The 60,948-nt window shown below is 41.0% G+C and overlaps 1 long non-coding RNA gene across 4 annotated transcripts; it reads right to left on the bottom strand.

The window, feature by feature from the left end:
* Nucleotides 1-1,036: 1,036 nt before the first annotated feature.
* LOC129512515 (uncharacterized) lies at nucleotides 1,037-45,990 on the bottom strand. 4 transcript variants are annotated; one of them, XR_008665042.1, is made up of 7 exons: nucleotides 45,894-45,990; nucleotides 41,355-41,430; nucleotides 38,367-38,405; nucleotides 37,677-37,813; nucleotides 10,547-12,117; nucleotides 10,154-10,368; nucleotides 1,037-5,808 (listed from the first exon to the last, which is right to left on the bottom strand). It is a non-coding gene; the product is annotated as an uncharacterized LOC129512515 (long non-coding RNA). The 4 variants fall into 4 exon arrangements; XR_008665043.1 differs by lacking the exons at nucleotides 37,677-37,813; nucleotides 38,367-38,405; nucleotides 41,355-41,430; nucleotides 45,894-45,990 and having other exon boundaries at nucleotides 1,037-1,391; nucleotides 4,822-5,808; nucleotides 10,547-14,651; XR_008665041.1 differs by lacking the exons at nucleotides 37,677-37,813; nucleotides 38,367-38,405; nucleotides 41,355-41,430; nucleotides 45,894-45,990 and having other exon boundaries at nucleotides 10,547-14,651.
* Nucleotides 45,991-60,948: the final 14,958 nt, after the last annotated feature.

The raw sequence follows: 60,948 nt of genomic DNA, 5'->3' as shown, positions 1-60,948 counted from the left end.
TTCTTGGATGCACAAGCCACCCACCCTCCGAACAAAAATCTTGCCCTTTCCAAATACTCTTGCCACTAAGCCCCACCCACCATATTGGCACCCTTGGATATTTTCATCAACAGGCATTCAACTCAAGTTCAGGCAGGGACATCATGAGACATTCAGCCATCCTCCTTGAGGGCCAGTCCTCGAAGTGGTTTCACACATCCTGACATGCTCCCCTCTTCGGCTGCCCTATCTTTAAAGGTTGAGATTGCCTTGCAGCCATGACAGTACAAGCACTTGATGTATGTTCAAAAGTGGAGTTGTCCATGAATCATGAACATTACTATGTATCTGTGATTATGTCAGAGGAAAGTAGCAAAACATGAGAAAATTATTATGCAAATTAAATCTTCAGTGGATTGGAGTCCAAGCAATAGTGCTTATGAGAGTCTTTGCTGTCTTCCCTGAAGATTTTAGATTGTCTGCTTTCAAGAAAGAAGATTTCTCATAAATAATACAACCCAAGTGATCCAAGGTCTACAACCTTCTACAAACTCCTGTCTAATATTCACATAAAATAATCCAGGCCTCTATCCTCTATCACTGTGGGGAATTCAGCAACTTTCAAGTATTTCTCAGGACTTCTATAAGGAAGTTATTGGAACTTTCCTATACCCATCGGCCCTAAACCCCTGTTCCCAGTTTTCCCCTAATCATCTCTGATTTCAATCTGTGTTCTTATCTACACCACTGTTCCCAAGTGTAGATCAGCCTCCTTCTGTTACCCAAAACAAACCCAACACTTGTCTTGTGTGGAACAGACTTTGACAGTTTGGAGCTAACATAGGAGGATTACAACAGAAGACAGGATACCATTAAAGCTGGAAATTGTTGAATATAATTGGATAGTAGATACCAGTATTAATGAAGTTGATTGTCTAAGCCCTTCAAGAGGGCTTGAATGGCCATGACATGCCTTCTTGTCTTTCACAAATCAGAGTTCCTCTCTTACTACATTTCTTTGCCAAGCTTCTGCTTGCCACCTCCTCCCCTTCCCCAATGGTGAGCCCTTGGGCTAATCCAAAGGAAACTGAAATTTTCATAAAAACTATGCAAAGTTATTTTATGTCTGTCTTTAATTCAAATGCATTCATATAAATAAAACATGGTGTGTAATCAAAGCCTCATTAAAATGTTTTCTTGAAAAAAAAAAAAAGAGCAGCTCCATTCCTAATAGAAGGTCTGTCTTCCTTCTAGGAAGTAGCATGACTATAACTTTGAAAAGCAGCGCCTTTCTCTCTTTGGTTCCACCCCGATAGGTTAATCCGAGGATTTATTCTAATCACTGTGGAAGGCTTTTAGTGTTCTTAGTTTTCTTAAACATTTCCAGGTGGAATTTAAAGGTGTCCTTGTAGCTGGAAGAGAAAGGGGAGACTGCACTTACAAACTGAGATGGACTTTTGTTTGATGCAGAAAGGAACAGAAGTTAAGATGATAGGGACTCTTCTGTCTCAGGTGTCCCCAAGTCTCAGTGGAATGAGTCTTCAAACTGGAATTCAAAAGAAGAGGATTCTTTTGTAGAAAGGGAGGCTGCGTAACATAAGTCAAGGAGATAGCTCTCTTAGAATTCAGAAGCCTGCTGCTGAAAGATTACTGGAGAACACGTGTGTGAGAGGACCAGGCCAGGATGAAGGGTGGGGGAGGTTGTGGTCAGCTGCAGCGTGTGGAGGATGCCACCCAGATGTAGATGGGACATGCCAAGAGCAGAGTGTCTGGCCAACACTAGAACTTGAAGGTATTATTTCATGGCCTTGTGGGTCGGGCAGGAAACCTATCTCATGGGGGTGGGAAGATCTTAAAAAGAAATGGGGAGGCAGTTATTACTGTGATGGAAAATTCTCTATTGATCTCAAGTGGAAGAAAAGAGGGAAATGCTTCAAGGAGGCCAAATGGTTTATTTGGAGGGGGTTATTTATTTTCAAATATAAAATAAAACGAATAAATCAGTACAGGGTACTGATTCATGTACCTCTTTTTAAAAGTGAGGGGGCCTAGTGTAACTAAAGAAAATTAAAAGTTGGTCTGGCATGAAATAATGTTTGAGAATTTTATTATCCATTTGAAGACAAGGAATCACAGGGGAAACAGTGTACTGTCTTAAGTCTGTTGCAAATGTCTGCAATCTGACTATGACTAATTCAGATCTCAAGAAATCCCCTCTTTTAACTCCATATAACACAGTCTTCTTGTGGTTTCAGCCCCCTCCCAAAATAACATTAGAACCACCCACATCAGAGGGTAAAGTAAGCAGTACAGGGAGGGGGTATTAACAGAAGGCATGGGATCACCTTAGAGATATTTGAGTGTCCTTGTGAGCACTTGGTGGCTTGCTAAACTCCACTTTAGTTACTAGTTGGCTGGACACTTGGGTTCTTATTTTCAGATGAATCCTAAACCATACAGATTCTATCTTTGACCAAAAGGATGACACAAAAGATCACTGAGAGGATGACCCTACTTAATAGATAAGGAAAGCAAGCCAGCTGATGTGCCACTCAATGCAAAAAGGCAGGAGGCTAAAGCACAGCCAGTTCCTGGGGCAGCTCTGATTCCACATGCAAGAGGTTTACATGGAAGCCCAAACATCCCTTCACTGGACAGTAGTCAAGCGACTACTTGTTTTAAAAAATAAAAGCAATGCAATAGAAATAAACCAGTATTCTTGCAGAGGATACTCTCAGAAGTGTATTCAAGAGATAGGGACAAAGATGAACAGCAAATCAAACTTTTGTATGACATGAAATGTACAAGTTAGACCAAGCTGGAAGAAGAGAGTCAGGGAGGTCAGTGTTCTGATACGGTAACTAGCTGTTCTGGCTTCCCAGGACATGGAACTTTGAGTGCTGAATCTGGGAGACTTCTGAATAAACCCGAATAGTCACCCTGATCCATGGTGAGTGATGCAAGGGACAATCCAAGAGTCACAAGAGACCTTTTGGTGGCAGGCATGGACTAACTACACAGAGAGGTCTAGTGGCTGGTTTCAATGCTGGATATTTGAAGGATGGTATAATGAAAGCCGAGCTTCCTGACTCCTGCTTTGGTTTTGTTCTGTCTGGAAAGAAGAATGATCTTTAGGCCAAGAAGAATAAAATCAAAATTGGTTAAGGCTCTACCAAAGCTGAAGATGAATGTAGAGCTAATAAGAGTTGATCCAGCTGCTGTAAATGAAGTCAAGAGTGCTAGTCCAGGAACTTTTAACCCAAGAGAAATGGTGGTAAAACTACCAAACCCATGTGGACAATATTTACAGAAAAGGTTCGAACTTGAGTGTGGTTGATATGTTCCAGGGAAGCCTGTTGAAGATGCAGATTCTGAGGTCCCGCCTTCAGATAGTCTTATTTGTTATGTCTCAAAGATGGGTACCGGCATTTTCAATTAACACCCCAAGTTATTCTCATAAAAGTGAACCTTTACGGTTCCCACTCTTTGGGAAACACGTTTTTACAGAACATTGATGAACAACCAATTGGTGAGCAAACAATTGGTCAACACCAATTGGTGAATAAACAAACAAACAAAAAAGAGATCAGAGATTAAAAAGGAACAATAGATAAATGGATGTGTATATGTGTGGGTGCACATATACATATTTTAATTTTCAAATAAGATACATCTAACATGGATTTCACAAAATACAAAATACAGCCTAAGGAGCCATTTGCCAGGTCCTATCAGATGCAGGCTGATGCCTCTCAGGGAGGATAACGTAGCTGGTGGTGGCAAAGGCCACGTGTGGTCCTCCAGACACTCTCTATAGACCTTTGGACTGAGCGCTATTCTGAACCATCTCTTTGGAGTCAATGGCTCCACCCAAAAGAATGAGCTTCAAGGTAAAAATCAAAGCTACCCTGGCAAACAGACACATAATATATGTCACTTGGGGATATTTTTGTCACCAGCAGGCTAGACAGTTGCAGGTATGCAAATCAGAGTCCTGGAAACCACACCGCTAAAAATGCCTCAGCTAAAACCTCCCTGCCACCCAGACAGCCTATATTCTAATAATGGCATTTCCTTCCTATCTGGTTGCTAATTCTCTGAGATGCAAACAGAGAAGAAATGAGAAAGAGAAGACCTGCCAACTAGCTCTGTAGAAAAATTCCTGCCCGATTAAGATTTTTATCTCTTCTTAACTTTGGTTTCTGAAATAATAACTAACATGTGCATAGCGCTTTATTCCTTAACAAAGTCCTTTCATGTGTATTACTATCTCATTTCGTCCTCCCACCAGCCCTGAGAAGTCGGTGGAACAAATGATTTAATGACATCTGGGCCCCACAGGCTAAAAGGGGGGCAACTAATCAGAACTGGGGCTCGAACTCAGTCTCCTGACTGCAAACCTGAAACCGTTATTCCTCTGAACCGGACAAATCGTCTCCTTAAATCCTTCGTGGAAACAGAGGCAGTGCAAATTACTTAACGAGCTAATTCCTCCATTGAAGGAAGGAATGGCTCAGATGGTTGTGGCCGCTCTCCTGATCGCTGTAATATTTGTGTTTGCTTTTTCTTAAAATTAACTCCATTATGTTCCTGAGCAGTGGATGCCAACACATATCTGCAGAGAATTACAATTTGCGCTGGAAGGAAGCTCCCTCTTGGACGCCCTGCAAGACCCAGCAAGGAACCTGATGGAAATTGAGCCTGTCATTAATGAGACAGGGCAATTTGGCTCCGAGAAAACAATCTCCTAAAACAACTGTGTCAGCAACCTCATTGTACTCCCCCCCACCCCGAAACAGAGCAGGGACAGGTTCCCAGAGGGCAGAGGCCATGTGATTATACCTTGATCTGCGCCATGGGGCCCAGCACGGTGTCGTGCGCAAAGTGGGTGCCCAGAAACGTCTGTGGAATGAACAGCTCAGGCCGGCTACATGCTTAGTAAGATAGAAAGAGGTGCAGAGAACAGAGCCAAAAAATAATTCAAATCTCGGATTCTTATCCCAGCTCCAGCCCTGCCAGGAGAGCACTGTGTTCTTCTCTCTCATGGATGAAGCCCTGTAACGAAGAAGCGGACAAGCCAAGTGTCTTCTTTCTCGATAATTTATACAAAATCCGCCAGAGGCAGGTGGGCAAGCAAAGCGGTCAAATCAACGTAGGTGCGTTACCAACAGAGGGGAGGCAGTCCAAATTCCAAACCGAGAATACTAGCTAGGAGGAGAAGCAGTTTAGATCACTTCCCTTTGTAAAATGATCCTCCCGACTAAACAAGGCTGACTGTATGTTTAAGGGTTAAAGGCATTACCAGCTGGCAAATGACCTTCATGAGAGAGAAAGGGGAAGCCAGAGAGGCCAACGCTTCAGAAGTAACTTGTTTAATAAAAATAATCTCCCCCTCGCGTTTCTGACACCACCGGGCAGTCACACCGTCCCGCCTCGGGTCACCAGTTGTGGCTCTGTGAAGTTGCAGGAAATTATAGAAATCCATCACAGCTGAGTTTTCCAAACTGGTTATTACTCGCTGCTTTTTATCTTCCAAACAGCCCCTAAATTTAATTGCTTTGTTGTAATGAATTAACCTCTGAGGTCTACAGTAGCATTTATACTGTGTTCAAAGGGAAAGTTGCAGGTTCTCAGCCCCTTCCCGGAATAGGCTCTCTCAGACCAAAGCGTCCTCGCTCAGTCTTCGGTGTCTCTGGCCGATACTTGTCACCAGCGGGCACCCGGATGTCCAGGCGAGGAGAGACACAAAGAGGCTCATCTGACCAGAAGCAGTCAATGCAGGCCCTCCAAACTGATCTCAAGAAGGCGATGACCATGGGGACTGTCACTCTGTTAATAGGTGTTAAAAGCACTGGTTTTAGAGGAGGTCAGACAGGGGTCTTACTCTCCCGCCTTGTTTATCTGTCTCCTCTGGACCATTCCTACCAGCGAGCAAACAGGCTTTACCATCTCTCATCCGCAAAAAGTGCCTTCTTGGCCACCATTTCTTGGCTATTCCTTAAACACAAATTTCTTAAAAGGATTTAAGAGCATCCCCCTCCATCTCTACTCAAATGTTTCTTGTCAGTTACCATCAACCTTCCATCGAGTCAGATTTAACAGACCCTTGTGAGTTCATCTTTGTCACCTTTGTAGTGGCATCTGATAACAGGGGATTGTTCCCACCTTCTCGAAACAGTTTCCTCCTAGATTCTGTGAAGCCCACACTCCCCTGGTTTTCTCCTGCCCCTGTAGCCCTTCCTTCTCATCCCCCTTTGTTGGTTCCTCTTCTCCTACTTACTCATCAGTAATGAGCCGTCTTCTCATTTTTATTGATCCACCTTCTCTAGAAATTCTCATCTGCCCCTGTGACCTTAGATGCCATCTACACATCAATGACTTTAAAATATATTTCTGACTTCTTTTCTGAACTTCAGACTAGCATACTCATAGCTTATCTGGCCCAACTCCAAATTCTTGAGTAGTCACCATCTCAGAAAAGGAGTCCTGCTTTTCTCTTGCTTTCAACCCACTGGCTAGTCCTGTTGGTTCTGCCTCCAAAGCACATCTCAAATAAATCCACTTCTCTTCATCTTTATTCGCAGAACTTAGCTCAAGCCACTGACTTAGCAAAGAGGCTCTCAACACTTGTTGAGGCTTCCACCTGGCTCCCTTTCCTTCCACTTGTCACACAGTAGCCATTGACCCTCAAGGCAGGCTCACACTCTTCTCTCCACCTACTCCAAGTTTCTTGGCCTGCTCTCTGTTCCTCAAATACACCAAGCACATTCCCACCTCAGGGCTTTGCACTTGCTCTTTTCTGTGCCTAGAACGCTGTTTCTTCTGATCTCCCTATGGCTGGTTCCTTCTCATCATTCTGGTGGTAGCTTAAATATCATTTCTGCAAAGAGGCCTTCTTTGCTCTTCCAATCTAAAAATCCAGAGACTTTGAACTCTAGCTCCCCCACTTCCCAACAGTAGGAAAAAGATAAAGGAAGAGAGTAGAAGGAAGGAGTATGAGTGGTGTGGAACAACAGTATGGCCTTAGGTTCAAGCTCTGGCTCTAACACTACCTGCTGAAACCAGCTCAGAGACAATTGTGGTAATCTAGGAGAAAGGCTGTGCCCCTTGGACCAGGCGTATGGAGAGAAGCTGTTGGGTTTGAGAAATATTCTCTGAGGTATAATTGAGAATACTTGATGATATTTGTATGTGGAGGAGGCAGTAGGGATTGAAGATAGCTCCCACATTTCTGACATGGGAACTTGAGTGAGTAGTAATGTCTTACTGAGGAGGAAAAGACTGCCCAAGAACAAAAGTTGGAAGGGATGCCTTTAAGTTCTTTTTTGGACATGATAAGTTTGAGATGCATGAGAGATGCCTAAATAAAGAATCGGATAGGCCCTCAGATGTGTGGTTGGAGTGCAGAAGAGAGGTCGGGGTATTTCCAGAGCTGCAGTAGAAGCCTTGAGACTGGAGGAGGTCAGCATGAGTAGTATTTAAAATCATGAAAATGGAGCAAGTCGTCTAGGGAAAGAATATACAATGTGAAAAGGACAGATAAAAGCCTGAGGCACTCCAGCATTTGGAGACAGTATGAAAGATCTAAGTACAACAAAAGGGACTGAGCAAATGGGAATGGCCAGAGAGAATAGGGAATGCAGGCATCTAGGAAAAGGCAAGAAAGAGAGTCCTGAGGATCAAGGAGTAACCAATTATGTCAAACATTGCAGAGATGATCAGGAAAGATGTGCCCTTTGAATTTTGCATTGTGGAGGCCATTTGTGGCTTTAGCAATAGCAAATTTGGGTTGGTGGTGAGAGAAGACAGATTAAGGTTGGTTGATGAGGAAGTGCAGGCAGATCATACAGACGATGCTTTTAAGAAGCTCAACTGTGAGGGTGCCTGGGTGGCTGCTTAACTGACTAGTTAAGCATCTGTCTTCAGTCAGGTCATGATCCCAGGGTCCTAAGATCAAATCCTGTATCGGGCTCCCTGCTCATCAGGGAGCTTGCTTCTCCCTCTCCCTCTGCCTGCCACTCCCCTGCTTGTGTGCTTTCTCTCTCTCTGTCTCCTTCTCTCTCTCTCTCTCTCTCTCTCTGTCAAACACATAAAAATAATCTAAAAGAAGAAGAAGAAGAAGAAGAAGCAGCTTGACTACAAAGGTAAATGAGACAGGGTGGTAGTATCAAAGGAGGGTTTTAGTATCAAAGGAGAGCCATTTATACAAGTGGGAAGCTAACAGAAGGATCCAGACAAGGGGGAAAAGTTGAAAATATAGAAGAGAAGATATAGGAGAGAAACTTATTTAAAGATTTTATTTGTTTATTCATGAGAGACACAGAGAGAGAGGCAGAGATATAGGCAGAGAGAGAAGCAGATTCCCCGCAGGGAGTCTAATACGGAACTCAATCCCAGGACCCTGGGATCATGACCTGATCTAAAGGCAGACGCTCAACCACTGAGCCATTTCTTCAGGTGCCTGAGAAATGAGATTTTTAGAAGAGTGATGTCCCTAAGTCCCTGGGGACTGTTGAGTCTATGGCATAATGGAAGCTTCATATGTAATTTTCAATTTCCTGGTAGCCACGTTAGAAAGAGTAAAAGGGAAAGAAGTAAAATTAATTTCAATAATGTATTTCATTTCCTACAACATATTCAAAATATCATTTCAACATGCAATTATTAATAAGATATTTTACATTCCTTTTTTATACTAAGTATTTTATACTTAGAGCACATTTCAATCCAGACTAGATGCATTTCAAACACTCAGTAGTCAACTTGCATCTGATGGCTACCATATTGGATAATGCAGGTCTAGAGCATAAGTAGAGGGTTTAATTGGCCTTTGATAGAGTGAAGAACACTTTCCCCATTGAAAGAGAAAAAAGGGGACAGTCCAGGTGGCTCAGTGGTTTAGAGCCACCTTCGGCTCAGGGTATGATCCTTGGAGACCCGGGATCGAGTCCCACGTCAGGCTCCCTGCATGGAGCCTGCTTCTCCCTCTGCCTGTGTCTCTGCCTCTCTGTCTCTCTGTCTCTCTCTCTCTCTCTCTCTCTCTCTCTCTCTCTGTCTCTCATGAATAAATAAATAAAATCTTTTAAAAAAAAAGAAAGAGGGAAAGGACTCAGAGTATAGATGCAGGAAGATTTAAAGATTTGGTGCTGAATGGATAAGGGAGAATGGAAGGAATATTAAAGACCATTTAGTATAACCATTTCTGTATTACTTAATCTTTCCATCAACGTACATCTTCTCCCTGGAAATTTCCTTCTACTTCCATGCTACTTTGGGAAGCCACTAGGCTGCTTGAGCCTTGGAAAGTAGGTAGTTTTCACCTTGAAAAGCCTCCCATAATATCTAAACAAATCCCGTTTTAAACACTGTAAGGACTTCCTTTATACATTCTCTTCTCATATGTTTGGAGGGATAAAGCAGCGTCCAGTGATAAAGCAAGGATGAGCTCTGTGTCCCAAGCCCAGCCTTGCCAATGACCCTTCTGCATGCTGGGCAGTTCACTTCATAGTCAGGGTCTGAGCAGCAAGCATACAAAAGAAAATGAAACACTGCAAAATAAATGCCCATTTACACAATCAATAATAATAATAGCAACAATGACAACAGTACACATGGGACCAACCACAGCCTCCTAGTGTTGGCAGCTGATGACCCCTCAAACCTATTTTTCACTCATATAAGCTCCAGCAAAACACCAAGTGTGACTCTGCCTAAGCTTTTTCCTCCTTTCCCTGCAAACCCACATGGACTTTGAGGTAAATCTAATCCACATGTTTCTGATTCATTTACACTTAACTCATCAAAATGTTGTTTTCTAACAGCTATTTGATGGCCAAGAAGTCTTTCTTAAAGCTCCTTTCTTAGAAAAAGGATGTTGTGGTTTGCCAAGAGAAAAAAGAACTGAGCCCCAAAAGGTTTGAATTCGGCATGAAACTAAGAAATCGTGAAGTTTGGACCAAACTTGTCCCAATGCTTTCTCATTATTCCTAACAACCTTTCTCCCCTAGGTGATTTTTCAAGTCTCTCTTCACTGATGGACAGGGTGGGAAAACCTTGGACTGGGCAGTCGCTGGTCCAGGATCGAATTTTAAACAAGGCAAACTAGCAAAGAGGATGCTCTTGGAAAGGACAGCTTTCTGGCAATTCATTCTCCCTCCCTTGAAATTCCCTTTACCTCCATGCTTTACAGTAAGCCTCTTGTCAGCAAAATGGCAGCTCCTTGACTCACGCAGGGCCCTTCTCCTGTTCATGAGCTGCTCCCCCTAGGGTGGGGCTATTCATGGTACTTGGAGCCACCACTTCTTTCTTCATTTTCCCCTTCTCAATGAAAGCTCTATGTCAAAGGGTACAGGAAAACAAAACTCCCAGAGCATGAAGAATTTCATGGCCCTGCAAAGAAACAGAAGATACATTAGGTCAGATGTTAGGCTGATAAACTCACCAACTCCCTTTAACTTAAGACTTTAATTAAAATGACCCCTGTGAGGGGGATTAAAAATAAACACTCATTCATGGTTTCACTTTGGAATCCCATAAAATCTACATGAATATACTACTTCTGGCTTACCGTAGCTTCTTAAGACGCTCTGCCCAGATGGATTTTATTCTTGCCATTTGGAATGAAGGCAAATCTTTAGCAGCCCTCACAGGCATAGAGACTCTGATCTTCCTCCATGTTTGTTTCCCTTTGGGCAGCTTCCAGACATGGGCCATTGAATGCAGGGTACAATGGCGAGATGAGTTTATGAATTCTCTCTGCTGAAGGAGCAAACTGTGTAGTCTGGCAGCAGTAACTGGGACACAATAAATGGCCAAAAATATATGTGTTGAATTAGTCTATATCAACAAGACTCAGTGGGCCTGTGGACCAAGTAGAATAGAGAAGAGGAACGATATTCATAGTTTTCAAAGTAAAAGAAGACATTGGAAGGGTACAAAGGGGAATGGAATGAGGAGGAATGCAGAGGGAATGGTTCCTAGTAAAGTCATTTTGCAGGTAACTTCAACCATTCAGTGAGTAAGGAATGACCATCTCTAGAAAGTTTCCTCAAGGTGACAATGGATAAGACAGGATAACTGAGACTTCGTGAAATGCACCAATATAGGACTATTTTGTTATTATCCATTTTGGTGTGTATAAGTGGAATCTTCCCAAAGAACTGACACTCTTACTGGAAAAAAGTTAGAATTGTGGAAGACATGAGGGATTGACTTTGGACTGGAAGTAAGGTTTTCTTGTTTCTTTTGGAAGCTAGGCATTCACTGGCCCCAGATGCTAAGACATAGATACACCGGATTCATTCCAGTGGTGGAAGTCAGCTGTCCCTGAGACAATGGAAGGAGCTAGTGGCAATGACCATGTAGAGAGGTGGCTCATTTCTAGGCAGCCAGGATGCAGGGCAGCAGCTATGAAGCCTTACAGGTTCAAGAAGGTACATCTGGGTTTTTAGTAATGCTAGTAAAGACCAAGAACACAGTTCCACGTTCCCATGAACTTGAGGTGAGCAGCGCCCCATCCTGTTGGTGCAGTTGGGTCGTCAACAGCAGATACCCAGATGAGATAGCAGAAAACACATCTCAGAGTGTTCTGCACTGAGCCAGAAGCAAGATGAGAAGATAAAACTTGAGGGTTTGTTCAGAGCGCAGCCAACTGCCAGACTCTCAGAAGCAACTGAGGATTTGGAGGTGGTTTGTGTCCAACAAATATACAGGCATGGACTCATGCTTTAACAATTTGGACATTAAGGAAGCAGAACTTGGGGGGCACCTGGGTGGCTCAGTGGTTGAGCATCTGTCTTTGGCTCAGGTCATGATCCCAGGGTCCTGGGATCGAGTCCCATGTCAGGCTCCCTGCAGGGAGCCTGCTTCTCCCTCTGCCTGTGTCTCTGGCTCTCTCTCTCTCTGTATCTCTCATGAATAAATAAATAAAATATAAAAAAAAAAGAAAGCACAACTCTGTTATTTAAAAGGCCTGAGAACACATACAGGTGACACAAAGAATGCCTTCCTGAGGGACCCCAGCCAACTCCTTACTTACCATGTCAGTGCCTCAGGCTTTGGGTGGATTCCTCCACATTTACAACCATCTTCTCTGCCTTCTCCCGTCATCATAGAATCTTTTTTCCGAAGTGAAAGAGTCTGAACCAGAGGTCAATATGCATTAAAAATGTAAAGAAGGCAAAGATCATGTAACCCAAGTTTTACTCCTGGATATCCATGGAACCTCCAGCCTGATGGGGGTGGCCCTTCCCTGAATTGAACAACAATCTGAGCTCTTATTCCATATCCAAGAGGTTTCCAGCTGCGTGGCTTGGTCCTCCTTCTGGGATGCTCCTCAGGTGCCCCCTCTCACTCTGACCAGCCTTGACCACCTTCTCCCTATATACTCATCCTGAAGGACAGCTCTTCAATCTCACCCCTTACTCCAGGGATAGAAAACCTCTCCACATCCCTCTCAACAATAACCCCAAAAATTCAGTTGCTGCTCACTAACTGATAGGCTCATTACCTACGTGATGGGAAAATATTTGTTATTTGTCATTTCTGCCTCCCCCAGGTCTCCTATAGAGAGTGAATCCTAGAAACTAGAGGATCTTTAGTAAACTGAGCCCCATGCTATCATTCTCAGAATAATGGACTTTCACGTACTGATGGCAACATGATGAAGGACAACATTTTCTAAACTTTTCTCACTCCGACTCATAATAGGAAATGCACTGTACACTACAATTCCTTCCTCCACACACACTTTTTATTTCACTTTTTAAAATTTTTATTTCATTTCAAAAAAATATTAGGTCTCACCCACTAAATTGATTTCACAACCCACTCTTGGTTTATAACCAACCCGCAGTTTGAAAAATACTGAAAAAGTGAGTTGGGGCAGGTGTGTGGGCAGATGTGTGTGTGAGAGGGAGACTGAGGCTGAGAAAGAGAGAGAGAAAGAGAGAGAGAGAGAGGTGGGGGGAAGAGGTGAAAGAAAGGGAAACAGAAGTAGATCTGGGAGGGTCAGGAGAAAAGGAGGAATATAGAGCTTAACTGTAACTTTGGGGGCAGATCATAGAGGTTGAATGAGGATTTTTATTGCCTCCTCTCTATTTTCCAGTAAAATCTGCATTCTCAGTGATGCTCTGGATTGACTTGGTAGGGCTACATACAAAATACCCTAACCTAGTTCAAAATTGGTAGAGAATAAAGCCAGAGGCTGCCCCGGGAAAGCAGGAGCATACAGACTGGGTGTATTTTAATATCTATGTATCTATGTAGATAGATACAACTATCTACGTTTCATGGAATCCTCTGCACTGGACAGGCAACAGAATTTAGAGAAGAATGGTAGCTATATGGGATGGAAAGAAGGAAAGTTAGGGAGCCGGGAGGCGTAGGTCCTACTCTAGGATGGCCTCTACTTAGCACAGACCCACAAATGCCAATTCATCATTCTGGGCCTCATCACCACCTGGAAAAGAGAAGAACTGGAAGATTTGTAAGGTCCTGTCCACCTCTAAGTTTTGAAGATTCCTGCATTGTATTCCTTATCTGTAAGACATTTACAATCTTTGAGATCTTTATTGACCCAACAGAGTTCCCTTTGTTTACCTGCTTTGCATTTTGTACCAAACTAAGCCTCAGTCTTGGAAGATCATCTCTGATAGGTTTATAAGTGTGTATGCCTCTTCCCCACCTATACACATCCCCTTGTACACACACACACACGCACACACACACGCACACACACACACTTCTAATGTGTTGGTGGTCTGGTCTGTCCCTCTGTGTCTATCTCACCCTGCTCTCTGATGCCAGAGACTGATGCCTGTATAAACCCAAGCAAGGGATCTCCTTTCTGGCTTTGATAACCTTTCCTCACTTCTCTCCTCCCCTTCTCTAGGCCCCGGGGTGGAAATGGCTCTGCTGCTTCTGGCTCCTGTGCCTGTCTCTCTCTTGAGACTCTCTACCTATCACCTCTACCTGTGTAAAGGTGTCTAACACTCATTGATATTTTCTTTACCTCACCAGCTTTCGAAGATGAAGGCAGAAATCTTTTTTGAATCCTTCATTGCTGATGTCTCTATAGGGACAGATGACACGCTCCAATTAGTGTCAGTTTATAAGAGTTTGTTAGTTGCTTTAGAAGCCAAAGGTTATAAACTTTTAAAAACACATTTTTATGGGACATAAACATTTTTTCTTCAATAATATTAATAATGATTTTTGGTTTTCAATACTATTAATAAATATAGATTGGGCAAAATAAATGAAAGTAAAATTAGTGATAAAAGTATTAGGGGAATATCAGTTCTTAAGATGGGACAAAAGCTTAAATAATAAAATCTATGAATAAATCCTCATGAATTTTTATAAATCTACGTATTCCTTATGGTCATATGATTTACCTAATCAGGGAATTACATCGAGCCTCTTTGTAAAAAAAATATACATACATACTTATGCACTCACACACATATATACAAACATATACACATAGACACACACACACACACACACACACACAAAAGTCTGTTCACAATGAAGACATATAGTAATTTATGCTATACATATGTTTCTATGTTACAGAAGTTTTATTTAGGATAATGGTGTTAAACAAGGGACCAGTAATTGGACATTTAATTAATTAGGGTCATGCATACATTTCTTTTTTTTTTTTTAGTTTTTTTTTTTGTACATTTCTAGTGATAGTTAGAATCATATATTTGGAATAGTGATGATTCCTTAGTTTAAAACAAATTATACATTTATTTCTCAAGTGTATGTACATGTCTCAAATATCTCATTAAGACAAAGAATCTTATTCAAGTTAAGAAGTTCCTAATAGAAATGTAAACATAACTCAGAATAACGAATGTGCTACCAGATTATGAAAAGCATATGGCTTGGGGCCTCTGTTCCCCTTTCCTCTTTCTTAGGAATTACTCACAGCACTTAGCTCAGAGCTGAGCACCTAACAGGTAATTGAAAAATAGGTTTGACTATTGAACAAGCTAAGTGAAGCCCAGTTAACTATAGTTCTTTCATGTACACACACGCACACACACACACACACACATTCAAACACACATCTGTAGTCAGATTAATGCCTTATTTATCTTACATTATTGTTAGTACATTTTCCAAATAAATAAAGCTCACCCCTTCAAAGTTATATATTTTAACTGAGATCACAAAATTTTCTTAAAGAAAATACACACTATTCTAACTTCTTAAACAAAAAATTCTCAACATAATATAAACTGTAAGCAATGAATCATGATGGTTCTAATTATAAGCATCAGTCATTTTACTAGGCTCTCAGATTCTGTTTAGGAACTTTTAGTCATCATCAGGGTATTTATTATTTTTAAACTGTATTCTGAACACTTGAGGCAATGAGACCTCGCCCCCTCCTACAACGCCTTAGGTCGGATGGCAACTTTTGCCCCCAGAATAAAACCTGAGAGTTGATCCCTTAAGACAATAGGCATTCTGCTGGGAAGGATCCAGGTGTGGGTTTGAGTATGAGGCCATATTAAAATAAGTCATCTGGTAACTGTAGCCATCATCTACATTAGATTCTTAGAGAAACAAAAAAGCAACTCCATCCAGGAGTAAAATATACTGAAAGGCAATATCCCTAAACCAAAGCCCCCTTTATTTTGCCCCTCTGGGTTCTCCAGCCTGCTCCTTCCTCTGTGGGGAAGCCCATGCTCTGTCCACATAAACAAAACAAGTGGTCTGTCCTCTTCATGGAAGAGACCCATTAGGCACACAGTTCTGAACAAAAGCAGAGGAACTCTATAAGCAAGGATCATCCAACACTGAAGAAAAGCTGATTCCATAAAAGAGAAGAATCGAGTGAAAAGAGAGAGCAGCCATAATTCAGAGAATGGACGTGACATTTTTAAGAAGTATAATTAGTATTTGCAGAGTTTGAAGAAGATAATGCATTCAGAAGCCAAGAGCAGGCTACTGCAAGAAAGAAGTATTTAGGGGCACCTGGGTAGCTCAGTAGGTTAGGTGTCAGACTCTTGGTTTGGGCTCAAGTGATGATCTCATGGTCTTAGGATCAAGCCCCAGGTTGGGTTCTGTGCTGAGCATAGAGTCTGCTTCAGAGTCTCTCTCCCTCTCCCTCCTGTTCACTTTCTCTTTCTCTCTGTCTCTAAAATAAATAAAATCTTTCATAAAAAGGAACATTTAAAGGACAGGAAAGAATTTCAGGAAATTAAAAAATGGTAATTTTAAAAATAAAACCATCATATCAACAATAGAATAAAGAAGACTAAAGACCAAAGTAGATGTCTGGAATTTATGACTGATCTGTGAACTTCTATAAATTGATCTAGAAGCAACCTATAAACAGCTCATAATGTAAGGCAACAAGATAAAGGGATGGAAAATGTGATAGGTGAGTTAGGGGACATAGAAAAAATCTGTGAGATCAAGTATATGTTGAATAAGAATTTTAGGAGAAAACAGGGACAAAGGAGAGAAGAAAACAATTTTTTTTAAAAAAAGGGAGTGATGAACTTCCCCTAGGCTGAAGAATTATAGGAATCTCCAGATTGGAAGGGGCCCATGAAGTCTCAAAAGAATGTCCAAAAGGATCCCAACTAGGGGTAGGGGAGATTTCAGAATTTTAAAAAATAAAGAGAAAAGCTTTAAAGCTTCTGGAAGAAAAGATAGTTTTTATAAAGGAAATGAAGACAGACTGGCATCAGACTACTTGTTGGTTCCAGTAGGTGCTAGAAGTCAGGCAAGCAGTGCCAACACACACATGTGGAGACGAGAGAGGAAATACACCTGTGTGTCATGCAAGGAGGCTGGGGGCAGCTCTGATGGCTTCCTGCCTAATATTGCTGTTACCTTCTTTTTTACTAACGAAACCCCAAATCTTTTTTTTTTAAAGACTTTATTTGACAGACAGAGAGAGAGAGCACAAGCAAGGAGAACAGCAGGCAGAGGGAGAGGGAGAAGCAGGCCTTCCGCTGAGTAGGGTGCTCCATGTGGGGCTCAATCCCAAGACCCTGGTATCATGACCTGAGCCGAAGGTATATGCTTAAACGACTGAGTCACTGAGCCATCTAGGTGCCCCAGAACCCCAACTCTTGGGGAGGAGGATCTCAAGGAACCTAGCTAAATTCTTGTCACCAGACTCCTGTGAAACTAGGAGTTTCTAGTTTTCCATCTGACTCAGTTCTGGCCAATGAGAGTAAGCAGAAGTTGGTCCCTGGAACTTCCTGGGTAGCTTTTTCTAAGGAACAAACTCACTAGCCTGACTTTTCTGTTCATTTGTTTCTTTTCCTTTCCCCCTGCCTGCTTCTCAGAATGTGAACTTGATATGCCTTAAAGCTCACACCCATGCTGTGACCCAAAAGACCAATGCTCACATGATAAAGGTGCTGCTAGAGGAGGGCAGAAGGAACCTGGGTCCCTGATGAAAAATAAAATCACAAAACAATTCAAAGAAAGGTGGCAAATTTACAAAATAATTTTGGAGGAGGAATGGCCATTTTAAGTGGGGCATAAAATGTATAAGCTACACAAAGGAAGATTAATGAATTTGACAAATTAAAATTTTAAAATTTAAAAATAGTCCCACAAAAGTCAAATAATTAAAGATAAACTGAAAAAATCCATAATTGCCACTCATGTCATGAAAAGCTAATTCCCTCAATATAATAAACTCCCTAAAAATTGCTACTGGAGAAAAAAAAGAGTTACTCAAAGAGAAAAACAGGCTAAAGGTAATAACAGTTCACAGGATAAGGACTACAATCACCCTTCTATGAGAAGATATTTAACTCATAATAAAGGTTAAAACTATGGTGAAATACTGTATATAACATATATTATATTATATTATATATTAATATTACTTACCGTATTAAATATTATATATATGTATTCTTGCCTGATCTTGTATCTTTATAGAATTTTCTAAACAGATAAATGGGAAAATTGCCCTTGGAAAGAGTTTGGATGATGATCAGGAGACAATGATAGATGGAACGTTTACTTTTCACCATATAACTCCTTCTTTATTTTGAAATAGAGAGAGTACATGTGAGTGGGAGGTGGGTGAGGTGCAGAAGGAGAGGGAGAGAGAGAATATTTAAGCAGACTCCTTGATGAGAGTGGAACCCCATGTGGGGTTCAATCTTAAGACCCCAAGGTCATAATCTGAGCCAAAGTTAAGAGTCAGGCACTCAACCAACAGAACCACCCAGGCATCCCATAACTCCTCTTTTTAATTAAACATCATATTTTGAGGTAATTGTAGGTTCACAGGCAGTTGTAAGAAATAATACAGAGAGAGTCCTTGTGCCTTTTACCCAGTTTCCTCCTGTGGTAACAATTTGCAAAACTATAGTCCAATATCACAACTGGTATATTGATACTGATACGTTTTCAACACCACAGGATCCCTCATGTTCCCTTTCATGGCTACATCCACTTTCTTTTCACCTGTAACTCCTCCTTAACCCCTAGCAACCACTGATGGACATTGCAGGAATGTTGTACAAATCAAATTACACAGTACATAGCCTTTTTGCTTTGGATCTTTTCACCAGACATAATTCATTAGAGATTCATCCAGGTTGCTGCATGGATCAACAATTTGTTGTTCTTTATTGATGAATAAGTTCCATGGTATAAGTATAATCCACAATTTAATCACTCATTGAAGGATATAAGGGTTATTTTCAGTTTGGGGCTATTTTGAATAAAGTTCCTATAAACATTCATGGACAGTTTTTTTGTGTGACCATAAGTTTTTCTTTCTCTGGGGTAAGTTCCCAAGTGTGTAACTAATGGATGGTATAGAAGTCACATGTTTAGTTTTTAAAGAAATGGCCAAACTCATGGCTGCACCATTTTACATTCCCACCTGCAATGGAAAAGTGATCTAGATTCTCCACATCCTCTCTAGCACTCGGTGTTGCCACAGTTTTTTCTTTAGCCATTCTGATATACTTTTAGTAATATCTTGTTCTCTTAATTCACATTTCCCTCATGGCTAATGATTGTTGAACAACTTTTCACGTATTTATCTGCCATTTGTATATCTTCATTGGTGAGATGTCTCTTCATGTTTTTTGTATGTGTTTTAATTGGATTTTTTTCACTGTTGAGTTTTGGGAGTTCTTTATATATTCCAGATACTAAGCTTTTGTCACATACAGAGTTTGCAAATATTTTTCCTTGTCTGTAGTTTCTCTTTTTATCCATTTAATAGGGTCTTTTGTTGAGTGCAAGTTTTGAATTTAATAAAGTTCAATTTATCATTTTTCCTTTTATGAGTCATGCCTTTGGTGTCATGTCTAAAAATTCTTTCCCTAGTCCTAGATCCTGATGGTTTACTTCTAGATTTAATTTTTGAAAAGTTTTATAATTTTATTTTTTACATTTAAGTCCATTTTCCATTTGAGATTTTAAAAAATAAAGTATGAGGGTTAGGTCAAGTTTCTTTTTTTTTGGCAGGGCTACAGATGTCCAATTATTCTTGCACCATTTGTTAAAAAATCTACCCTTATTTCATTGAATTGCCTTTGCACCTTTGTCAAAAATCATATATTTGTGTGGGTCTATCTATGGTTTTCCTCTTATCTACCATTGATGTATGTGCCTATCATTCCACCGATACTACACAGTCTGGGTTATTGTGCAATAAGATAAGTCTTTACATCAAAAAGACTGATTCCTCCTTATTTATTTTTTTAAAATTGTTTTAGCTATTCTAGCTTCTTTGTCTTTCTCAATAAATTTTACACTTGATCTTGACCAGAAGGCCAAGAAATGATTTCAGATAAATTACAGACTAATTTTATCTATACCTTTAAAAAACTGTCCCAGGATTTAATAGGGATTAAGTTAAACTTAAGTATCAATTTGGGAAGAATCACGTTTACTTGACTGTCTTTTAACACATGCACATGGTATGTTTCTCCATTTATTTAGATCAACTTTGATTTCTTTAATTAGTATTCTGTGTTTTTTAGTATTCAAATCCTGGACATGTTTTGTTAGGTTTACAGCAAAGTATTTCATTTAAAGTGAGTGTTTATAAATTGTATTGTATTTTTTTGTTTTGATGTCCATTTAATCATTGCTGATAAATAGAAATATTGATTTTTGTAAGTTAATGTATCCTGTAACCTTATTGAAATCAATCATTAATTCTAGAAGAATTTGTTTTTAGATTCCTGAGCATTCTCTACATGAACAATCATGTCATGGGAAAATAAGGACAGTTTTATTACTTCTCTTTTAATCTGCATGACTTTAATTTCATTTTCTTCCCTTATTGCAGTGGCTAGTACTTCTAGCACCAGTTGAATAAGAGGGGTAAGAAAGGGCATCCTTGCCTTGTTCCCACTATTGGGGGAAAGCAGTCAGTCTTTTATTATTAAGTATAATATTAACTGCAGGGTTTTTGAAGATGTTCTTTATTAATTTGGGTAAGTTCCTATTTTTCTGAGCATTTTATCATGAATAGATGTTGAATTTTGTTAAATGCTTTTCCTGAATCAATTGATATGATCATGTGATTTTTTTTTCTTTAGACTGGTTAATATAATGAATTACAATGATTATTTTCTGACTATTGAAACAGCTTTGTATCCCTGGAAGGTACAAATGATAAGAATATTAATGCAAATCACTTGGAGTATCTTTGAGTCTCACCCAAACCATTCTTTCTCCGAGCTCCACTGCACTTTCTTACCTGCTAGAGAGGTTGACAAGACTGGCTTTAGAGGACACTAATCCAGGCAAAGATCACAGGCCATGATGCTGGCAAGTATCACAGGGCAGCCAGCATGCCAAAGAAGATAGTACTGTGGATACATCAGACTGAGTGAGGAGATATATGCATTGTGCCAAGCTTGCTGCCTTGGGGCCCAGCGAGGTACTAGCCTTCAGTTGGCCAGTAATTTGTTTCTTTCTTTCTTTCTTTCTTTCTTTCTTTCAGTAACTTCTTTTTTAAAAAGAAGATTTTATTTATTCATCTGAGAGAAAGAGAGAGAGCACGAGTTGGGGGAGTGGCAGAGGGACAAGCAGACTCCCCACCGAGTGGGGAGCCCAATGTGGGGCTCAATCCCAAAACCCTGAGACCATGATGAGAGCCTAAGTTAGATGTTTAACCAACTGAGCCACCCAGGTGCCCCTGGCCAGACGTTTCTTTGGAGAACAATATAACTGATTAATTCTGGCTAACTTTGCCCATAAACATACAAAGAATGAGGGGAGAATGCATCCAGCTATTGTAGGAATGCAGTCCTCATGCACATAAACTCATATCCACTTACTTTGCCTTGTTGTATTCTAGGAATTGATTCTACATTTTTGGTGGTGTGGAATAAATTGTCTTCAACAAATCCCAGATCTTGTCACATTAATCTAGTGCACAGTTATAAAAATACCCATAGACCTCTAACATTGCTCATAGGCTGGGAAAATGCATCTGAGAGAGATGAAGCTTGGAAAGGATTCCTTTAGCCTAAAGTCCATATAATATTTAAGCTACCTAGAAGAAACCGGCAAAATCTGGTGTGTGGGGGCTCTCCCTGTGCCTAAGAACCCTAGGGAGGCCAGATAATCCAAAGCAAATGTCTGTTTAGAAGCAAAGGCCACTGATAAATTTAATTCTCTCATCTGAATCATCTGGTGAGGAATTTATATATGTCTAGTGAGAGTGGAAAAATGTTGCCAAGCATTTTAGATGGAAAGGGCTCCATATTCTATTTTTCTTTCCTGGATTGGCGTTTCTCAATTTTTTTTTCATTCTATCTCCCCCAGGGAGGCTTTTTATACACTTTTTTCCTAATTGTTTCCATGCCCACACAAAATTTGGATACTAAAGATATTTTGTGTATCTGTTTATATTGATGGGAAAGGTTGAGCTTTGGAGGGCCATAAATGATTATAATATCTAATTCCACCCACAATCAGTTTTTGCCCCCCTTGGCAGCAATATTTCCCCAGTTATGAATACATGTCCTAGATAAATGAGTGTCTAAATTCTTCATGAAAGCAGGAGAAAGAAATACCCTAAAACCACTTCTAAGTTTGCTCTCATGTCCTGTCCTGAGAATTGCTATAATAATTATTCTCCTTTATGTGGGCACAACTATTGGTATACTTCATTCCAGATTCAAGTAGAAAGAGATTTACTACAATCAAGGAAGTCAGTTTCAGGAAGTCTGGAAAGGCCTGGAAAGTCATAATTAGGCAGCTATCTTCTTATCTGCATTATCTTCTAGGAACATGAGTTCCCACGAGAGTAGGTTCTAAGTAAAGGCTCTCACTAGCTCCCACCCAGTGCTGGGTGTCTCCTCCACAAATCCAAATGCCTAAAGTCCTCATCCACACATCCTTCTGGTGTCCTTTCACTGTTATGACAAGAAAGAGGATTAATAGAGGGTGAATTATGGCAACATTTGTTGCAATATTCAATGGCCTGACTCTGATGCCATTCTTTTTTAAGATTTTGAGAGAGAGAGAGAGAGAGAGAGAGAGAGAGAGAGAGAGAAAGCAGAGACATAGGCAGAGGGAGAAGCAGGCACCATGAAGGGAGCCTGATGGGGGACTCGATCCCAGGACCCCAAGATCACACCCTGGGCCAAAGGTGGGCGCTAAACCACTGAGCCACCCAGGGATCCCCTCTGATGCCATTCTTAAGTGTACCAGCTTAATTCAAGACATTATATTAAATCTAGTGTTACATCTTAGGCTTGGAGTCTAACAGATTTTGGTCCATGAACCATGACATACTTTTCAAGGGCATTCATCGCAACATATTAAAAAAAAGGTGTGTATCCAATTTGCCCACATCATAGCCTTCTTCGATTCATTTTCATTGGACTTTGGCAGCCATAGTCACGTCAGGTAGCAGGGAAAGTGAAGTTGCTTGGTGGAAGCTGAGCATGCTAAGGTACCAGGTATGCCAGGGAAAGCTACTGCTGAGTTTGAGGGAGGCTCTAACATTATTTCCATAAACTGGTTTAATGAAGAATCTCAAGTCATTAGAAGATAAGCATGAGATAGTTTCCTTTATGGAATATCTGCCACCTGCTGAGCAGTAGCCAAACTTTCCATCACCTTGATTATCAGAGCAGCCTCGCTTCAGGTCTGTGAGAGTCAGTGCTGCCAATTTCAAGCCTCAACTCTGTATCAGAGGACAATCTTCTCTTTCCACATTCCTGATTCCAGGGTAGCCTACAGGGGAGTCTGGCTGGGGCTGGCGAATGAGACACAGTCAGCTCCCACACATGCCTCCAACCTCTTCTCCATTCTTGTGTTGGGGTAGAGAGCAGAGGGATGGAAGGTATGTATCTTCTTAAGTGGTTGCCTGTAGTGAGCTTTCAGGCTCCTCCAGACTTCACCTTGCTCGGTCATAATTGCTGATTTGGCTCAGTATCTGTGAACTCAGAAGGATCCGGTAGCAATTCCAACAGCCTTATGGATGAGGAGCTCAATTTAGAGGTGCTCCCCTTGGCATATGTGGAATCTTGGGAGGCTAGGCCACCTGTTTCACTTATCTTCTAGCCAATGGATTCACCCACTTCTCTGATGCTCCAAAACTTTGGTCTCTGTCAAGACCATGGCCCTAAATCCCATTTGTCCTTCCTAACCCCAAATCTGAGGTTTATGACATGTACATGATCCATTTTCCACAATTCTTAGGAACTATAGAGGGAGCCCTTGTCTCTGCCTGGTGGCACACTGTTCAATCTCTGTCCAGGGATTTTTCTGCCTCTTTGGTAGCCCTGGTTTGGGTTCTCACAACTGGTGACTCAGTGTCACAACCAGGGAATAAAATTTCCAACTTCTTCTACTTGCTGAACTTACTTTCAGGGGTCTACATGAAAAGTTACAAGTGATTCTCTTGAGGTCTCATCCTGTGACTTCAGAAAGCAGAAGTCCCCTCGGACGAAAAAGGGAGGAGGATGGCTTGGAGGGCTCATGGCACCTGCTGAACTGGGCAGTTTCATTCCACACCTGGTTGCCCTCTGACACCTACTGGGAGAAGGGATGGAGAGTAGTAGAAGCTATGCTCCTTCCCAAGCCCAGTTGCAGTGTCTGACCCATTAATGGTAAGGAATTTGGATTTCACTCCCCATTACATGGCTTCTGTCCAAAGCTCTTGATTCCTTTTCCCTCACAAGGATACGTTGCAGATATGGCTCTGGGTTGTTGTCATAGATCTGGTGGCTGGCCACTCTGCCTTACCTCAGCTCCATTGCTCAACTCCATCTGGCTCAACCTCTGAGTCTCAGTGCAAATTTTCAAGAGAGGGAATCTGATTGGCTTTACTTCAGACAGATGTTCACTACTGGTTTAACCAGATGTGGATGGAAGAGCCGGTCACCAGATAAAAACATGTCTTCTTAGGCCTACTCATTCATCAGGGCTTATGGTTAGGATTACTATATCATCCTATCAACCAAACTGAGGCTTTCTGGAGAGCAAAGGGTAGAGTTAGCAAGAATTCCGGCTGTGCGCACAAATCGGGACTGTCCTGAGCAAACCAAGATGTGTACTCACCCCTACCTGAAGAAAATCCCAAAGAAGGAAGAAGAGCTAGACAAGCATACCAGGCACATTTATGATGTAGCACAAAACAAATTAGTCATGAGGCTCCTTAAGGGAAGGAAATGTGTCTTGTACATCTTTGTATTTCAAAGTCTAATATGGTGTCTGTCAGATGTGGAGATATCTAATGAATACCCATGGAATGAATGACAATTTAACAAGCTCCAATATCTTGTTGAAAAATGTAGTTAATTTTTACATGTCAACTTGGAAGTGTTTTTCTTTTTTTTTTTTAAAAGGTAAAACATTCAAAGCATTCTCTCTGAGAGACATTTGATAGTCCTGTTAATCAAGTTGCCTACATAATGCACTGAGAATTTTGAAGCTTGGGACTGTGCCCTTTCTATAATTTGGCTTAAAACGTACCTGCACCAAAGCCACATGTTTTCTTATGAAAGAGTCTTTCATTGGGAACGTTGGTGATTCTCAAGTTTCTACCCAGAACTTCAGCCCTGATCCACAGGCTTATGTTGGCAATTCTTTGTCAGGAACTTAGGTGGAAATTGTAATCTCTCTTATTTGTCATTGGTCACCCTTGGCTGCAGGATAAAAACAGAAGCAGGGAAATGGAGTATGGTTGGAGGGGGTAGGAAGAAGGGATACAGAAGAGAGGAAGTAAGAGAGGAAAAGACAGGAAGATACCCAAAGACAGAAGTAAGGCTAGAGCCAGGAAAGAACCTAGAACAACTGCTGAACATCATCTCTGAGGGATGCCATGTATCTGGTGCCTCATGGTGTCTGTAAAAGCCCACTGACTCCCAGCGACCCCTCCTATGGGGGACTTCCCACTTCTCTTTCAATATAGGCCTTTCTTAGGCATGTGCAGCCATATTCATATACCTTTCTGAAGCCATCTCTAAGAACAACATCTTTAAGACCAGCAGAGGTACCTGTACGAAGCTGGGCTGAACACCTTGGCCCTCCTCCATCTGATATCAGAGTACCACTTTCCACAAGCTCTGTTAATATGGCCATGGGTCTCAATCTGTATTCCAGAATGCATCTGACCCCAGAGACAATGACCTAAATAATATTTTAAAATACCGTGAAAGGAAAATTGTCTTCTTTATTGTAGAGGGTGAAGCCATTATTTTATTTATTATTTATTATTTTGCCTTAAATGGGTTTATATTTGGGATGCCTAGCTCAGCAGTTGAGCATCTGCCTTTGGCTCAGGGCATGATTCTGAGTCCAGGGATTGAGTTCACATCGGGCTCCCTGTGAGGAGCCTGCTTCTCCCTCTGCCTACTTCTCTGCCTCTCTCTGTGTGTCTCTCATGAATAAATAAAATCTTTTTTAAAAAATGGATTTATATTTGATGCTTTTCTACAAAAAAATAAGGTATGATGTGTATGACAAGAGAAATAGAAAAGATATATTAGGAAAAATGTATTACCTCCTCTCCTGACCCTTCTTTCATATTTTGAAGCTACATTTTTTAGTTCTTTAAATTATCATAGAAACTGTATTTTTTTTGCTGAGTTTTGTACTTATGAATGTTCAAGTTGCTTTAACTTCTTTTCCTCTTCAGTCTCTATTATTTTAATTAAAATATTCTTTGTGTTATGTCGATTTCTCTGGGAAGAAAGTCTCTGCACAACCCTCCCCAGATCTTGTTCTGTGGGAGAAGCTCTAATGCCAGGCATTTCCCTTCTCTTGGGTGGCAGCTGCATGAATCACAGACATAAAGCCTCAGAGTATTTAACTTGGCTTTAGAGAGTCTCCTTGCAAACTCAAACTTAATGAGTATAGGAAAATTATTACAGAGGTGTTCTTGATCGCGTACAGAATGAAGGCACATTTGCAGTGGTCAGTGACAAGAGGGTATACCCCTCTGTGTCTCTGCCAACCTCAGGCTCCAGAATTTCCCTAAGGCCTCATTGCCTCAGAAATCCAATAAACAGCCCAGGTTGTTTATTGGAAAGGGGCTCTGCCTCTCATCTACCATTCACTATTGCCCCTGGTGGCCTGACCACCCTTGCTTTCAGGTTGAGAAAATGGCAAAATCAGGGCCGTGTTTATGCGGTGCATTGAATTGTCACCTGTAAGAAGAAAGCAGAGAGAAAGAATGAAGCTCAAGAAATTGGTTAGTCTGGGCATAAAGACATGAATGCCTTGAAATCATAAGGAAAATAGAAGGATTACAAGTTTTCTTTTTAAGATTTCAGAATGTTTCATGATGGTTTAAGCCCATACCACACTATTTTTTAGACCACAGTTTGGCAAATTGTGGCCTGTGGGCCAAATCTGGCCAGGCAGCAGTTTTTATAAATAAAGTTTTATTGGAACACAGCCACACCCACTTGTTTACATATTGTCTATGGTGCTTTTGGGCTAGAAAGGCTGAGTTGAGCAGTTGCAATAGAGACCATATGTGATCCACAAAGCCTAAAATATTTACTCTCTGGCCCTTTACAGAAAATTTTGCCAACTCCTGTTTTAGGCCAACTTTAACACAGTCTCATCCTCCTCACTAATTTAACAGGAAGATATTTATATATCAGTGCAAAAGGAGAAAACATTGCTTATGATCGTGTCACTGTTTTTCTGCACCCACAAGTATTTCCTAGAGGGATTGCAAAGAGCGTAGCATTTGAGTCCTGCCTCCATGCTCTCCAAGTGTATATCCCTGGGCCTGTCCCATAACGTTTCATGCCTGTTTCTCATCTGTATGTGGGAATTCCACTTGCATATAGCTCATCAGGTCGTAGTGATTATTATTTAATGAATAGACATTTTGTAACCAAGTAAAGAGTCAAGGACAGTGCCAGGCCATATATGGCCTCAATGAACATTCTCCATTAAGTGGTCCCTTTTTATTGCATAGCCCATTTCTCTATACCTAACATTCCATAAAACACACATTTATCAGAAAAGAGGAAAGAGGGAGAACCTGGAAAGGGGGCAGAAACTCATCTGTAATTCAGCAAGATCTAAGCAACCTACCCCTTATTTATTTTTCCTAAAAATCATTCATAACAAGTCCTGAACTGGATGTACTAGAACATGGCCTCCAGAATGGTCCCTATAAAAATTATAAACTAACCGTTGAAGACAATGACAATACTCAGTGGCACTGCAATCTGTTCAATTCACTAGCTCCCCAGAATCCGGTTATTACAACTCAGTCTCATGCTTCAGTGGGCTAATTGTTCCTTGGATCGAATCACCCGCCGAGGCTCAGCACCTAGCTCTCTTCAAAGCACTTAATAAATTAGTGGCTCTCCACATGTACTTACCTGTGCACCGCAAAGTCAGACACACAGGGTCTGGGCTGCCCTGGGTTTGAAAACAGGAAAGCTAATCAGGTCATTGCTCAGAGTGAGTCCAAGGAGCACGGGAGTAATTTGCCCCAAGCACCCAGCGCTGCTTTACCCCTTGACAGAACTGCTGAATCAATTAGCCTAATTAAATGAGGTGGAAAATTACTCCCACAAATAAGTTGCCATGAAAGGCAAGTCTTAATTTGGCCGAAGGGAAAGCAAACAGCTTTCCCCGGTGTCTTGCCAGAGTCTATGAATGGGGAATAATTGGCATTTATGTGTGTGTGTGTTTTTAAAGCCACGGTACAAATATGTTTTCGTTGACAAGCAGCTGAGGCTTTCTCTGGTAGAAAGAGAGGGTTCTAATTAAGGAACGGTATAATTGTGTGTGTTGGCTGAAATGCCGCATGTACCCCGCCTGCAAACATCGAGGCCTGGAACCCGCCCCACTGTGCGGCACCATGGACCCCTGGCAGGGGCACCTGACAGCAGCCAGCAGCCTCTGCTTTCTTCCTGGGGATGTTTCTCACTAACCTATGCAGGGAGGGTCAGAGCACTCCACTGCAAGTGACCCAGAAAGGCAAACTAAGAAGTTAAAAAGAATGCCTTCGTCCTGTGGAATCCACTACAGGCCTTAAGAAGGATGTTGGAGGGGCACCTCGGTGGCTCAGTGGTTGAGCATCTGCCTTTGGCTCAGGTCGTGATCCTGGGGTCGTGGGATAGAGTCCCGCATCGGGCTCCCCACAGGGGGCCTGCTTCTCCCTCTGCCTGTGTCTCTGCCTCTCTTTCTGTGTCTCTCATGAATAAATACATAAAATCCTTTAAAAAAAAAAGGAATGATGTTGGAGAAATACATTTCTGAGTGTAGAAAGGTGATCAAAATTACTTGATAAGACAAAAACAGTTACATGATGGTCTATGCCAGAGTGAAATGCAGCCACCTCGCTCTTCCGCAACCCAGCCCCCAAACTCTGGGACCATCTAACCCTCTGCCTGCCCCAAGCCCAGCCCCATCTACAAGGAGAACTCGAAGACCTCTGCATGGCTGGAGAGGCTGTAGGGCCTTGGAATCCTCAGACAAACCCAGCAAAACTCTTGCCCAAGCTGGCCTCCATGGGCACTGTAGCTGATAAGTTTGTTCACCAAAAAGTCTCTTTTGGATATCTTTCTTAAAGATCTCTCCCCCAACAAGGATGAGGGTTTGAAAAAAAAAAAAAAGTCAGCTATGGGGAGAAAGAAAATCTCTGCAGCACTTGGGTAATTTAAAATTAAAATACTGAAATGATGACAGCATGTGAACTTCTCCCATTACCCTATTTCTAGGTGCTGGGTGGGATCTGAATCAGTGTGGTTTTGAGCCCCAGGAGTAGTTCAGATGAACAAGGCTGATGTGGGTTCTCAAATCAACTCAGCTCCCTCCCAGGTCTTCCTAGAACCCTGGACAGTGTCTTACATCCTCTTTCCATCTAGCTGAGGACAAATGAAGGATTCACTAGGGACTCCCAAATGGGGAGAGTCGATAAACAGAAAGGGTCCTTGAGAAGAGGGTGTAAAGGTGATGGAAGGGTTCAATCTTTTAACTAATGGACTAAAATGGCCGCATGCCCTGTGGAGGCCAAGAAAATTAATGTCAATTTCTCTGTGCCGTGATAGGGCTCAGTTTTTGAGATGGTAAGCTTAAGAGACAGTAGAGCTTAGAGTTAAGAGCATGGACTCTGAAACTAGCTAGAGGGACAGAGGGAGGAGGGTAGGGTGGAAGAAGGGAGTGGGGAAGGAGGGCTAAAGCGAATGCCTTACCTGCCATGTGCTGTGCTCTTTACAGATATTGTCTCTTTTAAACCTCCTCCAAACCTATGGAATTCATCTCTAAGGAAGGGCATTTTAAAGAGAGCCCTTTGGATAAAGCTCAGAAGTTATATAATTAAATGTTGCATTTGATTTGTAACCCTCAGCCCATCTTTGACCCTCTACCTCCTTCCCTGAGCATATTCCATCCCCAAACCCCCTCTCATCCCTAGGATGAGGCTCAGGGATGGGTGGGAGGCAGGAGGTGTCTTTGTTATCAAATATTTGATAATTTTTTAAAGCTAGCGTTTTGATGTTTTTCTTTTACTGTTAGAAAATCTGGTACAAATGCCAAAATTTCTGCCATGCTTACCAAGATGCCAAGTCGAATTGCTATATTACCCACTATTTTTCCCATTTTGAAGATAGGGGTCCAGAGATCAAATAAGTAGCCCACATTTACAAAGCAAGACAGTGGCAGAACCACGACTCCAAAACCATGTGTTGGTTGGCTTGAGTGCTTGACTTTCCATTCCACATGCTACCTCACATTTCCTACAGGACTTGAGGTTTAGCAGCACAGCCCAGAGGTCATCCACTCACCGGTCAGGACTCTACTGTCCTCCAAGTGTCCTGGATTGTGTGTCAGCTTGAACAAGTCCCTTAACACGTCGTGCCTTCATTTCCCTGTTCATGTCTCAGTAGCCTATTGTGTGAAACTAGTCTGAAGAATGTCTAGGGGTAAAAATGCTTCCTGGGAAGTAAAAAGAGCATGAAGTCCAAAGAGATGCTACAAGAAGAAGCTTTTCTGACAGATGCTCTTTTTCTCAAAACCACATGGATTTCAAGTAGGCGAGGTGTGGCCTTTTTTCACAAAACAGCAGGATCGGATAAATGGATCCATGGTATCAATTTCTATTTTCCATCTTCTTTCAGATTATTAAAAGAATGTGGACCCAGTCAGCCACTGAGGGAGTATGAGAAACTCTGGAGATTGGGAAGCAGGAAGATCTAGAGAGGAGAGTGTCGAGGAAGAGCCTGCACCAGACTTTGAGGGTGTTTTCAGGCTGCAAAGTTCTCGCTAGGACTTGTGGGACTCTGAGATTCCCACAGAAGCCCTATTTATCCCTACTATTCTTTACTGATAGTTTTCATGCAGAACCTGAACATGTGAAGCAATGATCTGTCCATCTGAACTCAAGAAGAGGAGCCACAATGAGCTGGAATGGACTCTCTCCATTTAGACATGGAGGGACCGGAAGGGTGGCAAGGAATTTATTTTATTTTATCAAAGGACAACAACCTCTCACTGTTCGTTATTGCCCCATTTGATGACCATGCAGGAGACTGACTCAACAGAATGGTAGGTGTCTCTTCTTCTAGCCCTCAGGTTTCTCATGGGCCCAATGATTCTAGTGTTTTCTCTGCCCCTTTGGGTCTGGTAAGCACTAGTTATACCTCATTTCTTAGTGTCTGTCAGGATTTACTTTTTAATTTGAAATATGCACTGTAATTTGAAAATATGGGTTTTCTTTAAATAAATAATATTTGCCATTTTTCAAAATAGGTCTATTGGATCCCAGGCTAAGACACGGTAGCCAGATGTTGGCATGGAGATGGGTGGAAATGCTCTGGCTAGAAGTCCCCACTTTGAACTCAAAGCATCTTTGGGTCCACTGTGGCCTGTGACCACCAAGGATCCAGAGCTATATCTGACAAAGATCAGGAAAAAGATGAGGTGCTTATCCAGCCCTTGATCGGCAAGACAGAAATGAGGGGTTGGGGAGGAAGACCCATTAAACACCAAAAAATATTTTTAAGCCAGAAGAATGTCACTTCTTAAGTAAAGGCAGCAAGGACTCCACAGCCATATCTATACCTTCCCCACACTGCAGAGTAAACTCCAAATTGTGCCCCAACATGATGGTGCTGCTTCAGGTGGCGCCCTCCCCAGCAGCCCATCTACAAAGCTGAGGAAGTAAACTCTCCTCATTCCAGGAACCCAGATGGGACTCTCCAAAATGAAGGCCTTTCCAAAATAGCATCCCAGGGTCCTTTTTTAACCTCTTATCTCTGCTAAATCTGCAAGGCTCTGTGGGTTGGGTGGGAGCCAAGGGGGGATTAAGTGGAATTGGAGAAGTTTTGCAAATAAGCAGTTATCTACCATTAGCAACTTCACACCTACAGGGAAGGCTCAACTTCTCTCCCTCCCTTTCTTACCCAAGAAGGATAAGTAATAATTCTGTTGTATAAGAGTGTGTGTGTGTGTGTGTCCGTATGTGCATAAGCACACACATGTGCACTCACGCACAGTAGGCCACGTATGTATCTGCACACCTATCCACATGACCTGCATGACCATATCCTTACCTGCAATGTCTACAGAGTTGGCCAAGCCCCAGGGAAAACATGCACTGTGGACACCTGTGTAACCATTTTTAGCATGCACGCATGTGCATGTGAGTGTATGTGTGTGCGTGTAAACACATTTTTTTCTCTTCTTACAGATTCTCTTCTGAAGATTTCATCAGATCTAATAACCATTCTCTTCCATTTCTATCCTAACCAGGTTTTCTGCTATGTCTGCTTCAAATATCACAAAATAAAGGTTAATTTTTTTTTTTAACGGCCTTAGTCGTAGGACCTCGAGCTACTGCTACCAGCTTTCCTGGCTGGCCTTGACCTCTCTGGGGATATCTCCTACCAAGAATTCCCCAGAAACACACCAGTAACCTGAATGCATGGCCAGACATCTCAAGTGTTCCTTCTGGGTTATGTTATAAATTTTGGCTAAGGCATCAACACATGTCAACATGTTACTTTCAGTGACATGTTTGTCTTTTCTTTGTTAGCTTTGGTTCAAGGCCGTGAATCCATTTGGAGAAGTAACGTTTCCAAACCTTAGCAAAACTGGTCTAACATGCTTCATGGACTTTGGGGTTTCTCTCTGCCTGTCTCTTCCTTCCATCACTCTTCCTCCCCCTTTTCTTATAAATCCGAATGAAAAGGATATTTGGTGATCAAAGTGAATTCAACTGGCAGAGCATGAATGAACACAAACCACTGAGCTCCCAGTGACCTGTCTTTGGTCGGATCATGATGAGATCCATCTCCTGTACCCATTCTTGCTGCCTCTGGGGGGATCAACCATCTCTCCTGTTTTTATCTGAGCTTTGCAATTCTCTTTCTTCTTCGCAACAACAACGGTGGTCTATGCTCAGCTTTTAACCCTGCCTTCTCAAGTCTCTCCTCTCCTTCTTCATTATTCAAATGTCTTTGATCTGTTTGAAGTGGAGCTCCGGGGTACCTGCTGCCTTCCTCCCAGGGGTACTGAGAGCTCCAAAGCCATCTCCTCTTGTCCCAAGAGGGGCTACTTCTTTGCTCATTTCCTTTTGTCTTTGAGAGAACAATTTCCTTTGACTATGCTTTCATTACCCATGTGGGAAAGAAGGTGCCACCACAGCCCAGCTCAAAGATCTGGGCCTATGAAGTGATCTAAAAGTGAAGGTGTGTTGTGCATTCCTTATGGGCACCAGAAGGTGGCCAGCAGGAAGTCAGTTTACAGGGAGCAAAAGAACATGATTTTACTGCCTCTTTCTTAAAAATATATAAAAAATAAAAATAAAGTAAAAAGCTTCAGGTTTTAATAAATAATATTAATATACAGCTTGAAAAAACATCTTCATTTACAACCTTAAATCTAATCGGTTTTGGCTGTCCCAGAAACCCATTCACAAAAGATCAAGATATACCCCTATTAGGATATCCTAAAGAATTAGTCACAGACTCTGAAGAAATCTAGAGCAGGAGACAGCATGTGACAGTGAGCGGGGTAATAAAGCAGCAGGTAAATGGGATTCTAACCCTAGAACTGCTTCTGTGTGACTGTTGGCAAGTTACGTAATGGCGTTAGGGTTCAGTCTCCTCATCCGTAAAAGGGGAGGCAGGTTAACTTAAACCTCTAAATTCCCATGGGCTCCAAATACATCTGAGCAAGCCAGCAATATTAGAATGAGCATGTGTGCTCCCAAAGCAACTACTTTGAAGGAAAAATATATTTATTTAGATATACAAGTTCTGGTGTTTGTTAAAAAAAAAAAAAGATTTTTACTGCTTTATAGTCACACCTCGTATATTCCAGCTTCTGTTAGAAGCCTTTTATGACTCTGTCATTCATAAATTTGTCCAAACTCTTTTTTAATCCATTTACATTTCCTGTCTGTACTGCCTCTCAGGGTAATGAGTTCCATAACTTTATTACGTGCTAGGAGAAGTATTATTTCCTTGTTTGCCCTAAACTTCCCTCAAGCTTCCAAACTGCCTGTTTGCCCTAGTATTTCAAAATTCTACGAACAAGCCCATCCACAGTCTTTACTTTATAAACTAGAGTTAAAATCATTTTAGGCTGCTTCATAAAGCAAGAGCCCACCCCACACCATTCCCTTAATCACTATGGTTATTCAGACAATAAATGTGGGAGCGGATGGTGTAAGGAAGTCTTGGCTCCAAATGACTGAGAGTTGGGAGTGCCTGGAGGTCTAAAGCTTAGGCTTTAGAGTCAGACAAACCTACAGTCAAATTCTAGCTTTGCTACTTGCTGTGCGGTCTCCCTGAGCCTTACTTCCTCAGCTGGAAAATAGAAAATAGGACCTACCTCAGAAGTTATTGACTAATATAAGTTTTTGTAATGTGCCTAACACAGGGCCAGGTCTATTATAAATATCTCCCTAAATCCAGTGGTAGGTAGATGACAGTTAATGGACACTAAGACACTAGATAGACTTGATGTACAAGGTGTTCTAGAACCAGTGCTTACATTATGAGCAGGGCCCAGAGAAGTGGCTGGCAAAGACCAATCCAAGCTTCAATGCATGAGAAAATGGAAAGGTATCAGTGGGGAGTGATGTTCTGGACACTAGCAAGTGGATAGAGTTGAAGGGGAGATCTTTAGTAACAGATCAATAGGAAGTGTGATCTCAGCTTGAACTAAAGTGGTATCAGATCATGAACAATAAATATTTACAAAGTGGTAGAGGAGATTTTAAACCAAAAGAAGGAAGGAAAAGACAATATGCTCTTCCGAGAACAATACCTTGAGTTTCAGGGGGTTGAAAATTGATTTCTTGCTCATACTAACCAGCTGTGTGATCTTGAGCAAGTCAATGCTATCTCTAATTCCAGGTTTTCTTACATATAATATAGAATGAGTCTAGTTCGCTGACTTACAAACCATACTCCTTGAACCTGTATTAGGAAGGAGAGGAAAGAGTCAGGAATGAGGATAGGCTGAGTCATTGTCCCTAATTCAGTATGAGAATCTATACTTATAAGATTTTAAGATTGGCTTATAAAAGAAAATTGCATAGAGCCAAAATTACTCTTTAAAAAAAATCCTTAAATCACTCAAATGTATATTATTGTGGAAAGTCCAAAGGAACCAAAACCAGGTAAAGAAAAACAGAGTTATCTCTTCCTCTCTCATAATTATTCTGGCATTTGCTACTATTGAGCCAAGTGGCAGACTGAGTCTGTCTATCTATCCATCTATTCATCTGTCTGGCTGTCTCTCTCTTACACACACACACACACACACACACACACACACACACACAAATACATACAGGTACATGAAAACATGAACTAATGCAATGATCTTTCATTTAAAACTCAAAATCTGGCTTGTGGAGGTGCCTGGGTAGCTCAGTCAGTTAAGCATCCAACTCTTGATTTTGGCTCAGGTCATGATCTCAGGGTCCTGGGATGGAGCTGTGGATCAGGCTCCATCCTCTGCAGGAGTCTGCTTGAGGATTCTCTTTCTCCCTCTGTCCGTCCCCCTGCTCCCCACACACACACTCTCTCTCTCCCTCTCTTTCAAATCAATAAACAAGTCTTAAAAATAAAAATAAAATTTGGTTTGTAAAAAGGCTTACCCAGCTACAAAGAAAAATAATTGATACTACTAGATGAGATGCTGAAGTGCCTTCAACTCTAACAGAATGAGATTCCAACAAGAAGGATATAAGCCTTGGATTCAGGAATCTTATTAGAGGGATTGGAGAGAATCCATATGCATAGGAAACATTGGGACAATTTATTTGCACACCTAATCAGGCAACCAACAGGTGTGGGAAATTTATGGAAAATAAGAAAAAAAAACATTTCTGCATGAATACTGGAAGCCTAACAACAAAAAGAAACACTTGGCATCCACTAGCTCCATAACCTGACTGGCATCCTCATAAGTAACTGGTTACAAGAAAAGAATGTGGAGACTCTATAGGTTATTCCCTGAAGACATCATCCCAAAGTGTACCCAGGGCCAAAAAGACCAATAAAATTCCAGCCACACCATCAGCATGATTGCTTTTTTTTAATACAGATACTTTGTCCAACTCCTGAATAAAAGCATAGCCTAACCCAGCTAGGGTAATTTGCATTGTTCTCATTCTCTTACCTTGCAAAGACATAATGAACAGGACAAGGCAACTCAGAAAACAAAGAGAAAAAATAAAGGAAAAGAAACAAGAAGAAGAGGGTAACCGAGGGAGAAATGAAGGACAGACTGAAGTATTCCAAAGAGGGGGGTTGAGAGAATTGAAATGATAGAAGATTCTTCAGTGGGGAACATTGAGAGAGGGTGTTACCAATATCTACAAAATAAGGAAGGAGAAATAAGATGGCCATGGGCTTTCTCTGGTGGCTCCCTTCCTTCCTCACAGGAGCTTAGAGAAAGTTGTATGGAGATTAACAAAAAGCGTGTTCTATCCAATAAAGCAACATATCTTTAAGGTATATGTCACAGGTATAGTGTTCTCATTTGTCCAAAAGAAATGCTTGGAACTTGTTATTCCATGAGGAGGATTCAACAGACATTATAAATACATCCAAGAAAGGTTAGGAAAGATATAAATATGAGAACTTGAAGGAGAATGTAGCTCTGTATATCTCTGACCAAAAATAATCAGTTTTTTATGGAGAAAGTTGTTCTCTTCAAACAAAAGCATCATTTTGGAGAACATTTCTCAAATGTCTTCGCATTTCCCCATTTATTTGTTAGTGTCTGGAGGCAAAGACCAGGTCTTATTCTCCCTTATATCCATCTAAATAAAGTTCCATCTAGCGCACTGTCTTGTCCAAAAGAAATTTTTGTGTTTGCTGAAACAAACTTAATTAGATTGATTCATTGCAAGAGCTGGTATATAGGGTCTCCCAACAAGGTTTGTTGGTACTTTCAATGTCCCCTTTGTATCCACAAGATCAGTCCCTAACAATGATTACATTTTGTGTCATCTGGAAAACATTCTTTCTTGTGTGTTTGGAAAGATTCAACCTATTTGGTTTCCCAAGCTTTTCATCTAATAAACCTCTTAGAAAAGTATGTAATTTGAATAACAAGAGAATAAACTCAACCTTAGCCTATTGTGATACTAGGAAATAGTCAGTGCCAATCAATTTCAAAACAAGTCCCAGAGTGAATGCATCCAAATAAAACAGCGGTTAACCTACACTTTTCTTCAGAGCATGACTATTGGTGTTGAGCCTGTGAAGGAAAAGGAGTATCTGTGAGCTACCAAGACTTTTCACCATCCTTTTTGAGGAGCAACTAACTATGAAACAAGAGATGGAAAGTCTAAATCCAGTTCTGTCACAAAAGGACCTGTGGCTTCAGGTGAATGATTTAGCCTATCTGGGCCTCAGGTTCCTCATCTGTAAAATGCAGAGGTCACAGACTAAGGTCATAACCCCCAAATCCAAGAATTCTATCCTCTCATATCTATTGGTTAAGAAAAATACTGTTTCCAGAAAATGAGATTTTGAGTTCTATATTTGAGAACATAGATTTTCTAACTAATGCTAACTTAATTAATTAGAGCTCCAAAAGGTATCTGACAGCCCAGATAAAAAGATTGTGTGTGTGCACATGCATGTGTATGTGTGTGTGATGTAGGGAGGGTGAGAAGGGTTGTATAAGGCAAGAGTTTAATAACAAACTCTCCTTAAATTCCCCTGATTCTGGAAGAAAACTGATTTTCTCTGTGATGTGACCACATTTCATACCACATTTCCATGTTCATGTTTATTAATGAGACAGCCTTCCAAGGAGCAATGTTCCTTCTGAGAATGTTCTTAAGGTCCATCCTCCACTCCACTATTGGATGAAAACTTCTGGAGTGTAGAGCCCACAGGCCACAGTCCTGAAATGGTTCAAGAAGTAGAAAAACAGAGTCCTATGGGGAAACAATGGCATGCAGAGAGGGGTAAAAAGAAGTAGGCTATGGAGAAATTCTAGAAATCTTGCAAGAGAAGTTAGAGGGGTGCACTCATTCTAGACAGCTGCAAATCCACAAGAAGATGGAGATTACCTCAGAAGATTCTACAATCTTTCCAGAATTCTAGTTTTTTACTGACATGTAGAACTGAAATCGGTGAACAACATGGCATGAACATACGATGGCATGCTAATGGGCCAAGAAACAGCAAATGGAACCAAGAAAGGGCATAGTCTTTAAAGGCTCATGGACCAGAATGGCTAGTGCCTGGCTCATGATAAATGCTGTAAGAGTGTTTGTAAATAAATAAAAACAAAAACACTTATTGTCCAAAACCCATGTGAAATATAAGCCTGCCACCGGCATCTTAAAATGTTTTCAGCATTGTTATCTACAAGACTTTCTCCATTCATATAAATAATAGGCCTGAGCTGTGACTGTGTTGTAACAAGAATGGATGATGAAAGCTCTTACTTACCTGCAGTCAACTTCATATGAATTGAAGGCACGTTTTGCCCTGTGGCAAAAGAATATAGAACAAAGTAGAATGAATGGCCTCTGCCTACAAGATTGCTATCCAGTTGGTGAGGTAAATTATATGTGTGCCCTAAGTTAAAATCTACCCAAGAGATGTCATCAGACAGTGTAAATGCCAAATGACTGATACAGACAGGGTATGCAGTGAGCAAGAATAGTGTAGACTCAGCAGGTCAGGGAAGTTTTCACGGAGGAGAGCTTGAGTTGTGAGCATGAGAGGAACAGTGAAGAGGAAAGGAGAGATTTCCAAAAGGCTGGAAGAATGAGCATAGGCACCAACATTGGAGAAGAATTAGCAGTGAAATATGACATTGCAATGACTGGTAGATCAGTTGGCCGGGCTAAGCAACTCAGACTTATCCTATTAGTAATAGGGAATACTTAAACAGTGTAAGGTAAGCTCTCAGTCATCAAAAATTCTCTAAGCGAATCTAAGATATTGATCACTTCTGTCAGTGGTAGTCCTTCTTCCTAGTAGCCACAGAAAAACTATTCAAGGGTGCCCTCATCATATATGCTTTTAACTGATATTCTTCCTAAGTTATAGACACACTTGCAACCTTGAAGAATATTCTGGAAATGGAAGAAATCTAAGAAGTTATTTCTCAGTCAATGCAGAATTTTTTTCTATGAGACCCACAAAGGCAATATATTCCTCAGGCTGACGCAATATACTGCACCAAGAAGGAACTCAATAAAGGTTAGTGAGTGACCAAATGAATCCAACCATTGCTTAAAATTGGTAATTTGGATTTCACTTAGAGTTGGGCAGCATTTACTCCTCAGAAACGTCTTTCTTTCTTTCTTTTTTTTAAGATTTTATTTATTTATTCATGAGAGGAGAGAGAGAGAGAGAGAGAGAGAAGGGGGCAAGGGGGCAGAGGGAGAAGCAGGCTCCATACAGGGAGCCTGATGTGGGACTCAATCCCGGGTCTCCAGGATCAGGCCCTGGGCTGAAGGCAGCGCTAAACTGCTGAGCCACCTGGGCTGCCCTAGAAAGTTCTTTCTTACTTTGACTTAAGTTCTGTCTCTTTCTACCACTCGTTAGTTCTAGTTTTACCATCCAAAGAAACATAACAAATCTACTCATTCTTTTGAGTATGAGTTTTTTTGAAAATTTGAAGATATTGGTTGGGTCTTAGCCTTTTCTTTTCCAAATAATATCTCCCGTTTCTTCTTAGAGCTCAAAGGAACCAATCTGCTATCATGAATAATACTGTATTCCCTTTCTCTCTTAGTGCACTGAGCAAGATGGGTTGCATAAGGGGTTGCATTATAGATTGGGGGGTAATCCTCCCAGGGGCTAGATCCATGAGTCCCTGAACTTTTTGCATATGTGCCATGCATCCCTGGGGTGTGTACTATGTCCTGCTGCAGCTGAGGCACATGGCCACTTTCCAATGAGCCTGATCCCTTCTCCCCACAAGCCCCTAAACTCCTATGCTGTAGGATCTATGGAACCTGTCATCCTCCCACTGCTTGCATTTCCAGCAGATGGCATTTTCCCAGGAAGATGCTCCTGCTGGCAGCCCCTGCCTACTCTAAATCACAGCCATTACCACTTAAGCCTACTTCCTCCCGCTTGGTCCCCAGCGCCTTGAGCAAGCAAAAGCATCTGGTTCCTCATCCTCCACGCCATAATCCTTCAAATCCTTGAAAGCCTTCATTAAATCACAATTCTACCAATGTCACCACACCCCTAAGCTTCAGGGAATGCTCGATTACAAACCAATCCTTCACCTTCTAACACAGAGGGTCATAGCCAACATTTCTAAAAAACAAAACAGAAAATACCACAGCTAATCATCCTTGATAAACATAAATATTATTTCTGGAATTTTTGTTTTTTATATACAGTAACACTTTTTGAAAGCTATGTACATGGATATCCTGTATGTCTAAACATAAATATTCTTCATGGACTGAAATGAAATATTAAGTGTCTGTTATTGTGGGTGTTGGCCGAACGAACATGATAAACACAATGTTCCTGCAGCCCAAAGCTGTGGCTGTCACTAGCTAATGTCTGAGCCTACAGGGCTATGTAATGGAAAGAGGATTTCTGAATATAGACTCCACATCTGTCTTATTCAACTTGGCATCCCCCATGCTGCTCTCACTATCTGCATAAAGGAGGTGTCTGATAAATATTTGTTACATGAATGAAATCCACTCCCTGGCTGAGTGACCTCTGGGACTCACTCTTCTCATTTGTAAAATGAATCTTCACCATTTCTTGATGAACTCTGAGTCCCTTCAAATGCTACTCTGACAACCCATGACTGCCTCCGAATCCTGGAAAATGAGTTTGCAATGGCAGAGGTTGGCTCTGGTAATTCCTCTCTTCCCCCGCATTCACACTATACAAATAACCACCCTGGGTAAGAAGTGTGAGGATAAGCTGGTGCTGAAAATGAGCTAAGAAAAAAACCAAGTACACCCTGCCCAGTGTATGTCAGGCTGTGGTTTGTACTAGATTAATGAAAGCCCCACATGGCATAATTGTGTTTACAGTGAGCTTATAGGACTTTTCCCTCAAGGTAGGAAAGGAGGTTCGGGTTAAACAAATTATTTAGCTTTTCCTGACCTGAACTGGCAACAGTGATGGGGAGTGGTAGCTGAGGAATGGCCTTCCCGATTTCAGCCCGGATTATGCTCACCTTGAGTGCCTTTGCAACCAGACACTGGTCTTCCATCAAGGAAGCAAAAGGCAATTCCTATGCTCTGAAAAGGTCTAAAGCCCCAAATTGCTTCCTGTGGGCAAATTGTACCTTGTCCAATTGTGTAGAAGTAACATCTAGCTACAGGGCAGCAAACTGCTGGTATTATAGGAATTAAAGGTTCTGCTTTTTGGCTGGAGCAATGAAACAAATAAGTAAATGTGATTGCCCAGAAATAGAATCCTGTTATCTTTATTGCTGTCACTCACCTCTTCTTCCTGAGACAGAAACACTGCGTGGAGTCACATGCAGCCCACATCTATGGGAGGGTGATACCATGTAGTTCTGTTAAGAAGAAAACACACATCTTACCTGCTGAGCCTACACAACACCAAAATCCTAGTTCGAACGAACATGTCACTGAACGAATTCAATGACCGACATGTTGCCCGGGCATATTTGACTTTGGTCTAAAAGCAAATTAATTTTAACTACAGCTTGGGGAGTGGGGATGTAATTTTGCTTAGTTTTTATGGTGGATCTTTTTTCAGTCAATCCATAACCATTGCCAATTTCTCTTTAGTCTCTGAAGATATTTTTAGGTATGAGACTGTACTAACAGGATGTATGTAATTTATTGGCAAAACTTTCCTGTCAACCCGTCAGTCATTTTTGATTCCAAATTACATGGGCCCAACCCAGGTCTGGGATGCATTCACATTAAATGATTGTGGATCATTTATTTCAGAAATGATAGGTTGGAGAAAATGTGCTTTGCACATGAGAAATGAAAACCCACAGCATGTCAAGTTTCCTGTTTCCTTGCGATCCTCATTTTTCCATTTAGCCCCTATTTTAACTTTTCCTCCCTCTTACTTAAAGGTCTTCAGAGGATCCAAAAACAGATCAGGGAAGGCCTAGCCACCCACTCCTTGGCCCCGGGTTGAGTAAGACCACCTCCTAGAGGGTAGGAAGGAAATAATCACAATCATCACTGACATTTTGTATCCCCCTTGGGAGTTCAGCAAGGTAATGAGAGGAGGGTGATGACCTACATCTTGTAGGCTCACCCGGATGAGGTCATACAGAAAGGAAAAAAGGTGCCAGAACACAAATACATGCGCTCACAATGCTTCACTTTTTTCCTAGAAATGGCTCCCACTCTTTGTGAATTTCCTCATGGTGCACGATGACGTAAAGAAGGGAATATGTTCTGTGAGTGGGTGTTATACTCAGAGAAACAGGCTGTGCGCCTTCTATAAGCCTCTTGCCTGCTGTCAGAGCAGACAGTCAGGAGAGGTGGCAGGAGGTAAAGTGGGAGACGTCAAAACAAAGAGGAACAGTGTGCAGCTCTCACCAGCTCCAACCTTGATGATATGGGGCCCTTCCACACGAAGCTGAACTCATCTCTGACCTATGAGTGGGAGAAGCTGAAGAGGCAACCTTATGGGCCTGGAGGCTGCCCTGAGCACCTGCCCACAATTCTGTAAACAAAACTTGCACAAAAACAATTATTCAGATTTGGTTTTGTGCCAATTCTCAGGCAATTTTTGTAATCATTTAAATTTTTATTTATTTAAGCTTTTAATAGAGGTATAATTTCCATAGTATCTATCTTAGATGTAACTGTGGTTGATGCTGATAAAGGCATATGTTAATGTAACACACCCCCATCAGGATATAGAATACTTCCATTACTCCAGAAAGTTCTTTCCCAGTCAATATTCCTTCCCTGACTAGAAGTAGCTTCTGTTCTGAGTTCTATGGCAACAGATCCACTTTGTCTGTACTAGAACCCCATAGAAATGGAATCATACTGTTATTTACCCTTTCATGATACAGATTATTTTACTTAATGCACTATTTGTAAAGTTGTCTGTATTATCATGGGTATCAAAAAACCGTTCCTTTTTTAAAAATATCTTTATATATTTATTCATAAGAGACACACAGAGAGAGAGAGAGAGAGGCAGAGGAAGAAGGGCAGAGGGAGAAGCAGGCTCCCCACAGGGAGCCTGATACAGGACTAGATCCCAGGACCCTGGGATCATGACCTGAACCAAAGGCGGATGCTAACCACTGAGCCACCCAGGTGCCCCTAGACCATTCCTTTTTATTGCCAAGTGGTACTCTATTATATGAATATAGTGCAAGTTACCCATTTACCTGCTAATGGACATTTAGGCTTGAGACAATTATGAATGCAGCTACTATGAATATTTTTATTATAAGACATTTAGTAGGTGCAGAGACCATGTGATTTCACTTGGGCAAATTTTTCAGTGGAATTACTGAGTCCTATTAAACATAGGATAGGGCTATGTTTAACTTTATTAGAAACTGTCAAGCTGGGACACCTGGGTGGCTCAGTGGTTGAGGGGCTGCCTTTTGGCTCGGGGCGTGATCCTGAAGTCCTGAGATCGAGTCCCACATCGGGCTCCCTTCATGGAGCCTGCTTCTCCCTCTGCCTATGTTTCTGCCTCTTTCTCTCTGTGTGTGTGTCTCTCACGAATAAATAAGTAAAAATCTTAAAAAAAAAAACACTGTCAAACTTTTTCAAAGTGTGGTGTTAACTAAATTGCATCCCTCCAAAATTCGTATGTCAAAGTCTCAATCCCTGGTACCTCAGAATACAGCTATTTTTGGAGTTAGTGTCTTTAAAGAGGTAATTAAGATAAAGCGAGGTCATTAGAATGGGTCTACTCTACTATGATTGATGTCCTTATGAGAAGAGATCAAGAGATACACACAGAGGGAAAATCATTTGAAGACACAGGGAGAAGACGGCTATCTATAAACCGATGAGAAAGGCTTCAGAAGAAACCAGTCCTGGCCCCACAGGACTTCTAGCCTGCCTACCTAAGACTTCCAGTCTGCAGAAATGTGAGAAAGTAAATATCTTCTGTTTAAGCTACCTGCCTGTGGGCCTTTGTTATGGTATTTCTAGCCAACTAAAATATGTTACCACCGTCTTTACACCTCCAACAGTGATGTATATGAGTTCTGGTTTCTCCACATCTTCATCAACACTTACTATTGACAACATTTTTAGCTTTAGCCATTCTAGCAGGTGAATAGTGCACAGGATTGTAATTTCCATCTGCATCTCTCTGATAATTAACAATGTTAGGCACTATTTTGTGTGCTTACTGGCCATTCATTTATCTTCTTTTGAGAAGCGCCTGTTCAAGCTTCATATTTTTATTACTGAGTTGTAGGAGTTCTTTACAAATTCTGAATACAAGTTCTATAACAAATAATGGAATGCAAGCACTTATCCCCAATTTAAGACTTGTCCATTCATCTTCTTGCCTGTTCAGTAGCTTTTGAAGAAAAGTTTTAAATTTTAATAAACTTCAATATATTATTTTTATGATTATTTTTTTTCTATGTACTCTGTAAGAAATCTGTTCCTTGTCCAGGTCAAAAGATTTCTGGAAACTTTATGATTTTAACTATGTTCATGTCTATGACCCACTCAAAATGAATTTATGTGTATGGTGTGAGGTATGTAATAAGGGTCCTTTTTTTTCCCACATATGTTCCAGTACAATCTGTTGAAAAGGTGATTTTTGCCATTGGGTTTCTTTGGAAACTGTGAAAAATCAGTTGACCATGTATGTATAAGGTTTACTTCTGGATTGTATTTTGTCTCATTGAACTGTGAGTTAGAACAGAGAAACCCAATGGGGAAGCTGACATGCCAGGGATGATGCTCCCCTCCATCTTTTTTTTTTTTTGTATATATATATTTTTTTATTGGAGTTCGATTTGCCAACATATAGTATAACACCCAGTGCTCATCCCATCAAGCGCCCCCCTCAGTGCCCATCACCCAGTAACCCCATCCCCCCCCCCCGCCCAATTCTCCTTCCACTACCCCCTGTTCTCTCCATCTCATTAAAGGGCACCAACATCCCATCCAGTTGCACCAACCAGTGAAAGACATCATTATCTCTTATGTATAGGAACATCTACCTGCCCAGGGTCACCTGCATTCTCACCGGCCTCTTTCTAAACCATTTTCTACACAAACAATTCATCTGTTACCACTTAAAATCATTCAATGACTTCCCATTTTTCTTAAGATAGATTTAGAATTCTTTCCTAGAGTTTGCAATAAGATCCTTCATGGTCTCCACTCTATGCACACTAGACTTCTTTAGTTCCTTACTTTCTTCTGCCATCAGGACTCTTCATACTGTTCCCCGTCTGGCTTCTCTTCCTTAATCAGATATCTCCTACTCTCCCTTTATTTCAAGCATCACTTCTTCAGAGAATCTCTCCTTTTATCTCTCTAATTAGATCAAATATCTCCCTTACAGGATCATGTAGCACCTCTTCTTTATGCCATTCACCATAGTGTGATTTTTTTATTCTATATTTTTATTATTTGATTAACTCCTTTTCCTCATTTGTCCTCTACACACCATAAGGACAAAGATTGTGTCTGGATTTTGGTCACGATTTTATATCAGTACCTAGCTTTGTCCCTGACCTGCAGCAGTTGCTCAGTAAATATTTGTTGGGTAAATGAATAAAGAGCAAAGAAGCTAAGAAAGAGAGAAGACATAAACTTGCTTCTCTTTCTCTTACCCATCCAGCCCTTGCCACTAGCACCTTGTCCAATCCACCTTCAGAATTTGGATTCTGCCTAAGTCTGACCACATCTCACTATTACTGACCACCATTCTGGTCCAAGCTACAGAGTCTCACCAGAGCTTCCCTAGGGGTTCCTTTGTACCCTGTATTAGTCCACAAACCCCACAAATTGGGTGGTTTTTAAACAACAGAAATTTATTTCTCACCATTCTGCAAGTTGGAAGTCCAAGATCAAGGTGACAGCTTGGTCAGGTTCTGGTGAACACCCTCTTCCATGTTGTAGATGGCTGATTTCTCACTGTGTCCTCACCTGATGGAAGGTACTAGGAAGCTTTTTTTCAGCACTTTTATAAGGGCTCTAATCCTAGTAATGAGGGTGGAGCCAAAGGCCCCGCCTTCTAATATCATCACCTTGGAGGTTAGATTTCACCATATGAATTTTGGGGGAACTCAAACATTCAGACCATAGCATACACTAAGTTCATTCCAGAACAGTAAGCCTGAATCTTTTAAAATATGTACCCCACTTGACATGATCTAACAGTCCACCACAACAATCAGAGGACCTCCAAACTTTTTATTACTCATCTAAGATGCTTGGCTACCATTTCCAACTCAGACCCTGCACTATGACCTTCAATCATCCCATTCCAACCACCCTGCGCATTTTACCATTTCTTCAACACACCAAACCGACTCCTGACTCAGGCACTTGGCTGTTACTATATTCTGCTGAAATTCACCTCTCCGTGTTGCTTCTTCTCATTGACCTCAACTCAAATGTCACCTCCTCAGAGAAGCCTTCCTTGACCATTCTAGCTAAAATAGTCCCTCTCTATTACCCGAGAAATTATTTTTACTTCATAGGAAATTTGACTTTCTAACATATTATATCTGTCTTATCTTCCAAAGTAGACTGTAAGCCCACAAAGTAGACAGAATTTTCAACATTCAACATTTGGAGTCCAGAAAAGGTAGTACAAAGACAGTATCTAATAATTATTTGTTGACTAGATAATCAAAAATAAAAGAGAGAGAGAGAGTGGGAGAGAGAATGAGCATCCATGCACTGCATGTACATATTAATTGTTCATCAAATGATGCTATTATATCTCTAAAGATGTGTAATCATTGAAACCATAATAACATGATCTTCAGGTGATTACAATTCTCAATATAAGACTCATAAAAACAGAGTTGAAAGAATAAGTAGAAATTATAAGCATGTTAAAAACATCCCTATATTCACATGTTAAATAAGTTTCTCCCTTTAAGCTCTAGTTCTCTTTCCCATTCTTTAAACCGATTTTTATTGAAATAAACATCCTGACACCCTGAAACTTTTCTGCAAAGCAAAACTAAGTGGCTAAAGGTCTTGGGATAAAATAACTTAATATAGTACCAAAGAGTTTTGTATTTCCCGTGTCCCCAGGGTCTGATAGCTTCTGCATGCCTGTTCCCAGGATGTCTTGGGGAACATATATTCCTAGATTTTCATGAGTATCCCCTTGAAGCTAAAATAATCACCTTATTTAATTGAACTAAAGTGATCCTCTTATTTAGAGAACTCCTTTGATGGGTGTCTACACTTTGCAATCAACGATAAAAGTCTGAAAAGAGCAGGCCTTCTGTTTTGCAATCTTTTTTTTTTTTCACTTGGCTGCATAATGTGACAATCCTTTCATGTCGTAGACAAATATCTGAATAATTTTAAATGGCTACATACTATCCCTTTGAGTGGCTAAAATATGGAATCCATCCAGTCTTCCATAATTTGACTTTTAAGTTTCAGGGCTATTGCTATTTATTCTCCTTACCTTACTGGGTTTTTTCTCCTTCTTCCATTTTTGATTGAAATCTCAAAGTGGCTTTTGATTAGGAGACTTGTAATTTTCTTGTGGAAAGCAGAAAACCTGAAAAGGAATAGATTTAGAATGGAATGAATCAAAGTAGTACTGGGGCATTTTATATGTTCATGGTGACTATAATATATCTGAACAGCTATTGTCTTCAGAACTAAGTGAAAGAGAGCTGATGTCACAGGCAGCTGATGTCACACTGTCTGTGTCCTGACCAGTGTAGGAACAGGGATGGACAGTGTCCATCCTTTCTGCTGGATTTGGCAGAAAACTGTGCCTCTAAGAGCCAGGTTTTAAAACTTGGATACTAGTTATCCCTAACGAGGATAATTGGATCCCTCTTTTTCAAATCATAGACTTAAGAATTTGTTTACTAAAATGTGCTGTTCCCTAAAATTAATTTTATTTTTAACTTTCTTCTATAGCTGGTAGTCATGAAGATTTGGCTACTGAATTCAGGTAAGTGTGCTTAGGGATAGATGTGTCCATGTGTCTCTCTTAGCTTGCTCTTCCTCAATTACTGTTAAGACTTTGAATGGAATGGACCTTAAAGGCTCAGAGCATTTGATTAGTCACATTAATTTTTCCAGAAAAATTAAATTTCCAGGAGTTTAAGTTATTTAGGAAGAAGAATGACAGGCAAAGGTCTGTAGTCTACAAAAAAAAGAATGAAAGACCAAGAGGTTTCTAAGGGGTCTCAGTATAAGCCACTGCACCATTCTGAGCCTAATAAAAGGATGGAGCTAGATGTTCTCTTGTAGCTCCCTAAATTGTGAGATACTGTCACCCAATTGTCCGTGAGAGAATTCTAACTTCTTTCCCAAAAGACTCAATCACATTAATTTGGAGATTTTCACTTTTGTTGGCAGTAACAGTTTGAAAAAGTCATTTCCTTATGACTCTTTTTAAATTGCTATACAAGGAGAAGTTAATTCTTCTCATAGTCGGGCTTGGAAGCTCATAAAGAGAGTAGTCTCAGCAGGGAGGGAGGTTCTGTGAATCCATAGCCTTGCTGTCATTTTAAATAATTCCATTGAGTTTAAAAGCAAATGTTTAATTCAGCCCATTGACCGAGATTCGCCAGTCCAAGGCCTTGTAGACTGAAGACACTGTAGGAGATAATAAAAACGAATGAGTTTCTGTCTTACTTCATTCAGATGACTAGCTGAGTTTCTCTCCCTTCCCTGAGTTAGAGAACTCTCTAATGCGTGTTTCTTCTCCTTCCTGGTAGCCTTGGGCACATTTGTGCATTTGTGATGTGTGCAGAGAGGGAAAGTTCAGCTGATTAAAGATCCTGCAGAGCATTAGACCAGAAAATGAAGGTCAGACCACAGAGAATTAATTTGAAAGTCTTAAAAAATAATAATAATAATAATTTGAAGGTCTTTTCCAAATGTTGCTCATCATTTCTGTAGCACAAGAACAATTTTAATGCAGAAAAAAATAACATGGAACACTGCTATATCTCTTGTACCATAGAAGTTGGGAGAGAGGAATCTTCAAAGATGGGAAAGACCTGTATGATCAAAGTGGTCATGTTTGCATTCTATGGAAGTGACGCCTATTGAAAGACAACTCTCAGAGCCTATAGCAAGGTAGATTCCTAGAATCTTCCCTAGATGTCATCCATACCTTGGGACCCGCAGGGACCAGCTGGTTGGGTATTGAAGGGGGCATAATGTGATAATATGGTACTGGGTTTGCAATTTACTTTGCTCGATTCATTTTAACCTGATTTCAGACTTATAGTATGTTGATTTCATATTTATAATAAAATATTGAATAGGAACTTGGGAAAAAAGCAGAGAGATCTAACTTGGAGTTGGTTTCCCATAGCAAGACTGGTTTCAGCTTTTACTTTTTATAGGACAACCCCAAAGGTATAGTAAGAAATGAATATAGAGGGGGAACCCTCAAATCTTTGTCCATGTTTTAAGTATTGTGAAAAAAGATATCAAAAGCAATGGCATCTGCACTCAATCCATGCAGCTCAATTTGGGACTATGTCATCTTAGGAGACTCTCCTCTCTTATCACATGGCCTTAGAGAATAAGCATCTCTCCTCCAGGTCAAAGCCGATTCCCACAATCTCCTGTTGCAATCCAGTTTTATGATGAATGTAGCTCCTGTGTGGAGCTTAATTGCCTCCACCAATGTTTTGTGAAAACAAATAAGAATATAAACTGGGATTACTACCCATGAATATCATATAACCTATATTTTGTTTTACTAGTAGGATTTTTTAGCATTTATTATATAGTGTTTAATTTATATTATTTATACACATTTCAATAAATTTTCAACATGGATAATATCCTTTATGCTTTTTTTTTCTTGGTGGTTGATGTCCTTTATATACTTACCTACATAATTACATACTTAAGAACCTTAGGCACTGATCTTACAACATTATAATGCAATAAAATGACTCAGAAAATTGATGAGAGGTTGTAAAAAATTTAATGGGAAGGGATTTTTTATAATAACCATTCTAAAATGTGTGAGGTGATATCTCATTGTGGTTTTGGGTTGTGTTCCCTTAATAATATATATGTGTGGGTTTATTTCTGGGCTCTTCATTATATTCCATCGATCTATCCATCTATTTTTATGCCAATACCATACTGTTTTGTTTACTATAGCTTTGTAATATAGTTTGAATAGTGCAGTTGTTTGGCTATTTAGGGTTTTTTGTGGTTCTATACTATTTCAGTATTGGTTTTTTTTCTATTTCTGTAAAAAAAGTGGCATTGAACATTTGCATCGAATCTGTAGATAATTTTGGGTAACAAGGGTAATTCTTTGCATCCACAAACATGAACTATCTGTTAATTTGTGTCTTTTTCAATTTCTTTCATCAATGTCTTGTAGTTTTCAGTTTACAGATGTTTTACTTCCTTGATTAAATTTTTCTCTAAATATTTATTGTTCTTGATGTTATTGTGAATAGGATTATTTTCTTTCTTTTTTGGATATCTAATTTTTGGTATATAAGACCAAGAATTTTTTAATATTGATTTTGTATCCTTCACTTATATTGAATTTGTCAACTAGTTCTAACTGTCTTAGTGGAGTCCTTTGAGTTTTCTGTATACAGTATAATGTCATCTGCAAACAGAAACAGTTTTAATTCTTCCATTCTGATCTGGATGCCTTTTTACTTCTTTCTCTTGTCTACTTACCCTGGGTAGGACTTCCAGTACTATGTTGAATAAAAGTGGCTAGAGTAAATATTATTGTTTGTTCTTCACCTAAAAGAAAATTTTTTCACTATTGAGTATAATGTTAGCAGTGGGATTGCCATATGTGGTCTTATGTTAAGGTATATTTTCTTTATCTTCCCTTTGTTGAGGATTTTTATCATAAATGGATATTGAAATTTGTCAAATGCTTTCTCCTCATCTATTGAGATGATTTATTATTATCTTAATTTTATAATGTGTTGTACCATGATGATTGATTTGTGGATATTGAATCATAGTATCTGAGAAATGAATCCCACTTGCTCATGGTATATGATATCTTTTAATACATTGTTGAATTTGGTTTGCTAATTTTGTTGAGGATTTTTGCATCTATTTTCATCAGTGATATTGGCCTGTAATTTTCTTTTCTGATTAGTGTCCTTATCCGGTTTTGGTATCAGAGTAATGCTGGCCTTGTAAAATGGGTTTGGAAGTATTCCCTCCTCTTCTATTTTTTGGAATAGTTTGAGAAAAATTGGTATTAATCCTTCTTTAATTGTTTGGTAAAATATACCAGTGAAACCATCTGATCCTGGACTTTTGTTTGTTGGGAGGTTTTTGATTCCTGATTCAGTTTCTTCCTAGTAAATGGTTGGTTCAGATTTTCTGCCTCTTCACAATTCAGTCTTGACAAACTATGTGTTTCCAGGATTTTGTCCATTTCTTCTAGGTTGTCCAATTTGTTGACATATATGTCGTAATCTTTTATATATATACTATAGGTTTTGACTTTGTGGTTATCATGAGGTTTACATAAAATATCTTATTTTAAGCTGATAACAATTTAACTTTAAAAGCATATGGATACTTTATTTTTTTATTGCTCCCTTCTGCCATTTTAGGATTTTAATGTTACAATATTGCACAACCAATAACAAATTATTATAGTTATAGTCCTTTTTAATATAATTTTTAAACTTTTAAACTAGAGTTGTGATATACATACTACCATTAAAATCGGAGAGAATCAAACTCTGACTACATAGTTAGCTTTGCTGGAGTTTAACACATGCATATGTTTTTACAGTGGTAACTGGCATCTTTTAATTTCAGCTTATAGAATGCTCTTCAGTGTTTCTTATAAGACAGATCTTATTCCTTCAGTGGTGATCAATTCCTTCAGTTTTTTATTATTTGGGAAAGTCTTTACCTCTCCTTTGTTTCAGAAGGACAGCTTTGCTGGGTATAGCAACTTCCTGAGGATTCTGAAAAGAGTAGCAGAGTGCTCAAGATGGCAACGTGGGGGCATTCCTGACATCAGTCCCCTTCACAAGAAGACCAACTAGCAAATATCCATAGATAAGACACTGTTGTGAAATTTTCACTTCATAAGTGGAGCCCTGACCTCATAGATCTCCCAGCCTGACCAACGCTATTTTTTGCTCCCCCTGTCTCCACCAGAGTTCATGAACTGAGAAGGAATTTGACCAAGGCTTACACAGAGTTGATGGCAAAAACATATCCAATACTGGAACAAGGCTTTCTTCATGGTTAGGTCCTCCATCCCCCAAAATTGAAGCCATTTAGCATAGAAAAATACGTAAGATATTAACTTTTCCTACTGTTTTGAGGAAAGAGAAAGGTCTCTCTAGTTCAGGAGTGTTGTGAAACATCAGTTTTCAAGGTAAAAACCACATTTTTATTTACTTACAGTCTAGAACATACAAGTGAAAGATAAACAGCATAAAATAACTTTAAATAAATGAAAAAAAATAAACTCACATTCTATCTGCCTGTATCACCATCACTGCCATCCCTAACAACAACTGTGACCAGTTTGAGGATAAAAATTTTTAAAAATCATATCTCCCTTCCAGGATCTCACAAACTTAACTCAAATAAGTATGAAAATCCAGTGGTAACCTAATCCTCATAAATTATTTTCAAGACTCAATTCTCTATTTTTAAGCTCTTGCCTCTATGTTTTCAAGCTGCTTAAAGACAGTAAAATTTTAATTATCTTAAAATAAATTTAGAACATCTAAGGTTGTATCCTGTTAAGATGAACACATCACATTATTTTGGTCAATTTCATCTATGAAAATAAAAAAGTAAAACACTAAAATTAAAAAAAAAAGTTCATCTAATAAAAAAGTAAAGCTGTCAAATCACTGATTTAGAGTGGTATAGAGACCTCTAAAATTGCAAAGCAATAGGAGTAGGGTTGGGGGGAGTCTTCATTTGTATCTCTCTCCTTCATTGTACCAGAGCACTGGTTAGAATCGCAGATGAGTAGAGAAATAACTTTAAAAATTGAATTCCTGTCTACACAATGCCAAAACATCTAGTAAGTCTGGTTAAAAAAATGTCAACCCAGATGTTTGGCACTGCATAGACAAAACATCCAGATGACAGGCTGAACTTGCGAATAAACTGCTGAAATGGACCAGATGTTCTGGCTTCTTCGGGCTTTAGGGCCTAGGGGTCCCTGGGGACGTCAGGAGAAAGCACACATCCCTGCTGGACCTTCACCACCTGCACGCCTTCCCTGGAAACTGGAGTGGGTGTGTAACAGTGGGGTTTCAATTAAAAATGTCAACGACTACCTTAGAAAAATCAAGTTGAAAAGCACAAGAAGGATGTAACGTGATATTTATCTGAAATTCATGTTTTGGGAAGTCACTGAGTCACATCTATCTTGGGGCACTGTGGTTGCATTTCTAAATAGTCTCCCCCACGAGACTTTCTCTTTCAACCCAAGTTCTGGGCTACTCTTTGCCAACTCAGGGCACAGTGGCTTTTTACAGGCCCCAGTTAGGGCTGAAATCTAGAACTTTCTCTCTCCCCCTTCGTTCATTTCGCCCTTCCTTTATTGCTTCCTCATTCTTCCTTTTATATCTTGCCGTTAGTATGGTGTGCAAAGTAGGAAAGGGAGAGTAAGAATCATGCCAGGGATTTTTCCGGCACAGCCCAGGCAATGGGGAGCCCTGGCAGAAAGGGCCAAGGCCAAAAGTGGCAGGGCCAGCGGGAGGGCCTGTGCAGACAGGAGGGAGGTGTCCCGGCTGCGGGGCTGCAGCCCAGAGGGGGCGCAGGGAGGGCATTAACCAGGCGGGGTGGGACACAGCCTCAGACCCTGGCATCCCCTGCAGCGAGTCTGTCTAAAATGTTGCCTCGCAGGAAACTGAGGGCAGAGGGAGAGGAAGAGTCTCCGAAAACACCATGTGATTTACTAAGCTCCCAACTGTATTTAGAAAACAGCTTTGGCTTCCGTCAGAAAGTTCCGATATGCATTTAATCCGTTATATAATTTCTGTTTTCGGAGAGGGGTTTGTTTTGCTTCTTTTTCAAAACGTCATTAAAAGATTTCCTTCATGTCAGTATTTTCTGGAGCCTTCCCTGGGACACTTTCTGCTGCTCTGTCACAGGAAAGCTGGGATTGCTTTCTTGTCTCCCCCCAGAGAGACTTCTTAAAACAATCTCCAACTGCCACTGGAGGAAGAGTTGCTGCATCTCTCATCAGGATGCAATTAATAGAACAAGTGAAGTGTGATGTGGGAAAGAAATTTTTTTTTTTAAAGGAATGATTCCCAGCGTGTCTCATGCAGTGGGCCCTGCGCTTGACTGGCTTGAAGGAAATCCCAACAGCAACCTCGAAAGTCCAAAGAACGTCCCCGATGCCCCAGCCCTCACCTCAAGAGACAGCAGAACACACCCCGATTTCACTAATACCCAGAAGATGGCAGACACACACGGGAGAATTTAAATACAAAAAAAAAAAAAAAAGTATGATTTTTCCCTCCTTTTAATTTTAAAAAAAGTTAGAAAGAAGGAGAAAGGGGGGAAAAAAAAAAACAAACGTTCCCCATTCTTCCATTTCTAACCACCCCCATCCCCGCCTTTCTTTCTCCTCCTTTTGCCCCCTCCTCTCTCAGGGATTGGCTTTATTTAAAAAACTATATTTCTGCCCAGGCATTCAAAAATGCTGAGTGCCTCAAGCAAAGTAGTAGAATAAGCATGTTTCTTACTGCTTCTTGGCAACACTGCGGCCCAAGACCTGCTTCCAATTAGAGATCATGTGGCTTCAGTTTAGTATTATCATGAAAATGAAATTACCACTTTAGAAAAGTCAAGTTATTTTGGAAGTGAAAACTGCAGGTCAGAGCCCACCAAAATTCCAAAAAATTTGCTCAAGAAACATCTTGTTGAAGGGTCAAAATGGCCTGGCCGATAAACATCCTGGGGTTGTGATATGCACCACTCACTCTTCTGGCAAGGCGTCTGTGGGCCTTGTTGAGAAGGTCAAGCTCATTGTCCTTTAAGAAAAGGCATCCTTCTGATGGCAGATCCGAGCTCACTCTGCTTGCCTAGAACACTCTGCTTGCCGAGAAAGAGTGCTGGCTCCTCTGACCCTCTGATGTGCTTGAACCCGCTGATCTCCACCACTCACCTGGGTGGGACTAATTCTACTTAGCTAACTCTTCCTCTACTAAAGGTTTCTATCTTCCCTCCCCAACAAGATTGTAAATTCCTGAGAGCAAGGGCCGTGTCTTTGCTTTTTTGTAGCTTCATAAATTCTTAGAACAGGAAGGGACTTAGTCCAATAGCTTAAAGATAAGGCCTGTTAACTAGTTTCTGGCAGACACGCTATGAGCATGGGGGCCTGTGGCCACATTAAGGTCAGCTCTGAACACAGAGGGCCTTACAACCGGGATGCCCTTCAAAAGTGCTGTAAACCTGACCCGGGAAATCTTGTGTACCAGCTCAGTGGTTAAGATCCTTGGGATCTGAAAGGACTGGGTGCAAATCCTAGGGCCACCACTAAGTAGCCCTGTGACTTAATACAAACTGCTTCACCTTTTTGAGCCTTTGTTTATTCATCTATAAAGCTGGGAAAACATGAGTCTCTACCCCATGGTTTGCTGAGGATTAAGTAAGATAATGTATGTAAAGTCTTTAGTCCATGTGCAGATAGTCGGTAAGCACTAAATAAATGGACATTGTTTTGTTATCATTATTATCTGGCATGTGTTTGATGGGGACCCAAACAGAGGGTTCCTTTTATAGAGAGTTCCGCAGCTTGTCATATGAAAACATGGGTTTATTTGGAGGAAATGGCCTGTATCAGCTTTCTGGAACCATCTCTGTTATTATGAAATTCCAGGAACTGGAATAAAATAACAAGGGGGTGAGAGAGAGGGTGCGTGGATTCTTCCCAAAGCAACTTGAACCAACCAGCCAGTAGATCAACAATCTCTTGAGCACACTTTGTATGTCAGGCACTGTGTCTGGTGCTGTAGGAAATCCAGGAAATGTTAACATGGGCTCTGTCTTCAAATGCTCATAATCTAGTTGGAGATAGAGAATTCCTGAGAAGGAAACCAAAATTCTAACTGTGTGCAACGTGTCTCAAGAGGCCTCCTGACAACAGGTACTTTAGAAACTCAGAAGCAATAGCACTGGCTTCCAGGTGGGCAGAAAAGGTGAAACTTAAGGTAGGTTTTAAAGCACTGGGAAGATGCAGCTGGGTGGAAATGAGGAACCCATGCTCCTCATGCTCAGGGAAGAGTGTGTGTAAAGGCCAAGATGTAGAATTCCAAGATGTATTTAAAGGCAGTAAGACCAGACTGGCTAAAGTTAAAGGTGTACCTATAGGCTTAGGAAACATAAAATTAGATGAGCAGCTTGAAAATGTACTATGAAGAGCTTTGAATGCTTTGCTTATTGCTGAGCCTTAGTACGGTTGCAAAGAATACAGTGCCCCTCAGCATTGTGCAGTATACAACCAATGCAACTGCACTTAGCATCTTGGCTAATTCTTTGGGCTTCATCCTGCAGGTAGCCAGGAGGCTCTGGAGGCTTTTGAGGAAGATACCAGGATCTGATTTTTATATATGTTGTTGTTTAGAATTAATGTTATTTTTATATGGTTTTGTATGCACTAGACTTGGAAGATTTTTAGAAATGGGTGCAAATTCAGTGAAATAACTGACCACCAATTTGGGTAAGGAAAGGAGAGAAGCTGTGGTGCTCTTTACATTCACAGTTTCAGCCCCTTTGGAGGTTGAGGGATCCTCGTCCAAGTTAACAGTTGTCTGAAGGGGAAATAAGGTCAGAGTAAAGCATAGCACAGTTATCCAACTCTTATTGTGGGCTATTCTTAAAATTCTCCTATCTAATAACACAGTGTCTAAAGGAATTTAGGGGGGGCAGGCTACAATCCTGGGGGGCGGGGAAGAAGCCACGATCGTATCTAAACCTCTTCAGAGGTGTGGGAAATGAAAGAGTAGATAGAGGATTTGGTTATGATCACTCCATTTTCCTTTCGCTGTCTTTGTGAACAATTGTTCTGTGACTTACGTCAAAAACAGAGGCAAATTCATGATTGTGCCAAGAAAAACTCCCTTGGAGAGAGCACAACGTTGACCCTAACATGAGGTGGGGGGTGAGGGGGGGTGTCTTACAAAAGGAAACAGTGGTGTGTGGTCCTTCTCATCTGCGTTGGCAGTTGGTGGGTGAATTTTGGTACCATGCGCTACTTCAAATGCCACTCAGCCTTGAGCCTCGAACTCGCTGTCTTCCTAGGCAGACAACCCCCAGTACCTGGAATATCCCGGCTCCCCCCCAGCTCTGGGTTCCACGTGTCAGAGCTCCTACTGAATGCCAGAGAAGACAAAGTCAAAGGAGAACAGAAAGTTTCTGCAAGCCCGAAAAGGTGTGGAGCAGATGCTGGGGGTGGGGGTGCCAAAGGGATGGAAACAGATGCTTGGAAGTTTCTGCCATCAACACCTACTTGTAGATTCAAGTTTGAGCCGTCATTTGCAAATGCCTGTGTAAAATAATCCATCTCCCATGACCTCAACGGAACATGACTTGGCTGGCGGGAGGAAGCATCCTGAGGAGAAAAGCAGCTTCCCCAGATCTTCACAGAAAAGTTAAAAGATCCCAATATGGAGCCCGTTGCTCTAAGGCAGGAGGACTGTGTAGAGGTCAGGGATCCCACAGCCACACTGAAAGAGCTTCTCCAAATCCTGCTGTTGACTAGAGAGTGGGGAGGTGGGAATGAGATCATGGGGAGGGTGCGTGGCTCTTCCACACTCTTCCCAGGCCCTAGAGAGTACCAGGGATGAGGCTCCTCTGTCTCCCCCTCCACAACTGCCAAACTCAGACACACCCCAGAAGAGTCATCTGTTTCCTTAGGAGAGAGCAGACCCAGGCAAAGCCCAGCTGACCCCCGCAGTTCAGCATCCCCTAGGCCCCTCAGGGCAGCCCCTCATGGATATACCTGGGGCCTCCAGAGGCCTAGCCCCGAAACCAGAATGGAAAAGAAAATGACTCGGAATTGCTGACAGGCAGACCTATGTCTGTGGACTGCACATGGCAGGGGGAAACGTGCAGACACAACCCGTGTCAGCTAGCAGAGTGGGTTTCTGGGGATCGGGCATTCCACAGGCACGGCCACCTGGGAGGGAGGTGGGGATTAGCTGTGTTTAACTATTTTCTTTCATTTCTCGTAAGTGCTGCTCAGACCATTTCCAGCAGGGCCTTGAGTCGGATGGCAGAGCACTGCAGAGGCCTCTGTGTGCTGTGAATCCAGAATGAGGAGAGGCTAGCACGAGGCTCCTTGCCCACACTCCACACTGCTCACTGGGACATCTAGGATATCCCCACCCTCTCCCTTCTCGCCTCTTTCTGTCTGCGGCCTTTTCCCTACACACACTGAAGATGTGTGTGTACATATACAAAATGTGACATGATACAATACAATGCAGCCTTGTGTACTACCACAGAGGTCAAGATCCTCGAGCTGACTCTTGGCAATGGCAGGTTTTATCAGCCCAGCACCTTGAAAGTCAATTCAGTGCAAGGTCACCTAGAGATCTCTGCCCTTAACACTAATTCAGAGGAAGAACCAAGTGCACTTCCTTTCAGTGTTCCAAATGTTCTTTGTAGGTGAATTCTGGTACTTGGTTCACAAAATCAGAAGCTTCCAGAAGCTTCCATAACTTTCCCATGTACAGTCCATCACTCACAGATTTCCAAGTTTGGGCAAACAGTTGGTCTCAGACCATGACTTGCATCTAGCAGAGGCTGGCTCACACCTGAAGATGTGAAGAGTCTCTAAGTGCCACAAGACAACCTACCCCCTTCCCACCCTGTCCTTGACCCTCTCCTCATGGTCTCATCTCTCCTGTCGCTGCAAGTGTTTTAAAAATGAACTGCTCCTCCCCACCATCTTAGCTTGACCCAGATCTCTGGATGGATGCCAACAGGAGCACATCTTACTCTGGTGAGCCACCAACACTCAACTGTCCTGGTCTTTTCTATCACTGGACATTTAGAGGTAAAATTCTGATAAAACTGCTCGGCTATCTATCTCTGGACATTCAAACCATCCATTCAGACCACAAAATCTGAATATGTGGATCAGGCAAGCTATCACCACCACCCCTGAGTCACCTCTTCTTCTTCCTACGGTAACTGCATCTCCTACTACATACACTTGGGTCACATTTGTTCAGGAGGTCTCGTGTTTATTCACCCATCAGCAAGTGCTTATTCAACATGAACTACGAGCTAGGCACTATTTGTTCTAGGCCCTGGGAAAAAGGCAGACAGCTAAACTGCCAAAGTCCCTACCCTCATGGATCTTCCACTCGCATAGAGGAGAAAGAAAGCGAAGACTTTATTATATGCCAGGGGGTGACAAGTGCTAAAGGTAAAAGTTGAACTGGCAAAGTGGGTTGAGAGTGAGCAAGGGAAAGGGATTGAGTAGTACTTCAGATGACAAGGGGATACTCAGAAAAGCCTCTCTAAAAGGAAGACACAGGGCAGAGATGGAAGTGCCACTAGAGAGTATGTATGAGGACATCTCTCTCCTACAAAAAAAAAAAAAAAAAAAAAAAAAGACCTGCAGTTCTGCATGGCAACAGAAGGTAGTAATACAAATTAAAGTCCCTTACGTTGTTGCAGCATTCAATCATTCATCGTGTGCTTTATGCTCCGCATTTCATTAACTTCTCACCATTGATGAGGTATTATTCACACTTTGCAGATGCTAAAATCAAGGTCCAAAGAGGGGATGGGTACCTCCCAAAGCCATAAAAACAAACAAACAAACAAACAAAAACAGTGAAGAGTTTGATTAGAACCCAGATCTCCTAATTCCCAGCCAAATGCTTCCTAGGGGAATAGATCATTTTGGCTAATCCTAATATCAGGCATATTTTGCTGAAGACCCCAGTCAGAAATACATGACTCAGAACATTAAAAAGTCTACTCAGATATTTATCACTGTCTGATCTAGCCACATGGTTACAAGTGGGCAAACAAGTTACTCAGTTACCATAGGTATCCCATTCTTAAATAAGTAGGAGCTGACTATACTCAGTTAAAAACCCCAACAACAACAACAAAAAAAAACCAACAAAAAGGAGATTTAAAAGTGTGCACATCTTGTCTGCAATACTTAACTATAACTGCTATGTACATATATGTGCACATTAACAGATTTCCTCTGGATTTTTAACTCATGGGTCCCCATGTTTTCCATAATATAACGGATTATGAAGTAGAAAATCGCTAGTCCTATGTAACTTTGGACAAAGCGTTTCTCCTCTCTGGCCTCAGTTTCCTCTTGTGTAAAATGAGCATTTTGATTTAGATGGTCCCTAAATTCCTTTCCCTCTCTGGCATCCTACAGTTCCATCCACACACATATTTTTTAAATAATTAATATAGATTTGATTAAGGCTCCTGAGAAAGCCTTTTGGTGCTGTGCCACATTGTACCTGGCTAGAGACTTTCAGTGATACCTTATTACCTTGATTCATTTTCCCAACAAAGATGCTTTTCTCAAGCTAACATCTTCCTAGCTTTTCTAAGGCGAGGTGAAGAGTATGTTCATTTCCTTCATAATCAGTTGCTGACCAAAAAAATTGGGGCAGGGTAGAGCCTTTGGGGATGAGTATGGGAATAAAAGGAAAGGACAGGAAAGGAGCAGAGAACCAAAAAAAAGGAGAAGAAAGAATAAAAGGTGAAGAAATGAAGGAAAAGAGGCAGTGGGTGGTGGGTGATGGAGTAGTGGGGGCAGGGACAGGAAATGTCCTAGAAAAGTATTTCCAGAGCTTTGTGATCTGTTTCTTGTACAAGGCATACGGGCTTCATTAATAAGAGTGTGTGTGTGTGTGTGTGTGTGTGTGTGTGCGCGCGCGCGCGCG

Source organism: Nyctereutes procyonoides, unplaced genomic scaffold (genome assembly GCF_905146905.1).
Source record: "Nyctereutes procyonoides isolate TBG_1078 unplaced genomic scaffold, NYPRO_anot_genome, whole genome shotgun sequence".
Taxonomy (NCBI): Eukaryota; Metazoa; Chordata; class Mammalia; order Carnivora; family Canidae; genus Nyctereutes; species Nyctereutes procyonoides.
Note: the sequence above shows the minus strand (reverse complement) of the source record. Positions and strands in the feature narration are given on the sequence as shown.